General features: G+C 39.8%; 1 protein-coding gene across 1 annotated transcript; it reads left to right on the plus strand.

The window, feature by feature from the left end:
• Nucleotides 1-3,899: 3,899 nt before the first annotated feature.
• Nucleotides 3,900-31,291, plus strand: LOC124595146 (replication protein A 32 kDa subunit). The gene is made up of 8 exons (XM_047133750.1): nt 3,900-4,055; nt 5,758-5,834; nt 19,763-19,861; nt 22,504-22,614; nt 24,216-24,413; nt 25,639-25,758; nt 30,927-31,006; nt 31,119-31,291. The coding sequence occupies exons 1-8, from the start codon at nt 4,040-4,042 to the stop codon at nt 31,195-31,197; spliced, it is 780 nt and encodes a 259-aa protein (XP_046989706.1). The 5' UTR covers nt 3,900-4,039; the 3' UTR covers nt 31,198-31,291.
• The last annotated feature ends 21,187 nt before the right edge of the window (nt 31,292-52,478 follow it).

Genomic DNA, 52,478 nt, shown 5'->3' on the forward strand with positions numbered 1-52,478 from the left:
AGATAACACCAGTTCACTTATACATAAGTTCCTCAATAATACTGTAATCATTGGTGGAGACTGTAATCATCCAACATTTAATTGGGAAAAATTACAGTTTTTTTGGTGGTGGATGTGATAAGACATCCTCTAAAACAGTACTAAATGCCATCTCTGAAAACTATCTAGAACTGATAGTTAAGAATCCCACTCATGATGGAAATACATCTGATCTAATGACAACAAGCAGACCTGACTTCTTTGAGGCTGTCCGCATCAAAACTGGTTTTATTGACTCTGACATGGTTGTGGCAACAATGAGTAACAAAGGACAAAGGACAACTAAAACAAGCAGTAAGATACATACCTTCAGTAAATTAGATAAAAAAGTCAGTAGTGTCATCTCTCAATGAGGAATTTGAAACTTCCAGCACTGGGCAGTATCATGTAGAGAAATTCTGTCTCAAGTTTAAAAGAATAGTTGATCATGCACTGTATAAATACATACCCTGTAGAACAGTTCATAATGGAAGGGAACAGCCACTGTAAGGAAACTTCTGAAGAAAATGAGATTACTGCATAATAGTTGTAAAACGAAGCGTACGGCTATAGATAGAGAGATGCCGAATGAAAGGCGTTTGGCTGTCAAAAGAGCAATACGTGATGCCTTCAATGATTACCATAGGAGAATAGTGTCATGTGATCTTTCACAGAATACAAAGAAAATCTGGTCATATAAAAGGCTATTAGTGACACCAAAGTTAGTGTCCAGTCCCTAGCAAATGAGACACTAAATGAAATTGAGTGTAGCAAGGCAAAAGCTTTCAAATGTTCCATTGCAAAGGAAAACAGCCCCAATTTGATCTCTGTACCACTGAAAAGATGTATGAAATAAGTAATAGTGGCAGTGGTGCTGAGAAATAGTAAAAACTGAACAAAGCTCCAGAGCCTAATGGAATCCCTGTCAGAGTCAATACTGAATTTGTGGCTTGAGTTAGCCACTCTTCTAACTATAATCTATTGCAGATCCCTCCTGTGCCCAGTTTTTCGAAAAAGGTACAGGTCACATCTGTCTACAAGAAGAGTGGTAGAAGTGATTCACGAAACTACCGACCAATATCCTTGGCAACGATTTGTTATAACATATTCTGAGCCCAAACATAATGAGGTATCTTCAACAGAATGGCTTCCTCAGTGCAAACCAGCATCGATTTCGAAAACACCGATCCTGTGAAACTCAACTCCTACTTTTCTCACATTTCTTACTGAAAGCTTTGGATCAAGGCAATCAGGTAGATGCAGTATTTCTTGATTTTCGAAAAGCATGACATGGTGAATCAAGTGATGTATGTGACTGGAGTGAGAACTTTTTGGTAGGGAGAACGCAGCATGTTATCTTGGATCGAGAATCATCATCAGATGTAGAAGTGATTTCAGGTATACCCCAGGTAAGTGTCATGGGACCCGTGCTGTGATCCTGCAGACAATATTACTAGTAAAATCAAGCTTTTTGCAGGTGATGCAGTTATCTATAATGAAGAACTATCTGAAAGAAGCTGCAAAAATTTTCAGTCAGATCTTGATAAGATTTGAAAGTGGTGCTAAGATTGGCTACGATTATAATATCAAAAACTCACTACTGGAGTCGGCCAACTCATACAAATACTTCGGTGAAACACTTTGTAGAGATAGGAAATGGAATGATCACATAGATTCAGTTGTCGATAAAGCAGGGGCTAGACTTTGATTTATTGCTAGAATACTGGGGAAGTGCAATCAATCTACAAAGCAGATTGCTTACAAATCACTCTTGTGACTGGTTCGAGGATACTGCTCAAGTACATGGGACCCATACCAGATAGGACTAACATGGGATATTGAATACATACAGAAAATGGCAGCACAAATGGTCTCAGGTTGTTTAAGATGTGGGAGAGTGTCACAGAGATTCTGAAGGAACTGACTGACAGACTCTTGAAAATAGACTTAAAATACCTTGAGAAAGTCTATTAACAAAGTTTAAAGAACCAGCTTTAAATGATGCTGCTAGGAATATACTAGAATCCCCTACATATCGCTCACTTAGGGATTGTGAGAATAAAATTAGAATAGTTACTGCATGCACAGAGGCATTCAAACAATTATTCTTCCCACACTCCATACGCTAATGGGACAGGAAGAAAACCTAATAACTGCTACAGTGGGACATAACCTCTACCATGCACCTCATGGTGGTTTGCAGAGTACAGGTGTATATGTCCTCAGGTGTAACGGAGACATATGCTTGCAACGCTGGCATTCATTACAGTGATTTAGGCATTGGCGTTCTTTACAGTGACTTATGTAAAGTCTGACAGATCGGCAGAGAGCCGATCAGTGATACCTCAATGTGATTCTGTCAAGATTTTTCACAAATCCGAGATGACCTGATGTCAGTTCTTCATGAAAATACTTTACTATAGCTGGCTGTAAATAAGTTAGGAATACGACTAATCTTGTCTGTCCCACTGGATCATAATTGCTTTTACACAGTTATCCATCTATCAATCAGAGTTATGGTTTGACAGCTTCTTCCTTCTGTAAGGCACATATGATGTTCAGTAGTCCTTTATCTTCTATTTATTCATTTGCTGTTTCGTTAGTACAACGTTCACTGGGATATTACCAACGCTGTAATGTTCCTGCAGTTAATTCCGCGATCGGGTGGCATTTTTATGTTTGCCTTAATTTTCTCTATGACAATGATATCACATTTATGAAGATTAAGTGCTTCCTCATGGTAGTATTATAGGCCCCTTTGCTGTTCCTTATCTACATAAACGATTTGGGAGACAATCTAAGCAGCTGTCTTAGTTTTTTTGCAGATGACGCTGTCGTTTATCGACTAGTAAAGTCATCAGAAGATCAAAACAAATTGCAAAACGATTTAGAAAAGATATCTGCATGATGCGAAAATTGGCAATTGACCCCAGATAATGAAAAGCGTGAAGTCATCCACACGAATGCTAAAAGGAATCCGTTAAACTTTGGTTACACGATAAATCACTCAAATCTAAAGGCCATAAATTCAACTAAATACCTACCTAAATACTTAAATTGAAAGGAACACTTAGAAAATGTTGCGGGGAAGGCTATCCAAAGACTGCGTTTTATTGGCAGGACATTTATAAAATGTAACTGATCTACTAAGGAGACTGCCTACACTGCTCTTGCGCGTCCTCTTTTAGAGTACTGCTGCGCAATGTGGGTTTCTTACCATATAGGATTGACAGAGTACATAAAATAAGTTCAAAGAAGGGCAGGACGTTTCGTATTATCGCAAAATAGGGGAGAGAGTGTCACTGAAATGATACAGTATTTGGGATGGACATAATTAAAACAAAGGCGTTTTTCGTTGCGGAGGAATCTTCTCACGAAAAATTCCAGTCATCAACTTTCTCCTCCGAATGTGAAAATATTTTGTTGACGCCGACCTACATAGGGAAAAAAGATCACCATGGTAAAATAAGGGAAATCAGAGCTTATACGAGATTGGAAGAATAGAGAATTGCCAGGCACTTAAATGTGATTTGCAGAATATCCATATAGAAGTAGTTGTAGATTTTGATCGATTCTTCAATATTTTTCAGCTTGGATCAAGGGTAGTAGTTCTCACAACAGTGAATTGTGAGACAAAAAAATAGGGTCGGCTGTTACTGGTTGCTCAAATAATAGCGCAGCTTTCTTTTTTTTTCCTCAACCACACGCTGAGTAACATTCTCAGAGTTGGAGAGTAGTCTTTCCTGCACGAAAACAGAAGCATTGTCGTAGTCACTGGCATCAGTGAGAATCAGGACTGGGCGTGTAGAAATATTACTGGCTCCGGCGGTGGTGGCGTGGGATGCGGGTGCAAGTTTTCGTTGCCAATGGAAGCCTGGAGATAAACGGCGGGAAATTATAACATCTCTGTATTTATGCGGGAGCCATGTTAAAGCGCGAAGTTCTGTGTTGTTCATAGTGAAGTGACGTTGTTTGCTAAGGTTGCGTTGTTTATTTTGTGATTTGAGCATCAAAGGAGAAAATGTTTGACCCACACGGTTAGTGTGTTTGTTTTTGCTATTATTATTGTTGTGGACTTGTTGGTTCGCCCGTATTATAATTGAATACGTCGCTTTTGATGTATAAATTATCTGGAGTTATTGGTGCGTAAATGGAGGAACTTTGTGCTGTCCGGGGCAACCGAAGTTGGTGAAGTTACGGGGATACCGCCTTTATATTCGAGAGACTGGAATGTGGGTAGCACAGTTGTCAATACGTTGCTTGAGGGATTGAACTGGAAAAAACACACTGAGGATCTGCTGAAACATTTGAGTTCAGCTCAGTAAATTAGCTTACCACGACGCTTATTTTCATTCTCTGATTTCGTATGGTATCATATTCTGGGTTAACTCATCATTGAGTAAAAGAGTGTTCATTGCACAAAAGCATGTAATCATAATAATTGCAGGAGCTCATTCAAGATCATCCTGCAGACACTTTATTTAAGGAGCTAGAGATCTTCACTGTAGCTTAACAATATATATGTATATATTCACTTATGTAGTTTGTTATTAACAATCCGAACGAATTCAAAGTAATAGTAGTGTACACGGTTACAGCACTAGGAGAAAGGGTAATCTTCACTGCTCAAGGTTAAATCTAACTTTGGCTCAGAAGGGGGTAAATTATGCTGCCACAAAAGTCTTTGGTCTCTTACCTAATAGCATCAAAAGTCTGACAGATAGCCATATAGCATTTGAAAGGAAATTAAAAGAATTTCTTAATGGCAATCCCTATACTCATTAGATGAATTTTTGGATATAGTAAGTGGGTAATTTCCCCAACCCCCACACACACATTATATATATATTGAGTATCATGTAATATTTTGTGTAATGTAATATCTTGTATATGCACCTTTTATTAACCTGACACGTTCCACATCATTACGAAGTGTCGTACTCATGATCTGTGGAACAAGTACTAATCTAATCTAATCTGAGTACTGCAAACCTTTCTAATTCTTTTCGACTAGTTTCAAAATATTGACGTAGTACAAAGATGCTGTTTTTAAGTGTTATCTTAGTTTTGTTTTGGAAGCTGGTAGGGCTTTTATTCTTTTTTAACTGGAAATCTTTTGTATAATAAGCAACCTGCAGTAGGTTTTTGCCACCCAGTTGTAGTCGGGTACTGTTGATATAATAGTGATCTACTCTTGTGTTGCAATTGTGTAGTACACTCTTTAGCATTAGTTTAGTTTGAGATGCAAAATAGTTTCAAATAGCCTACATATGTAGAGGAAATGGGCATTATTTTATATTCTTTGAGTATGGTTTTACGGAACTCTCTTCCAATAAATCTGATTGCTCGTAAAAGCATACTTAAATATTCAGTGTGTGTGTGTGTGTGTGTGTGTGTGTGTTTTGAGCTGTTTATTGTAATTTATTATAGTGTGTCGATCCGTGGCCTAATTAATAAATAAATAGACATTGATGTTGAAACTTCAGCCAGATTATAAAAAGAGATTGAAAATAGTTTGTTTATGTACTCGAAGTTGGGGTGTTGTAGTTGAAACAACGGTGATAGTTCGTTCATTAGTTTTTGTAACTCTTTTTGAAACATCATAATGACACATACATGACTGGAATGTCATCGCTGTTATCCACACTTTAAAAAAATGTTTTCTCGAAATCAGTAGTTCAGTACAATAGAGAGATGAATAAAAATAAATAATAACAATTTTTTTCCAAACATTTTCAGATTCTATGCAAGGTGGTTATTACAACAACTCAACAAACTTTGATAGCCCATCAACCCAACAGCCATCTAAAGCTCCCGTAAGTATGACTTGCACTGACTGTCTTTGTGTGGAAATAAGTAATGACATAGGAGATTCTTATGTGCACTTAAGTACTATTATTCTGCCTTATCTGCTAGTTATGTGATAGCCTACTGCTGGTAAAGGAAATAGAGGAATTCATGCAGAAGACCCACAGAGGTACAATGGAAAGGGTGAAATAATGATTAGCCTACTGAAGTAGGACCTATTTAACATAAAGAAAACAACTGGAATTTGCTTTGGAATTGATAGATGGTCACCAATAGTTTTTATTAGTGCAACTAATACACCAGGCACTGTAGAACGTAGTTGTAACCAGAGGTCCTCAAATTCAATACCTATTGGACAATTCTGAAGTCATCGTGTGTGTGCAATTTTTTTTGAAGGTGGTGTTATAGTTCCACTGTCGTGTGTTAACCCATCAGTGATATCTACTACTTCAGTCTTAAAGTTATTTTGTACAGTCTTCTTATTACTCCTTTTATTTAAACTTAATGCATATAAACATGCATCCACCCACAGAAAGTTTTGAGAGTCGTTTGGCTTGCTTATCCTCAAGTTACTTTGTAAATCTTTCTCTCTTCTTGCACCACTCTCTCATTCACCTACACTGCTTCTTTTCCTTTGGAGTCATCAGTCCTCTGACTGGTTTGATGGGGCTCACTACAAATTCCTCTCCTGTGTCAACCATTTCATCTTAGAGTAGCAATTGCAACCTAGGGCCTCAATTACCATATTTAGGCCATTCCATGTCAAATCAACAAGTGCTACAACCTGACCCTCTCAGATTTTTTGAAATTAACTATCCATATATTACTCATAAATCATGACCCAAATTAATTTTTTCACATTTTTTCTGTTGAAAAGTTACCGAGTAATAGACCTTCGAAAATTGAAAAGATGACAAATTTTTGACTTGCAGAGCAAGGCCGTAGGAAAAATAAAAAGCTTTAGAAAACTTAAAACATGAGCAGAAGAATTATAGAAAGCATCATTTGAAATGAAAAAGGTCTAACTAAATTACTTGGAAAAGGTGGCAGAGAACATGAAGTAAGTATGCAAGTAAAAAATTGAAGTGCCAGAACAGTGTTAAGGAAAAATTATTATGAACCCTCTGAAAGATTCTGGTAACATATATGGTACAGAGCAGTCTGTTTGGTAGACAAAGTATTCTGTAAAATGTTATGAAAATAATATCCCAAGAGAGCACACCAGTCAATATATAATGAAAGAAAAATATGTGTGAAATATTAAAGCATTGTAGTAACAATCAAAGACAAATCAAAACGTTGGGTATAAATCCATGAATGAATGAAAGATGACTCTTTAAGAATCAGGTTTGTTGCAACCTCTTTTGTATACATACACTGACTGAATTATCAGAATTGGTCAACTGAAGTCCTACCAATAGGAGATGTTGGCTTTTTCCCATAGTATGATGATGGTGCACATGAAGAAACAGAAAGAGAACAGAACACTGACTATTTATTTTGTGTTTGCATTAATTATTGGAATGTGGGTTGTGATGGGCTAATCTGAATCTTAGTACAAGATCTAGGTTAGGTTGGAAGGTGACAGGTTGCGAGTTGGCGGAGGGGTTGAATGCTTCAGTTAACCCACCAAAAACTTGAAAATTTTTTTGCCATAGTAAATACTTGTGGGAAATGTAAGGTACTTGGACATACAGCTATTGGCTGGTGATCAAGTTGCAGTGTAAAGCAGCCAGAGACCATTAATAATAATATGCAATATTTCATATTGCACAATATTATTGACTGTAGAGAAGATTGAAGGTTGATATATTGTGCAATATATTGACAAATCTGCTGACATTAGACTTTTAATTGAGCAAAGTGCTTAGACTTTACAGTCTCAGACTAATATTGTATATCTTTTTCAGCTCAGTCTCATATGCTAAACTATTTTGTGGTTTTTGTTGTGTCGTTAAGTGCAAATGGCTTCAAAATCTATGGAATCCACATTCATTTGAGAACTGTTTAAAGTATATTGTCAGCCTCATGGCATGTTGAATTAAACGATTATAGTAATGATGAAAATCAAAAAGTTGTTGCCAAAATGTAGGAAAATATACCTGAAAGCAGGTAGGTAAAGAAATTAAATTCATTGTGGACAAATGATAGAAAAGAACAGAAAAGAATTAAGAGTGCATTGAAAAGGAGAGCTGGTGCTGACTAGCTACTAGAGCTACGCAGTTTTAAGAGAAGGTATTAAGTACTGTTTTGTAGGATGTCATGCCACACCAGCCACTTACACAATTGTAAATACACCAGTTGATTGGTGGATAAGTAGTCTTCTCAGAAATTTCAGTATGATTGGTGAACACAGGTACTTGCAAACTGAGGTGTCTTCTCAAAAGTTTTGTTTATATCTGGATTGTGAGTCCAGTGGTCAGTAGAATGATCCAATTAGAAGTCCACGCCAAAATCTGACACTCAGTCTTCCCCAAGCAATCTTGTGGTGCAGTCCCCCCCCCCCCCCCCCCCCTCTCTCTCTGTCTCTCTCTCTCTCTCTCTCTCTCTCTGGGGATTGAGGTTTTCGTCTCTTGTGACAAATAGAGGACCTTCTTTCTCATTATTTCTCATTTACCCTGATAATCTCACTGTTATCAGTTTCATGTTTTAACCGGCAAAACCTAGTATCTTATGAGCTTTGCTGGTTTCTAGGAGCACTTCAAATTCTGGCATTTTGTTGAGAAGGCTTTGTCAGTTTACTTGTAGATTTTTTAATATTCTCTTTGGAGTGTATTTCTTTTAATCTTGCACATAATACGATGGGGTTTCCTGCAGGTGTCACTGTCTGGACGGAATGGAGAATTGCCTAACTAATAAAGTCTTGTCTGCACCCCACGCACTCAGCTTCCTGGATAGCAGCCTCTGATGTGTAGTACACATGTGGCCCCTTTTGGGAGGACTTTACAGTTCTCAACCCGATAGCACAAGTCTAGGAAGCTCCAGCCTACCTTGTCACAGAACCTTCAAAGTCTTTGGTCCACTGGTGTCAGAAACAAGGGAGCCATGACTAAGTTCTGGGGGCAGTGCTGTAGATTGTGAACTGACCTTCTCAGCTAGTTGTCAGTCACTGGAAGGATCTAAATATGACCTAAGAACCCAGATGACAGGCATTATTTGCTCCAAAATGGGCCATAATTTGTATTCGGTTCCGTCCTGTTGCCTTTGTGCTTGTAGGAACAAATTCTTTGACATTTTGAATGAGGTAGCCTAACATACACGCTGAATGCACACAGTAATCCTTCTCATTCCTTGCTGTCATTTCCATAAGGGGAACAATTATTTACCATATGTTTGAACTGCTGATGATAAATAGACCCACACACTTTTCAGTTGGCCTCCAATGAAGCACCCTCCCACCACCACCTGTAACCGGTAAGCTGTACACGAGCAAAGGCAGAGCCACTTGTGAAAGCACCCACGTGATTTACCAACTGACATGCCTACACTGTGAAGCCTTCTATGTGGGAATGACCAGCAACAAACTGTCCATGCCCATGAACGGACACAGGCAGACAGTGTTTGTTGGTAATGAGGATCACCCTGTGCCTAAACATGCCTTGGTGCACGGCCAGCACATCTTGGCACAGTGTTACGCTGTCCGGGTTATCTGGATACTTCCCACTGACACCAATCTATCAGAACTCCGGAGATGGGAACTTGCCCTTCAATATATTCTCTCTTCCCGTTACCCACCAGGCCTCAACCTCCGCTAATTTCAAGTTGCTGCCCCTCGTACATCACTTGTCATCCAACATCTTTGCCCCTGTACTTCCGTCTCGACTGACATCTCTGCGTATGTCTGCTTGTGTCTGTATATGTGCGGATGGATATGTGTGTGTGTGCAAGTATATACCTGTCCTTTTTTCCCCCTAAGGTAAGTCTTTCCGCTCCCAGGATTGGAATGACTCCTTACCCTCTCCCTTAAAACGCACATCCTTTCGTCTTTCCCTCTCCTTCCCTCTTTCCTGATGAAGCAACCTTGGGTTGCGAAAGCTTGAAATTCATTTGTGTGTTTTTTATTGTGTCTATCTACCAGCGCTTTCTCGTTTGGTAAGTCACAGCATCTTTGTTTTTTATATATATTTTAATTGTAAGATTTATTTTTCTCTACTCCACTGTCTTCAGTAATTCGGGTTCTCATGTTTGTCAATCTATGGCCATTCTAAATAATCCAATACCCGTGTTTGCACTGCTCCAGACACCAGTTTTATCACCCTTATCTTTTTGTATCTTGAAGCTTGTATGTTTGAACCTAGTTGCCTTATGGTTACTGCACAAGGTGAAGATTGTAATGGGTTGTCCGTTTAATTGCTTCAGTCCCTCCTATTTTGAAAAAAAAAAAAAATGTTCAAATGGCTCTGAGCACTATGGGACTCAACTTCTGAGGTCATTAGTCCCCTAGAACTTAGAACTAGTTACACCTAACTAACCTAAGGACATCACACACATCCATGCCCGAGGCAGGATTCGAACCTGCGACCGTAGCGGTCTCGCGGTTCCAGACTGCAGCACCTAGAACAGCACGGCCACTTCAGCCGGCCCCCAATAGCGACACCAATGCATTTTGGTGTACCACTGCTCCAGTAGTCCTCATTCCCAGGAAAATTTAAGAGGTCAGGATTCATATGTGTTTTTAAGGTTGAAAGTACCAGGTGGACCAAGTCAGATGGATTTTGCGTTAGACAGTTCTTTCTGTAATTAACAACATAATACAGGGTTTCCGTAGTGTCAGAGATTTTTACTTGAGCGATAATGGTGTGATTGTCAGTATGTATGCTCTCTATTCTTTCAGGGAAAATTGGAACATTTGTCTAACTGCTCAACGTTGATTTGAGTTTACACACACACACACACATTGGTCAAGCCCGTTGCTGCCCACACCAAAACAGTGTTTATTGTGCAGTATTGTTCCCTGTGTCTAGTAAAGTCAACCAATGCCCTTGAACAGTGCAAGGAGATCCTTTACCAGTGCTTTGCTAGACACAATTTCTTCAGGTCTGGTTGATCAGAATATTCTTTGTCTTCTAATCTCAAATGCCTCACATTCGATTCAAAGATCAGAGGTGATGCTGTTCCCTCGCCCACACCGCACATCCTACATCTGGGTCTTCTTCTATTATCCCCATTGTATGTAGGTGTTTTTTGAAATTCCCATGGCCTGTCAATAGTCCAACCATGAGTTTCATTTCTCTTCTGTTCAAACTCAGGATTGAGAGACTTCTCTTAGAACATGACTTCGGCATCAATACCTTGCTATGTTTTTGCGTTTAGACCTTAGCCCAATATTCTACATGCTGTTTACTTGTCCATTCTCGTAATTTTATCTTGATTATCTCCTTGGTGATTGTCAGAACAGGTTCTGGTCTGATAAATGGTATCATTGCCCCTATCTTGGCCAACCTATCGGCTTGCTCATTACCACTACTCCCTGAGTGACAAGATACCCACAATAGGTTTACCCTATTGCTTTCCCCTATCTCCACAAGGACTTTGTGGCGATCTGCCATGATCTTTGATCTTGTTGCAGAGGCTGACAGTGCTTTCACGGCTGCTCGGCTGTCTGAATAAATGAAAATGCTACGACCTCTGTAGCACCTCTGCAATTTCTCCTCCACGCACACCCTGATAGCAGATATTTCTGCTTGAAACACAGTTGCCATCTTCTCTAGAGAGACTGCACTCTCCAGCCTTGGCTGCATTCCGTACACCCCGGCCCCAACACCTTGGTCTGTTTTCGAACCGTCAGTGAAGTGAAGCAGACTATGTCCCCAGTAAGGTGTCAAAATTTGTTCTCCCAGAGTTCTCTATTTCCAATTACTACATTGAAAGGCTTGTCGAAGCAGCTGGGACTTACTATATAGTCGGCCGGCATTTCCCCAACCATACTTATGTCTACCTCACTCACTATTTTAGTGTGAGGTTCTGGATAGCTCAGTAAGTTCCAGTTTTTGCCAGTCCTTAACATGTGTGCTCCAGCTGCTGCCTCCATCTTTACTCACAGGTGTAATGGGGGCATGTCCAGCATGGTTCCCATCCCAGCAGTGGGTGTGCTGCTAATTTTGCCTATAATGGCCAAGCAGGCCAATCTCTGCACCTTAGCAAGCTCCTTAGCAGCTACCTGCTGTTATACCTTTTTCCACCACACTGTAGCCACATAAGTGTCATAGGTCTTTCTACCGTGGTATATATCCAGTTCATACTCTTGGGGCTTAAGAGTCAGTTTTTACCACAAGCTCTCCTGGCACTCATTAGAGTACCTTTAGCATTGGAACAGGTGCTCTTACTTGAGGGGTCCATGATCCATGCTTACCCCGAGATATTTCACTAGCCCCTTCACTAGCAGAGTTTCATCGAGAAGCTTGAGATTCCAATATGTGTATTGGATCTGCTTCTTTGTAAATGGTACTACAACAGTCTTCTTAGGACTGACCCTTAGAGCCTGTTTCCTGCACCAATTCTGCACAGTGTTCAATGCTCCTAGTGCCTTAGCTCTGACTGTACTTGAAAATTTTCCAAGTATTACTATGACAAGATCGTCTTCATATCCCTGGCAAAAGTACTGTCTAGAGTTTAATTCTACAATGACTTCATTCACCACAAGTGAACTGTGGATTTATTTTCAAAGAATTTTCTTAAAAATTTATTTACTAGTGATTCATCAAGAACATTAACACATTTAATACACTATGTGAGTGCGGAAGTAGTTGCCAGGGAGTAACTGATGAAATCATAATGAAATTGCTTTTAACAAATGGGAATTTTATTCTTAAAAGCATTTTTTTAAAAAAAGAAACAGATTTAAAATTATAATCAGAAAGCACCCTCTGAATATCAAGTTACAGTTTATTCAGAGGCAGAAAGAAACAAATTTTTAACTGTGTGAGCTTTCGGGCTGAGAACCTTGCCTCTCCCTTTTGACACGGCCGTAGCCACGTCCGCTCACAACGACCTCTGAAAGACTACACAGGTTACACAGGTGCAAATCTGCAACACACCAGATTACTTTAAACTAAAAGTTTTAAGAATTCACACAAGCACATAAACTATGCACCCTGTAGGAGTGATGGAGATGTTACAAAACACTAAAATTAAAATATTAACTTGCCACCGAAGGTGCAACTCGAGCAGACCGGCGGCCTCAGGCGCAGACTCAGATGCAGGAACTGAGCCCCGACCGGGTGACCACTCGCTGAGTTCTCTTACTGGTGGAGTGGAAAGACTCTCATTTATCCGGCTTTATAGATTGATCCGAACAAAACACATACTAACACTCCGGATGACAGACAGACACTAACTGCCTCACAGATTCGGACGAGAGTCAGACTAGCAAGCTGGGGATGAGAGACTGACCCCAGACTGACCCAGACTGATTGCAACTGACTGCTGGCGAGCTCATAGCGCCCCTTAAATGCGCATGAACAGGCAACCTTTCCCCTTTCCCACCAGAGGGAGACACCAAAGCTGTGATTGCTACAGCGGCGCCACCCCCAGAAACGGAGGGCAACTACTTCACACTATGCACTGCGGCCCGCTCTTCAAAACAGCAATTTTTACCACAGCTCAACAAGGTTCCACAGTAGAGGGTACGGGACCCCTCCTTGTGGACAGCCTCTGGTGCTGTTTACCATTTTTTCTTGCATCATTGTGGTTTCTACCTTTCTATCACTGAGCATGGCTCTAATCCACCTGCAGATGGTGGTCTCTAAGCCATGCACTTCTACTGCATTAACCATGGATTTGAAGGTCATGTTGCTAAAAGCCCCTTCGATATCCAAGAAGATGCAGAGGGCTATTTCCTGAAAGTGTAGTGATTTCTCCACCTTCCCAAAAAACTGGTGGAGTGCAGTTTCACATGATTTTCTTGGTTGGTATGCATGCTGGTTTATGTGTAGAGGGACCCTAGTTAACCTCGTCTCCCTAACATGCACGTTGACCAATTTTTGTAATGTTTTAAGAGGAAAGGAGGACAGACTGATTGGTCTCATATCCTTGCCCTCGGTATGATCAGTTCTCCCTGGCTTTGGAATGAAGACAATCTTCACTGCCCCTCCAGATGTTAGGAATGATTCCTGCTGCTAGGCTAACCCCAAATAACCTGCATAGGAATCTTATTAAGTTCACCTTTATTTGTTGCAGGAGCATTGGAAAAATTCTATCTGGGCCAGGTGACTTGAATGGTTGGAATGTTCCCCCGCTTATTGGATTTTACTATGGACGACATATTCTCTGACTGATTCCCAGTTCTCTGTTCAAACACCTGAAAACCGATATCTTACAGGGATCTCGTTCTGGTCTATGTTGTCTGTCAGAGTGCATTGAAGAAAATGAGTCTTGAGAGTAGTTCCAGCATTTCATGTGCTGTCATTGTATACTCCCCATCCTCTTTCTTTTAAGTTCCTCCTGGATTATGCTGAAATTTTGGTTGGACATGCTGATCATATGTCTTTGGTATCTAATACATCAAATTTGAGATTCAACAAAGAAACTACTGTTTTGGAGCAGAAGTAGATAAGGTGGTAGTGTGTTGTTCTGCTGTAGTTATTTCCCAGGAAACAGCAGTAACACAACATCAGAAGCAGCTGAGAGATCCATAAATACAAGGTGAGGCACAGAAGACAGGCCATACCAAATACCTCCAGAATGAGTAACTACATTGACCTGTATGTTTACTCCTTTATGATAGACAGTGTGTAAAATTTTTTTTGATGTAGGCAATTATTTATAATGTTATAGCTGCCAAATCATGGTACTGACTCCTTTTGAAAGTGGTTGTGTATGGCTAACTGCAGCTTTGGAAATAGCATTTAAAGACGTCTTCAGTGACATAACATGTTTAGAACTTTATCAAATAGTAATAAGATAACAGCATTGTGCATTGCTGTCTTCTCATTAGAAGAAGATGTCCCACAGACATTTGCCTTACTGTACCAAATGTAAGCAGACATGGAACTTTGCTGGCTTATGCTGTTATAAGTCTTGTGATCTGCTATCTTTCAAAGCTGTCCACTACGTACTGCACTGAATTAAATACCCATAACATACAGCTTCTTGCTGTTTTGAGTCTGGCCTGACACTGAGGTGACAAAAGTCTACAGATGGCAGTAGTGTCATATGCACAAGATATAAAAGGGCACTGCATCAGTGGAGCTGTCGTTTGTAATTGGATGATCCATGTGAAAACGTGTGTGAGGTAATTATGGCTGCACGACTGGAATTAACAGTCTTTGAATGCACAGTGCTAATTGGAGCTAGATGCATGGGACATTCCATTTTGGAAATCGTTAAGGAGTTCAATATCCCAATATCCACAGTGTTAAGAGCGTGCCAAGAACACCAAATTTCTGGCATTTCCTCTCACCATGGACAACACAGTGGCCAACAGCCTCACTTAATGACTGAGAGCAATGGTGATTATATAGAGTTGTCAGTGCTAACAAACTAACAATGCTTCTTATAATAACCACAGAAATCAATTGGGATGTACAATGAACATATCCATCAAGGCAGTGTGGCGAAATTAGGCATTCATGGGCTATGGTAGCAGACGACTGATGCGAGTGCCTTTGCTAACAGCATGATGTTGCCTGCTGTGCCTTTTGTGGACTCGTGACCATTGGTTTGATGAGAGATGACTGGAAGACAGAGGGCTGGTCAGATGAACTTCAGCTGATGATAGGGTCTGAGTGTAGTGCAGACCACTTGAGGCCACGGACCTGAGTTGTCAACAAGGCACTATGCGATCTAGTGTTAACTCGATAATGGCCTGGCCTGTGTCTACGCTGAATGTAGCGGGTCCTCTGGTCCAACTGAACTGATCATTAATGAGAAATGTTCATGTTCAACTACTTGGAAACCATTTGCAGCCATTCATGAACTTCATGCCCCAAACAGTGATGGAATTTTTATGGATGACAGTGCTCCACACCATCGGGTCGCAGTTGTTCACAATTGGTTTGAAGAACATGTAACATTTAAGATCATTACAGTGATGTGCTTTCCTTTGTACTTTGAGTAACTGAAAGATATAACCCAGTCGTTCATGAGCTGTTTAACCAGTACCTATTTTCAAAGACTTGCATTCTAGACGTGCAGACTAGTTCCAGTTCACATGGGTCAAATATCTTTAGTCATTCTTGTCGTCTAATTATTGGTTAATTTCTTATCTGGTGCTGTAATTTAGGTTTCCCATCCCTGAGAGGTGATGTTCAGTTCAGTCTAACTTTATGTTGAAGCTTGTACTTACTTACAGGTTTCTCTGATGTAATAAAATACCAATAACTTCCCAGAATGGGAGTAATGTAGTGTTGTTCATATCTGTGATGCAAGAGAATTTACACCTGAAGCTGAACCTTCCTTTTTGTTGTCCAGTACACTCACATGTAAGGAACATTACTGTCTTGTACTGCTGTTGGTGAATATAGGCTTTTGACTGGATGTTAGTCGCCAATTACTATTACATTTTTGGTCCAACACAAGGTGGTCATAATTAAACCGATGGTGTTCTGAGTGCTGTAGTGTGGCCCAAATTCATCGCAGGACACTGAAGCGTCATTGGTGTGTTCATTAATCAGTGTGCTGAAAAAAATTATAGTTCCACTGCCTGCCACCAGGTGAAAGTATGGTGCTGTAAGCAGTCAGAATGTGAAATGTTTCCTGTTCTGCCGTCAGTATGCCATTTGTTGCTTGCTGGCATATGTTGATTTCTTTCGTGAAGTGACTGTTGGTGTAATGGATTAAGAAGGCTGAAGTTTTACGTATAAAACATAATGACTGTTGAAGAGAAAGATTGTGTGCAGCTGGTAAAGCTGTTTTATCAGAACAGCAGCAAGAGCAGAGCTGCAGTGCAGGAATATCACCAATGGTGACAGCTGTGAAGAGGCCTCATATCAATAAATGGGCTAATGAATATGAAGAAAGCAAACCAAAGACTGCGATTTATGGGCAAACCGATAGAAAATGTAACAGATGTACTGAATAGACTGCTTCCACTACGCTTGTCCACGCTCTTCTGGAATATTGCTGTGCAGTGTGGGGTTGCGTCAGGCAGGATTGATGGAGAGTACTGAAAAAATTTAAAGAACAGCTCATTTCGTATTATCGCAAAATATGGGAAAGAGTGCCACAGATATGATACATGAATTGGGGTGACAATCATTAAAAGAAAGACATTTTTGCTTTGACAGGATCTTCTCATGAAATTTCAATCACCAACTTTCTCCTCAGAGTGATTGTGCAACACACACCTCAAATCTCGCAGCTTGTGCTCAAGCTATGTCATGGGAATTCTCTCTCTCTGGTCAACAGTTCAAAGTTTTTGAGGTGCATTTTACTCTGGTATTGCTACAGGATTTGGAATTTGTACGTAATGAAGCTCCAAGATAGGCTACAACTCCGTACCATAGCCCTTCACTTCTTTGCGTGACATGTGGCTGGGAAATATTGTTTGGATGGATGAGGCACATTTTACTCTTCATGGTGCCGTGAATGCACAGAACTGTTGCATATCGGATTCTATTCTGCCAAATGTTGTGTGAGAATATCCACTGCACTTAGCTTATGTGACTCTGTGCTGTGGTTTGACAAGCTCCTTCTTTCTTGACCTGTTTTTCTTTGAGAATATGACACCTCATGGGCCTGTTAGTTGTACAATGACATATGCACATTATAAGGGCCTCCTTGTGTAATACGTGGTGCCAACTTTGCAAGAATACAACTGTGTCCATACTGCTATTTTCGTGCAAGATGGGGCGACACCACATGTTGCTTGCGAGGTGAAAGATCTGCTTCGAGAAACCTTCGGTAATGACCACATCATCTCTAGGCGATTTCAAGATGTGTGGCCTTCCACATCCCCCAGAAAGATCTATTCTATAAGGGGTGTATCCAGACTCTTCCTAATCTGAAGGATAGCGTACTACAACACATTGTTCTGATAACACTGGATAGCTGTAAGCAACTGTCGACAATGCCATATTAAGGATTCAGCATGTTGCTGAGTTGGGAGACCCTATTGAACATGTCATAACTTGTGACGATATCCTAATAAACTGCCAGAACCATTGTTATCATGTATTTGATCATTCCTCCCATTTTCCTGCACCTGCACCACATTCTGACTGCTTACAGTGTGCCATATTTGAACATAGTCAATTACTTTATAACCACCCAGTACAAAGAGGTTATAGTAGTATTACACTGAAGAGCCAAAGAAACTGGTACACCTACCTAATATTGTGTAGGCCCCCCGTAGTACACAGAAGTGCCACTACACAGCGCGACATGGACTCGATTAATGTCTGAAGTAGCGCTGGAGGGAATTGACACCATGAATCGCCCAGGGCTGTCCATAAATCCGTAAGAGTACGAGGAGGTGGAGGTCTCTTCTGAACAGTATGTTGCAGGGCATCCCAGACAGTCTCAATAATGTTCATGTCTGGGGAGTGGTCAGTGGAAGTATTTAAACTCAGAAGAGTGTTCCTGGAGCCACTTTGTAGCAATTCTGGGTATGTGGGGTGTTGCATTGCCCTGCTGGAATTACCCAAGTCCATCGGAATGCATAATGGGTGCGAATGGGTGCAGGTGATCATGTATGTTGCTTACGTATGTGTCACCTGTCAGAGTTGTGTCTAGATATATCCGGGGTCCCATATCACTCCGACTGCTCAAACACTATTACAGGGCCTCCACCAGGTTGAACAGTCCCTTGCTGACATCCAGGGTGCGTGGATTCATGAGGTTATTCCCATACCTGCATACGTCCATCTGCTCGATACAATTTTAAATTTTTTCAGTCACCAACAGTCCAATGTTGGTGTTGGCAGGCCAATGTGAGGCGTAAAGCTTTGTGTCATCCAATCGTCAAGGGTACACAGGTGGGCCTTCAGCTCCGTAAGCCCTTATGGATGATGTTTTGTTGAATGGTTTGCACGCTGACACTTGTTGATGGCCCAGCACTGAAATCTGCAGAAGGGTTGTACTTCTGTCACTTTGAACGATTCTCTTCAGTTGTCGTTGGTTCCGTTCTTGCAGGATCTTTTTCAGGCCGCAGTGATGTCGGAGATTTGATCTTGTACTAGGTTCCTGATATTCACGGCACACTTGATAAATGGTTGTATGGGAAAATCCCCACTTCATCACTACTTCGGAGATGCTGTGTCCCATCATTTGTGTGTTGACTATTATACCACTTGAATGTTAACCTGCCACTGTAGCAGCAGTAACTGATCTAACAACTGCGGCAGACAATTGTTGTCGTATATAGGCGTTGCCGACTGTAGTGACATATTCTGGCTGTTTACATATATCTGTATTTGATTACACATGCCTATACCAGTTTCTTTGGTGCTTCAGTGTATATAGAGCTTCTGAGATCTGACATGTAAGTTATTTCCTTCATTGTCATGAATTATGCTGACATGGAGACCAGGACTACTAAAACAGCCCACTGTGCTGTAAATTTAGTTCAGCTGCATTTAAAAGCATTCCTATAACTTCGGAGAAAAACTTTTATAGATCCCTATGTGTCTCTTGAACACATAGCTTGTCACATATCTTATTTTATCGTATTTCGTAAATCAGTTGTTCTTTGGCTGCTGACATGCCTTCCAAAATTTCTTGAAGTTGTTGTTAGGAATTTTACATGAATTCCATAAGAATAATATATGGAGATGGAATTAAGAATAATTCACATTTTATCAGCAATGATACTTATCTATTAAGAGGAGAAAAGTTGCAATCCTAATTGTCTATTTCTATTGATACTTGCTACTAGTACTACTACTACTACTACTACCACCACCACCACCACCACCACCACCATGGCTACGGATTAGTAGTAGTAGTAGTAATAATAATAATAATACTCTCAGTACAAGCCTTTTTGTTTTCTTTTCAGGCAAATAAACGAGACCAAAATGTTGTTCCTGTAACAATAAATCAGATATTGACAAGTGCAGATTCGGGGCTAAAGATTGGGACCCAGGATATCACACTGGTGAGAATTTGTGCTACTACTGTTATTGTATTACATATTCTTGAGGTACTGTCTTATTATATATACAGCAAAACCCCATTTGCATGTTCCCGTTTTTGGAATTTATTTTTGTCAGTACCAACATAGTTCCTGTTCCCTGTTTACAATGCTTTCCCGTCATTAACAATTCCTCATTACAACATTTCCTTTTGTTTAAAATTATCACGACCTTTAATATTGACTTTCATACAGATTCCTCTAAAAAGTGCCTCGTATTCCTGCACAAAGTCAGCCTTGAACAAAGTGAAAATTGCAGTGTATATGCAAAGTTAATGATCATGTAACGTAATGTTAGCATGCTAAGCATGATTTTCATTGTCGGCATGTTGCATCAGATCGCCTATATTATAGGTCCGCAGTGTTTGGAAGGATGGGGAAGTATGCTGAGCCATTGCCTTAATGACAATCAAAATCTGACGAGAGTGACTGTAGCAGCAAACTTCATTCTGCTTCTTGTGTTGTATTACAACAGCTTTAATTTAATTTCACAGTCATTTATACCAATAAACACCTTTTTCGAAGATGGCCATCTGTATAATGCACTTTCATGAAACATTGTTCCTCAAGATTCTCTGTAACATGCCAATTTCTCACCGAGGACATCCTTGAATCAAGTAACCTCCTGGTGAGCAACAAGCTGAAGATTTTGTGCCTGTTGTTCTTTGTTTGTATAGATTGCCAACTTTAGTGTTTTAACCAGTATTAAGTTACAAGTTTTATTTACCATAATTTTTCAGTAATTATCAATAAGGAGTCTCACATTAGAACACTAATATCTTTTTAATGTGGTTCCTTGAAAGACGTTTGCTTCTATGTTTTATTTACACCATTGGACATGATCTGCATGAGGAGGGAAACCTGTGTGCATGTTTGTGTGTGTCAGCACTTGGCCACTGCCTTTGTGGTGGATGCTTTGTATACTGTGGAATGACAAGTAGAGTTAATTGCTGTTAGAAAGAAACAAAAACAGTTATGTCGGATTTTTTTTTAATATGCAAATTTTAAGTTGTTTTAATTTCTTTTTTTTAATAATACAAAGAGAATTGCAGTAAGAGTAATTTATTCATTTTTGTTTGTTGTTTTCATTGCTTTTCTATATTTTGCATTTTCTGGCAGTTTACAGTTTCTTTGGATCAGTCCACTGAAAAGTGTAACAAGGTTTTTTTTACTGTAGCTGTTTGCGTGTTGTGGCGCAATAAGAGCACACACAGTACTGTGAAAAACTTCTCTTTGATAGCTTAATGTGTACTTGATTGTTTTTGAAATTGAGGATGTGAGTGAAATTTAGTGTTCTTTGATAAAAGGGCAAAAGGGTTGCTGTTGAGCTTGGTGCTTATATTACAGTGTGTGATTTGAAAAACGTGTATCATTACCAATTTACCAGTGCCAAAGAACTGGATAGTTATTCAATTAGTTACTTTCTCGTACATTTGAAATATGAGCTTCATAAAAGGTGAAATTTTCCTAGAGGTGTGATTGATCAAAATTATTTAGTCCTCAAAATAATGATATTCTTCCACTTCTATAAAATAAATGCCCTCAAAGTAACTTGGATGAATTTTGTTTAAAATTTTGCAAGTTTTGTGACGCAGGTTTTGTTAGCTTGTAATAAAATAGTTCTCTTAAAGACTGTAAGTAATATGCACCACCAACCTTCTCATCAAGATGAGAAGTACCACAGAAGTGCTGTTGGCATCTACCACAATGGGAACATAGAAAATATGGGTCAGATGGTGGAACTGAAATCTGTACCAACAAGTGATGGCAAAGCATTTTCACCATGAGCTGTTTTCACAGCAATGCTACCACCTCCTTTGGACCACATCTGGTGTTGCCAGTCAAATTACTATATATTTGGTGTTTGCTATGAATGTCATATGCTTCAGTGTATAATGTTTAATTGGTATTAATTTCCAATGTTTTGTATGGCAAGTCTTTTTATAGTAGGGTAATACGGTCCCCCCTATAACCCAACATGGGCATTAATGGGGCGAAAGTGTTGCCACAACGTGTGATGTGGCTGAACATGATGAAAATGCCCAAAGTGGGACTTAGTCATTTTTTTGTGTGAACAATTTTGTTTTGTTGTCTGTATATGTAATAACAGGTATCTCATATTTCAACAGATGTAACTTAAATGTATGAGAAGTGTAACGTTTTTAGTGCAAAAGTGTAAACGTGAACAGATGTGTGGACAGTTTGAAATGTGAGACAGCTTGCAGGGGTTGCTGTCATACATTTTACTGCTTTTTTGTATTATTCTTATACCTTCTTTTACTAACATAATATTAGTAATAATAATAATAATAACAGGTTTCTGTTTTGATTTCCATTCAATTTATGTAAAAGAATGCTTCTTTAATAAAGTTTTATTTGATTTTCTTCAAAATGTAATGTTTGCAACTTTTATTGCTCTCTCTGGTTCTTTTTTTTTTGTGTAATTATGGACTCATTTACTTTACATCCCAAGTGAAATAGCTTTATCTCAGTGAAAACAGTTCTATCAATAGATGGTCAGTGAGGTTTATGTTGTATAACAACTGTTCTTGATTATTGTGCCGTAAGTCTTACTGTGCTTCAGATATTTTTCCTGTTGTGTGCAGGTTACAATTTGTGGTATCATAACAAGAATGCAGGTGGCATCAATGAAAGTGACTTACGTGATATCTGATGACACAGGATCAATTGAAGCACACTTATGGGTTGAAGCTGATGTAAGTATATTTATATTTATGTTGTTGATTAACACCTTACATAATACTTATTTTCTGAATGAACCATGGACGGTGCCAGTGCCATATTTAAAGGGTCTGCTTGTGTCTGTATATGTGTGGATGGATATGTGTGTATGTGCAAGTGTATACCCGTCCTTTTTTCCCCCCTAAGGTAAGTCTTTCCGCTTCCAGGATTGGAATGACTCCTTACCCTCTCCCTTAAAACCCACTTCCTTTCGTCTTTCCCTCTCCTTCCCTCTTTCCTGACGAAGCAACCGTTTGTTGCGAAAGCTAGAATTTCGTGTGTATGTTTGCGTTTGTTTGTGTGTGTATCGACCTGTCAGCGCCTTCGTTCGGTAATTCACATCATCTTTGTGTGTGGGTGTGTGTGTGTGTGTGTGTATATATAAATATATATATATATATATATATATATATATATATATATATATATATATACGCTACAGATCAGTTTATTTATGAAAATACAAAGTACAATCACCAACAAACTTTACATATTCACATACTCCTTTACCTTTAATCCGAATAAATACAGACTCATTTACAGATATTTTTCTCTTATTACGAGTATACAAAGAAAATGGGGATGGGGACATATAAACAGATTTTCCAAAGTCTTTATTTGCCATTTCACCAATATGATAGGTACGGTAGGCTATAATGTCTCTGTCTACAAAACTTTCATATATATATATATATATATATATATATATATATATATATATATATATATATATATATATATCTAAAAACAAAGATGATGTGACTTACCAAATGAAAGTGCTGGCAGGTCGACAGACACACAAACAAACACAAACATACACACAAAATTCAAGCTTTCGCAACAAACTGTTGCCTCATCAGGAAAGAGGGAAGGAGAGGGAAAGACGAAAGGAAGTGGGTTTTAAGGGAGAGGGTAAGGAGTCATTCCAAACCTTACCCTCTCCCTTAAAACCCACTTCCTTTCGTCTTTCCCTCTCCTTCCCTCTTTCCTGATGAGGCAACAGTTTGTTGCGAAAGCTTGAATTTTGTGTGTATGTTTGTGTTTGTTTGTGTGTCTGTCGACCTGCCAGCACTTTCATTTGGTAAGTCACATCATCTTTGTTTTTAGATATATATTTCCTACGTGGAATGTTTCCCTCTATTATAACCATATATATATATACTGAGGGGGGTGCACGCAGGTGCTTATTTGGATGCGCACACTATTAAAGCAGTCACAGCTTCGAGCTGACTGCTGAATGCTCAGCATAAATATGAAAGCCTTCCTCCTTTCCTCTCTCTCTCTCTCTCTCTCTCTCTCTCTCTCTCTCTCTCTCTCTTTCTCACACACACACACACACACACACACACACACACACAGACACACACACCTGTGCGGCACACGTGTGCGTGCAGGTTGTATGTATATTTGCTGACAGTATGATGTGATCCAGTTTGAACTCATTTCTATAACAAATCAGAAGTCCACTGAATACAGAGACTCCTTCTATCATTTAAAACAGTCGTGCGCAATTTGCGGGATAATGCTATGATGTATAAATCAAAATAATTATAATTTTTTAAAAAAAATGTTTCAGGATGACCAGAATGCTGTGCCTGTCATAGTTGAGAATACGTACTGTCGAATATATGGATCTGTTCGAACTCAGCAAGGGAAGAAACACATAATGATTTTTAAGATCATGCCTCTTGAAAGTCTAAATGACCTCACAGTTCACATGCTGGAAATTGTTCACGCAAACACAATGGCAGCAGCTGTCAAGAAAGTGGATACGGTATATATTGTTTGATTGTCTTTGACATTCTGTGTATTTTGTGCAGTAAAATCGGTATATTTTCTCTCTCTCTAGCAGTTGGTGGCTAACTAATAATGTAGCAACATTTTTTATTGGAGTGTCAAGTGTGCCATAATTTTATTTGGGTTCTTATTTTGACTGACTTCAGATTGATGAATTTGTGTTGTCTGCCAAGAAGATGGGTGCATTATCCCTTCTTACTTAGACATACTAATTACCTTTATAAATGGTACAGATTATCAGGGTTGGGCAAATAAAAGTGGATTGGAGAACAGCGTTCCAGGGTGCAAAGAAACACAGGAGAGGAAAGGAAATACAGTACTAATCTGACTGTAGCAGATGTTGAACGTGACCACCATTCATCTCTTGGCACTTTTGGGCCGCGGTCAACAAATTGCAGAAGGCCGAGTCAAAGCTGGACTGCTCGAATTGCTGCAGTCTCATATGAAATGTTGTACTGCAGTTCTTGAAGACTATGAGGGTTGTAGTGATACACCTTAGACTCGAGCACTCCCCACACAAAGTAATTGCGCATGAAAGATCAGGTGACCTGGGTGGCCAGCTAGCAGTCTCCTGTGGGTTCATCTTCAGAGCCTACTTGCACATAGTTTCTTGAATTGTTCTGCAGTGTAATGTCACTATGGACACAGCAGTAAGTCACATATTAGATACAGCGAAAGCAGTTTGTTTATTACGCTCTGATTAAAAGTACATTGTGATTGTCATTTCAGTGAGTGAGTGGCAGGAGGCCAGTCGCCAACCAAGTAGTTGTTTCTCAGGTGCCACATGCTCTCTGTATTGCCTGTATGTTTGTGCAGTGCCTTATGAAGCATGACTAGCTCCGTGCCTGGTAGCATTCTCCCTTCCCAACTTCAATCTGTCAGTCACAAGAGAAGGTTAATCAAGTGTAACAACATAGCTTTTTACATTACCTACATTAAGTACACTTATTTGTAAAACCTCATCTTGTACTTTACCAGTTTGCATTTCAACAATACACAGAGTGGTTTTAATTCTGTAGTTACACGTATTAGTTGCAACTAAAAAGTTTAATTTAAGCTTTAAATATTCAGCAGTACTTTTGTACTACATAAGGATAATCTTCTTGTAGCTTCAGTTCTGACATTTGTTTGAAAATTGTGCTGTACAATATATGTAAATAGTTACAATGATTGTACTTTGTCAAACTTTTTATTTTCAACAGACCAATGGAATGAATACCGGAGACAGTCATCTTAGCAATTCCTTAATGTCTACGTCATACAGTGCCAGCATTTCCAGTGGTTTTAATCCTGCTCAGCAAATGGTTTTTGATGTTGTTAAGGTGAGATTAAAGCTATTGTGACAGTAGGAGACTTCTTGAGTTTACCTGAGGTTTTATGTTAATGGAACATATTAGTTATAGAACTACCAGCTACAAAGTTCATCAACACTTAAAACATTATATCATTTACTGGTGCAGCAATGAACATTAAAATATTTGTTGAGTGGTTGGTAACTATTTTCAAAATATCTTACCTAATATTGAATTTAGTGTCAATCATGTTTGCTATTATGTAATTGTCCTCGATGTTGTTCTTGAAAATAATTTTGTAAATATTGCAAGTTGACTTAGAAGTTGAATTAGTGACTGAAAAAAAAAAAAAAAAAAAATCCTTGCTGGAATTTTTCATAACACTTATGAAATAAATGGACTTGTTTAGGTTGTTTAGTTTTCAACTCGTAATGTGTGTTGAAGTGATACAAGGCTTGTGACTTGTCTCAAAGATATAGGCCCAAGAATATTGCAATGTCTGCAGAAACAACTGTAGTTATTTCTGCTCCTGTTTCTAAGGCATCACACTGGTGTGTTTGATACTATGCAGCTGTGTTGAATATTATTGAAGTATTTGCTTATAACAATGTTTTACTGTATTGTTAGGTTTCAAAGACGGTGCTATTCAGCCCACTCGTCTAATATAAGGTGCCTAGGAATCTGTTTTCTCTAATAGCTAGACAACAATTCAAGCAACTATTATGAATGGAGTTTACTACAGTAAGTTCAATAGTCAATAATTAACTTCATATATTTGCAAAAGTGGGCCACTACAAATGGCGACATGTAAATAATCAATGTCCTTCGATAATACAATTTCCATGCAAGCAAATAATACAGTTCACGTCACGGCTAAAGCATTTATATCACGGCTTGTCTTCTAGTGCGGCTGCGGCTAAGCGGAGCGGCACTTATATTCTCTTCGTATACGGGTCACTTCTGTCCTGGTGTCGTCCTAGTCAGCATACTACTTGCTGACATTGTCCCTCTGCTGTGACATTCCAGGCCGATGTGCTAGCATTTGATGTTACGCTAGAACAGCTTCGACGAGATTATGCATTATTTTCTCATTAGAGGCCACTCCTTTATTGTGAGTGAGTGTTACTTTGGTGCAATAAAGGGAAAAAAATTCAAGAAATGTGGCTGTTGTCATGTTCCAGAAGAGTATGAGGCTGTAATCAAATGATAATGTGATAAGTTTCATGAGGCAAAAGTCGGATGCCTACACATCTTGGATTAAGGTAATTGGTGGGAAGACTATCGCAGAAAATCCTGTAACTCTGAAATCATCAGGAAAGACTTGCCGCATAATAGAATAATAAACAAAAGAAATTTCAGGATGATTCACAGCCCAAGGGGCTTTTAACTGTCAGTAGTTCATTCATGGATTGTGTATCACACCAGTTTGCTTTTATCTGTAAAATGTGCAGAGAGACAAAAAGATAGAATTTAATGTCAATCTGAAAAGATATACAATTTTTCTCTCTCATGCAAAATTAAGTCAAACTGATCTGTATTGCTTCTGCAATCCTGAAGTTTATCAGCATTGTGATTATGATACTTTCTTATTAGTAAAAGATGTCATTACCACTTAACGACTTTCTGTATTTTATGACGTTGAAATTTTGGTGTTATGCCATTTTCAAGCAGCAAAAAACTTAGAAATTTGTCAGGAAGGTACAAGAATGTACAGACAACAACAGAAGTCTTAATTGTAAGCTCTCAAATGGGCTAAAATGCACTTGCTTACAATCACTTTGTGCCACTGCACAGTGTATATCAAATGATTAATGATAGACACTATAGTATATAATGTTCCAGTTTACCAAATTCCTTTGTCGACAGGATGTTAAACTCAATCTTCCTTCCTGTCTACCAAATTTCTTTAAACAAGTCACATAAATACCGTATTTACTCGAATCTAAGCCGCACCTGAAAAATGAGACTCGAAATCAAGGAAAAAAAAATTTCCCGAATCTAAGCCGCACCTGAAATTTGAGACTCGAAATTCAAGGGGGAGAGAAAAGTTTTAGGCCGCACCTCCAAATCGAAACCAAGTTGGTCTATTGTAATATGAGACACAATTTAGGGAGAATAAATGACGATACAGCTACAGTAGTTTGGTTCGAGTCGTAAGCTTAGCAGTTAAGCTTTACCTGGTAGCCATTGCTATGCGTCAGGCGTGCTTCGTCTGGTTTGAATGGGTTGCTTATTTTTCTTTGATCTGATAAGTGCAGTTCTCTTTGTTATAGGTGTTTACGTCACTCTAGGCTGAAAATGCATTATTGTACTGTGTCATGTATTGCTTGTCGCATTCTGATAGTAAATGTTTACGACCTGTCGCCGCTCGCGGCATGGCTTGCTTACGTGCGCGCTACCGCCGCTTACAATAAAAAAAAGAAAGGAATTGTCTCATTAGTGAAACAATGGCAAGAGACTGCTATTTGTTGTTAATTATACTGCTGCTTTCTTTGATAATGATCAACAAGAACCAAATAATAGACTGCATATGATAGATGTTCGGAACGGCAGTTTAGCTAAAATTTTTCTCCGTTTGAAAATCTTTGCAGACGCCTCTTTTGTACATTACATTCTGCACAGAAATGAGTCATCTTAGATTTAAAAATCTAGTCAATTGCCGTGCTTCATTTCTGATTGTATCACTATTAGGCATCAGAATAATACGAATATAAACATTACATGGTATGTATATTCTTCCGCACTTGCTGCTGTCTCACACTAGTTTCGTAGGTTATTAGGTAGACAGGATTTAAATGAGATAGCAGCAAACATGAAAGAATACATGGCAAAATGTTTATATTCGTATTATTCTTATGGTGAAGAGAATACTGCAGGTGATTCACAATTCATAAAAGTTCCTAGTAGCAACCATCTCTTGTCACAGGTAGGAAAAAATTCAGAACGTAGAGTTGGCCATATTAACAAACATCCCAAATAGTCTTTCCAGTCGGATTTTCGTAGTACATTGAAATGCTGCTACATTTGAAGATGAACAACACGGAATTTGTATTTACTTCGTTGGATAATGTATGAAAATGCAGTGGTCGAAACTCGGGGCGGAGAAAAAAGCTCGTCTTACACCTTTTTTTAAAAAAAAATTTATTTACTGACGCAGAAGTTTTGGCGCCAGTATTTATCTTTGTGCCTGCAAGGCATGCCTGTGTAGCGCTACGTATATTCGACGGCAGAAGTTAGTTCTGGCGGCACCTACCAACATTTTTCAGAACTTCCATTTACTTTGCACTCGATTCTAAGCCGCAGGCGGTTTTTTGGATTACAAAAACCGGAAAAAAAGTGCGGCTTAGATTCGAGTAAATACGGTATATAAAGCTATCAATTGAAACAGAATGTGAGCATGAAAATGGAATAAGGAATACCTAAAAAAAGGAACAAAGTATGTCTTGGTAGCAAAGATAACAAAATGGAGTACTGCTTCCTAAAGATCAGTCAACAGCATGGTATTAGTGCTGAAACTTGCAGCAGAGCAAGTAATTCATGACATAGTGTAATACCAAATTGGGAAAGTATGGTTGCTGAAAAGTTACTTGTTCTATTACTATTACATAACATGAGGTAAAAAACTTCATTCCTGTTAAACAACTAGTCAGGCCACCATTATAGGTATAAAATGTAATTTCTGAGAAAAAAAAAAAAAAACAACAACACAGTAAAAGAAGTGTAACAACCCAAAGTAATGGTGTCCAAAGGAAAGAGGACAACCACTATATTTATATCCCTTCACAGTACAAATGTAAGATAATACAAATTAATGCCAAACGTCAGAAAGACTGATGACATATGTACATTAACCAGAACATGTACAATAATCACACTCCAAGATTCAGGAGTTGATAAAAAATAAAACATGCGTTTAAGTAACAGCAATCAATAATTAATTTTTAACAAATTTTACAGCAAAACAACAAAATCCTCTTTTTTTTTTTCCTCCCGGAGGGGGAGAGTGGGCTGCTTGAGGACATACTGGCTATCTTTTTAAGCCATAGGATTTTTACATTTTATTCTTTATTTCAGTTTATCACATTTTTATTGCCAAGATGCAAATTTCATGTAGTGCAGATTTGAGAAATTTCTGTTTTATGTATATAAACATTTGTGAAATCCATGCCATATGAAATTTGCACCTTTTGCAACAACCCACAAAAAACTTCTTCCACATTAAATCCTTTCTAACTTAAACTTATGTAGTTGCATGTAAGTGAGGGATTAAATTTCAGTTCATTATATTTTGCCAGAGTAATACAACAAGCTTGACATTAAATTCATGCCAAGTAATTGATTGCATTTGTTGTGTGGGAAGTGAGATGATGAACTTACAACACTTGAAAAATAGTTGCAAGTTCCAGAAAACGAATAAGGGATATGCAGGGTATGTTGTGAGATTTTTACAAGATTTTAGAAGGTATTTTCAAAAGGAAAGAGATTGATTTAAAAGAGTTAGAAAAAAAAAAAAAATCCAGGTTCAAACATACTCTGCCAAATGGTGGTACAATAGATTTTATTTTCAAGGGTCTCGCAATTTGGAACCTGCAGAAGAAGTTGGTAGGCTGTGAAGAATTGGATAAAAGTTAACTAGCTTAAGGTTTCTTTGATTAATAAAGTATGAGACAAAATTGATATCCAATTCTTACCATCTGGGGAAGGTACTGGTAATACCACCAGTAGGTACTTACAAAAGTAGAAAGAGCTTTCGGAAGTAATAGTTCCTTGCTCAGGGAGAGGCAGGGGTAAGCTTGGGAAGGTTAAAAAGAAAGGGCAAGTCACTCCAATTTTACTATTCTCCAGCCTATCCCTTTGCTCTTTCCAAAGAAGAAACTATTACTTCTGAAAGCAAGGTAACATGTCACTTTTGCTTCGATGAACTATAATACTCATTTCAGCTCCTAAAAGTCAGCAACTTTTAATTTTCTCCATCAGATTTTCCTTTGATACCATTTTATTTTATTTTTCATTTTTTGCCAATAGAACGGGAGAAGTGCATGTTGGGAAGCTAGTTAGAGTTTGAGATGAAAATTTAATTTAAAGGCTTTATGCATGACATGATACTGCTTTCGTAACGCTTTGTGTAAAATAATTATTCTTCTGTTGGGTTACATATTTGTGAGATGTTGTTAACCTGTTACTTTGTTTCTTTGCAGAAGTCATCTGATCCAACAGGAATTCCAAGGACTGAAGTTATCAATGCTCTGAAAGGAAAACTATTGCCAAAGAATATTAAGTAAGTGAAACCAAGTGTGTTGGATTAATTTTTGAGTTGCAAAATTGTGAAGAGTCATAAGTGGTAATTTTTAACTGTTGTTAAAACCAATCTTTCTTTTTTTTTCTTGCAGTGACATTCTCGCTTTTATGTGTGGTGAAGGCCACATATATACAACTATTGATGAAGATCATTTCCAATGCACAGACTGAATTGCTTAAAATATATTTGCTGACCACTTGTAAATATTGTTTTTGGAGATATATGTGGTAATATATTTGGTAATAAAACATTGTATCAATAATACTTTGGAAATGTGTGTAATATTTTCTAAGTTTTTCAGATGAACTATTTTCCTGAATGCTTTTCTTAAACCACATCTATTCTCTCATGACTGGAGTAAGTTAAATTATTATCAGCACTTGTGCCTCCTTCCCGAACTCACAGTCAGATGGTGTTATCAGCCCTTGCCTCGTGCAGTTTTACTGTGTGTCAGTTTCTCTCAGCAAATAACTTGGAGAAAGGGCTACGGCATATTTTCATGCTTAAAACTTGTGGAACTGCCTTCCAGGACAGTACAAGTAAAGAAAGGAAGAGCATTAGTGTACAAAAGCAAGTAATAATGGAGTTGTACGAAGCAGATATTTGCACGTATTTCAGGTCTCCTTCAGACATCTTGGAATTCTTGCTCTAAATTTCCAGTACAATTATTCCTTAATAGTCGTAACTACAAATAAAATACTGTTTAAAAGGAACTATTAATTACACAACTACAATTAAAGACATCTAAATAATTCAGATGTAGACATAGCCCCTTTGCCTAGGGTTGAGATTGAGGTTCTGCATTATGGCACAAAGAGTTTTAACCCTTTGACTGCTACAAACATGCTCATTGCATTCTGTTATGAGCACAGCTTTGTTGTCAGCATAAACTGCTGCTGTGTTGTGGTTTCCATCTGTGTGCTAGTTTAGCCGCATAGTCCGGCACGCCTGTGCTGAATATTCCTGGAGTGCTGGATGTTGACTTCATCAGCTGCTCTGGGTTTCTTCCTCCCTCACCAGTAAGAGAGAGAGAGAGAGAGAGAGAGAGAGAGAGAGAGAGAGAGAGAGAGAGAGAGAGAGACGGACGAAGAAGAATCGTTATGCTGACAACTTAAGTTTTTCACTTGAAAGCTCTTATAGAAATGAGTTACTGCATAGACAAACACAAGTGTGTGAATATTATATCCCAACTAAGAACTGCATCTCTTCTAGCGTTTTTAGTAGGATATTAGAAACCTATTATGAAAGTGACGTGTCGCTTTATATTCATCGCAGTAACTTAATGTGCTTTCATAGTTACTCTTTTACAATGCTTGCTGTTCTCGATATATTTATAACTGTAATAACTCAAGGGAAAGATGAATCTCTCATGGTATTGCTGCGATACATTGGCATTCATTGGGAACGACCACAGTAATAACTTCGTTGCTTCATGTTTGTCGATTATGTTTCATGAGATGTCTTCAGTAATTTCACGTACACCAAGTTTTGTGGAAAATAACAAACGGAATGTTTTATCACAGGACAGAGTGATCCAATGAGAAGTGGTCCAATGCGAGTACCCTGTCCTATGTGCACAGAATGGCCACATTACACAACTGTTAGCGACGTGCTTGAGCAGATATGTGAGCAGTTATGAAATGCATTTCACTGATTTTAAGAAAACTGTTTAGTGGAAAAAAAATTGATTTTTTTACATTTTACACCCCGATGTCTTTGCTTGATAGGGGATTGAATTGCCGTTACTGTGGTGCACAAAATTAAGTGAAGCATTGCACGAAATTCTAAGAAGGTAAAAACACATTGTGTAGAGTATGTGTACGGTTCATTTTAGGTCATTCATAGTTATGTATGAGATGTAGCTTATTTGGAGCTGAGAACAGACTGATTTTATCACCGTTCTGAAGATTTTTGGCTTTGATATGTATGGGAGGCTTGCGTGCAGTGTTTCCAGGGTACTGTCCATGCGCAGTGTGAATCATGTAATTCTAACACCTGTCTATTTCATAAACTGTTCAAGATATCGAAAAGAGGTTCATTGATAGCACGCAATGATTGTAACTATAGGTTTTTTTTTCTGCTGAAATAATGTACTCCTTTAACAGCATTTAATATCTTATCAAAAAAGAATGCTGTGGCCTTGCACACTTTTATATTTATGATATTTGATGTAGGATACTCAGCTGTAATCAAAATCTGTTTCTTGTTATGTCTTAAGATGCAGTAGCTAAGTAACTACATTTTTTTAATTATTTCAATTTCCATTGAGACTTCTGTTTATTTACAAACTTCAGAATGATTTATAGCTACATGTAATGATATCAGCTTGTCAGCTAGTGTCTCCAGCTACAGTATTGAAATGGCATTTATATGGAGGTGTCTGGTACTGTAAAACGTTTATCCTCTGACACCAAGTACAGGGCATAACTGCCTGTCACCATCTTCACAATTTCTTGCTGTGTTTAAAACCACAATAGTGTGCCATTTCCACAGGCAAAAACGAAGATGAAAACAGCAGCACAAATAAGACCACATCAGCAAAGGCATATAGGCCGAATGTTGGAAAGTTGCTGAGCACTCAGGGTGGGAGAGCAGCCACTTGGCCACTCTTACCTGGCCACTAGGTGCCTTGTGCATTAACGCATAGGGAGCACACAAAAGACCAAGCGGTTGCCCATCTTAACACTTTGGGGGCGCACAGGAGGCAGCAAATGGCTGTGCACAAACATGCCTAGAGCACCTGACAGAAGTATCAGTGGTGTGTGTAAATGCATCCAGAGGACTCAGGAACAGTAGTGAGCGGTGCTTGTTAACATGTGAGCAGTCAAAGGGTTAGCAAGGTGCCTGCAAATGTAAGGTACTTCATAGTGCACAATCTGTTGAGCCTTACTGTGAATCATTATGCATCACTGAAATGATAGATAAAGTAATAAAATAATGTTTGTGACCTAAAATGTTAGTTTTTAGATTAGAATCTTCAGTGTAGAATTCAATATGGAAGATTCATCGATTTGATGTGGAGCAGTAGGAGGTGGTTTAGTATTAAATCAAGGCATTTTATATCTTCAAAGCCCTCTGTATACTTCATGCAGAGGCAGTGAGTATAAAATTGAAATAATAACTACATACATGGATGCAGCAAATCAGTCAGTTCGTTCCATGCGTCACCTCTGAATCGAAAGGGAAGAAACCAGTAGGATTCACACATTGTAGATGATATTACCTACAAACTTACTAAAAATTCACTGATGTGTTGGTAGGGTCCAGAACCTGAAAATATAGATAATGAAATTTGTTGTTAAAGATCACATTTGCTGTTATGGGGAAAGGGGGGGGGGGTAGACTTAATAACCATCTTAATTAGACTAAAAATTTTGGATTAAGTTTTAACTGAAAAAAATTTAAAATAATTGTAGAATCTGGTAGAGGTGCGCCCCCTGCCCCCATCCCCACTACTCCTGCGTTTTGACAGCCACCAAGTATGCTGACGCCAGAACGGAAGCCATGTGGACGTCCTGGTTCTTGACGTTGGTTGGAGATGGACTGGAACAGCTCCTGCGATCCACCTAAAGGATCTCATCTGCCACCAGCCCCGGATGATCCTTCATGGGGATGGGGTCACTATAGGGTATCAGTGTAGTGCAGGAGGCTGGACCAAAGAAAGAAGTGCTGCTACGATAGCGGTGGAGGGTATGGAAATCTAGTTTTGACAGATTGGTTGGCTTGGACAGTGCATACAGGGGTGGCAGAGGCCAGTCCCTCATTCAAGCGCGTAATTTGTTGTGATGGTGGGCGACCGGCCTGTTACGGTTCTGCAGTGTGAATCCCTCGCTGACTGGATGACCATGAGTATCCAATGTTCACTGTGCCAAAGGCACTTCAGTAGATGGAGCCTCTGGTGATTAGCCTGGCAGCTGAGGCGCTTGAGATGGGTGAGGGGTGGGCAGCAGGAGATGTACCACTGTGCGTGACTGGTACCTGTTCAGCAGCTATGTTGGGCCCCTCACACCAGTAGTAGTGGATTTGTAGGACCTTAGATAACTTGTAAGCACCTCCATGGCATCCTTGATGTTTCACTTCCTCTGCATCTTTAAAGTGCATACTAGACATTGTGCTTCCCTGTTAAGACTGTGGATGAAATGGACACCCGCTGATGTGATGGATGTGATGCTGCAAACAAAAGTCGTGATGAAAGATCTGAGAGGTGAACTCCAGTCAATTACCTGTCAGCAGTGTGCGGGAAAGGACTTCAGTGTAGAAACTCTGCTGTTATAGAGTGGTAGTTGATAATGTATGCAAAATGGGTTAGAGCCACTGGATGTTTTGCCACACCTAGCAGAGAACCAGATGTATAATGATAGCATGAGTGATGTGGGGCTCATGATAGGAAAACATTCCACTGCTTTCTGAGCTACTTCTTTGAGATAAAAGTGAAGGGTTTCCACCTGGTTTAATAATAATAATAATAATAATAATAATTATTTCATGTGGCTCCATGGCCTGGTGCAAGTCTTCCAATTGGAAGCTACTTTGGTGACTGGTGTGTCCCTAACTTACCCATGTTATCCAACCAGGGGAAATAGGACCTTCAGTTTAATGTGGATTCCAAACTCCTGTCATTTCTGATGACTCCTCACATTGTTGAGAGGTGGGGGCTGGGTTAAAACAAAGACTGAAAAATCCAAGGTCCAACTGGAATTCGATCCTGTGATCTCTATTTTTCCAATCAAGCATTTTACGTTACACCATCAGATCTGACTGCTTGATCGAAATCAGGGTCAGGACCTATAGGGTTACATGAAAGAACATCTGTATTGGGAGTGCTGAGTCATCGGTCAGCACAGAATCTCATAATGGCAATGGCTGAGGAACAGGGCCCACTGTTGCAGTTTATGGGCCATCTTATCTCACAGGTGCATGGCAGGGCTGAAGAGGTAGGCTAAAGGCTTGTGATGTGTTACACAATGAAACTTTACCCCATATAAAACAATTAAACTTTTGATTGCGTAAATAATAGTGAGGGCATATTCGATTTGAGAATAAATTCTGTTGCACTGTCTTGAACATCTTTGAGGTTAACTCTATTGGCTGCTCCAACACTCAGGGTTTTGATGGGTCAGGACAGCCCTTAGCTCAAAATAAGATGTGTCAGTAGCCAAGACAAACTGCTTACCCAATTGTAACATAGTGTTGCAAGGGGCTGAACGAAGACTGCCCTTCATAGCTGTAATCCTTGGTTACGTGCAATCGTCCAAACAGTGCAATCTTTTATTAGTAACTGGTTAAGAGGATGTGCTGTGGTAGCTGTTTGTCGCATAAATTTATGATAATTGGCAACTTTTTTGAGAAATCGCTGGAACTCCTTCAGGCTACTGGCCCTAGAAAGAGCATCAGTGGGAGAGATGTGACTATTCGTCATCTGGATCTTCTGCTGAGAAATGACATGTCCATGGTATTCAATAGAGGGTTGGAGAAAGATTTATCCAGATTGTACTTGAGACCTGCTTTCCACAGCGTTTGAAATAAGCCCAAGGTTTCGCAGATTCTCCTTAATGAAGGGATGTGTGACCACAATATCTTCCAGAGAACTGAACCACAATATCATCCAGATAACTGATACAAAAGTGAACACATTGTATGAGTTGTTCCAAGATACACCGTGAAAGAGTTGGAGTACTTGCTACACCAAAAATCAAGCATTAATAATTGTAGAGACTATAGGGAGTATTGATGACATTTAAATGCTCCGATTCCTCTTGGGCAGAAGCTGTAAATGTGCCTCCAATAAATCCACCTGGGAAAAGTATTATCCTCCCACTGGTTTCATCACCAGTTCCTCCGGACATGGAATGGGATACACGTTGATCTCAGCCTGAGCATTAATTATCACCTTTAAATTTCTGCTAAGGAGGAGCTTGGCGGACGGTTTCTTGATAATTACATGTGGTGTAGCCCAGTGGCTACAAGAAATAGATTCAGTTGTATCCAAAGCTGTCAGCCTGTCAAGTTTCTCCGTAATTTGATTGTGAAGCGACAATGACACCGGCCTGGCTTGGGCAAGGGACCGAGGATATCTCTTTGGTTTAAGGGTAATGTGGGTGAAAAAATGTCCAAAAAACTCTTGCAAAGTTCATCAAGTTCCTGGCACAGCACTTGGTTGGGAACCAAGGCAACTCAATCAGCCACTATGAACACAAATGCTGTGGAAACATTAAAGACAAACAAATTTTCCGTGAAAGCACTGTCTGCCACAAGGAAAATTAACAGGCAGACAATGGCTTGTACACCATATCCACTATAAATTGTCTGAGAATGGAGACGTGATGTCTTTTGTAATTTACAAGATGACATGTAGCTGGAGACAGCAGCAAGGTGTTGAAGAATAGATAGATATGATACGCTGCAGCTGCTGTATTGATATGCACAATGCACTTTGATTAACAACTTTATGTGAACCATTGTAAGATTTCAACATTCAGGGATGATAACATTGGTGACCACTGGTCAAGGGGCAGAGGTTGCTACACGAGCAGACATACTATTGCAGTGTATCTTTTGTTCTGACAGTGATAACAGGAAGACCGATGCTTTGGGGCAATGTGGACAGCCATTGAACAAAGCCAGTGGGGCACGAAGGAAGGGGTTTGTGGGGAAACGGCCCAGTGTGGAAATGTTTGTATGGCATGTGGTTTACTGGTGTGTTACATGGCCATGATTTCTGCCACCGAGGATGTGCCTGGACCCGAGTGCCTACCATCTTCCAAGTCAATAGCGGCTGCATCTGTCCAAGAATCTGACACGAGAAACTTCCAAATAATTAACCAATAGAAAAGACCTCTTCCAAGGAGAGAACTTCAAACTGTAACGCCCGATGGTGGGGTTTTTAGTTTGCAGTTGACCTAATGACAAAATCTCTTACCATAGTATCAGCATAAGGCTTCTGATGTTGAGAGGTAAAAAAGTAGCACTTCCAACTGCAACCTAGCGATTATGCACCCAAGCACAATATAGTTGATTAGGTTGTTTCCTGCAGTTATAAAACTTCACCCTTGAGGAAATAACATGAGCATACCAGGAATAATAAGATGACAGCAAGCGACACATTTCACCAAACGAGAAAGGTGAAGGTTACTAAAGCAAGGCCAAGTTTCCTAACAGGTGACACATGGAGCTTGAAGTCCATGAGAGAAAAAGAGTCTTCATGCTATTGCTATCCATTACCTTGAAGGTGGCAAAATTGTGGCGTAAGCACCTCTTTTGTGTTTCCCAGTCCTCATCACATATGGGGAATGGAGTTGGATGGGCCAGCAGTTGCTGTGGCTCTGCCAGTAGTTCAGTCAGCAGTCTGTCCAAATGGCCACGTGTTCCTGCTGTTACAATTCCAAACACCCTGGGCTTTTCATCTGCTGCTACAGCAAACTTTGAAGCATCACCTCCAAGGTCATGCTGGTTACCGTCATCAGATCAGCTCAAAATACATGTGGAAGGTCCATTTGGCCTCCTTACCTCTCGTGTTGTAAGTAGTTGTCAGTGTTTTAAAGTGAACACAATTCTAATATCCCATGTAAGTCCAGAGTACAAAGCAAGGGCAAGCCCATGGTACAAAACACAATATGACCTGAGAGTGGAATCAAGTTACAAAGAAAACACAGTAGCAAAGCCAGAAAGACACTGCTCTGCTCCGGTGTTACATGAAGTTAGTTTGTTTATTGGTGTGTCGAGGTGCTGGCCGTAAGCAGTGCACGCAGGCCCTGAGGCGGTGGTGTCTTCTGATATTTGATCATGCTGCAATCTGGTGGCTGCTCCTATGCTGCTTAATGATGGTGTGAAGGTAATCAAAAATAGTGATGGGTCACTTTGGTCATCTCGCAAATGTAGCCATGGTCCATCACTGGTGCAAAGCGAGTTGTACTTGACTGATTACCACCATAGGGGTTTTTCAAGCAATCAGCCTCTGATAGTTCTTGAATTTGCAAACTAATTCTGTTTGCTTGTGGCCTGAAATGGCTGCTGCTTTTTGTGCTGCTTAAACACTGTGTTTCTGCTTTATGTTTCCATCACATGCTGCTTGAAGTTCTGCAGAGTGCCTGAACACTCTTCATTTGTTCTTCGTATGAAGCAGTAACCACACATTAATGGATGGACAGATACGGAAAATATCAATTATGTACCTATATTTGAGAGTTTCATTAGGAGAAAATAAAAGATTAAATTGCTAGTTTATTACACCTTTAATTAGTGCATGTTAAAACAAATTGACATCAGTCACAAATGGTTTTATTGAGAAATTAGGACACATTTTGAGGATCTAACCTTCGTTACGAGGTGTTACCTGCTCATACCTGATCTATAGCAGTTGTAATTATGGAATACTTTATTTAACAAGGTTTACACTTACATTAGTATGATGAAAGGAAAAAAACAAAGAACTATAGTTCCTGATTTTTTGTTTTTGAAGCTTCCGTGAATCATTACTGTGGAACAATATAGCGGAGATGCTGAGTCGAGATAGGCACAACAAAAAGATTTTCACACTTAAAGCTTTTGGCCAATGGCCTTTGTCAACAATAGATACACACACACACACACACACACACACACACACACACAAATGCAACTCACACACATGACTGCAGTCTCAGGCAACTGAAACCACACCTTCCATCCTGGATTTACCATTGTTTCATTCCTATAGAACATAGATGATGATTTGAAACATTATGCTTATAACGAGTGTAAGATTTCCGTCACTAACACAGAGCCTACAGGCGTTAGGTAAATCCATTGCAATATTTTTTTTCTTGTTTTGCAGCCAAAGGGAAAAAATAAAATCAGGCTACTGTTACTTTATTGTGGATGGTCCCGGAATCCAGATCAAACTGTGTTTTAAAATTTATAGCTGTTGTAGTAACTACACACAAAAAACAAATAAGGACACACCTAGACTGTAAATTATTGTAATGAGAAAACAGTTCAGAAGTTCCATAAACAACCCAAGTACAATGCCAGGCCGAGACCAATACAGTGCAGTGTGTCCTAAGAGCTGAGTCAAGTTAACACAAGAACACACAATAACAGAATGAGACCGACATCCACTCCAGGATTATATCAGGCAGATGGCTTGTCAGTCTCTCAAGGTGATGCTGCCTGTTAGCTGCGAGAACTGACTCAAATGCAGTGCTGCCTCTAATGTTTGATCATGCTGCTGCTGAGGTGATTTGTGACAGTGGTGGCCGCTAAGGTGCTGGTACCAGACGAGTGGTAATATAGGGTTACCACAGTCTCTCCCGCCCCCCCCCCCCCTTTTCCCTCTTGGAGGAGCAACTGAGATGGTGCAGCCTTGGCGTTCCTCTTCTGCAGCATGGAATGATGTGTGGTACACGAGATATCGACGTCCATGCCCTACTGAGCATAGTTGAAAGGAGTCCTTGGCAAGGACAGAAGCTCACTGTTGGCTGCAATCGAAGAGTAGGGCCAGAAGTGGTCCTGGCAGTGATGACCTCATCCTGGGCAAGTGCCCAATGGTGCAACACCAGCTGCTGGTTGTGCCAACAGTGGAATGCAATCTGTGGGAACATCCCGCTTTTTGGGGTGGGAGCAGGAACTGGCTGGGACGACAACTGTGAACCATCCAGCACTCGTGCCTGCCATAAAAACTTGTGCTGAGGACTGTACAAAACATTGGATGGGAGTGTGGTAGGTAAGGCTAAGATCTGAGCAGGAGGTGGTGCTAAAAGCAGAGAAACTGCTCCCAGGGACAAAGAAAAAGACAAAAATCTGGAGTTGGGGAGGAGGAAGGCTCGGGAGGTGAGTACAGGGCGGCGGATGCCTGTCCTCCATCAGGAGCATGCACTCTCACCAACCGCGCTGGCCATGGGTGTCCTTGGGAATCCAATGCCCATGCCGACCATAGGAGCGAGCCCAAACTTTTGAATGTCAGTCGATTCTTGGCCAATAAGTGTGGTGGTGATGAGCCAACATTTTGTTCCCCCACCACCACCCAATGACAAGGTGCAAGAGTCTTAAGGATGCCCTTTTGGAGGAACACCGGAATTACCACCTGGAGAACTTTGTGTTCTGTAGTCAACAATATTACACCATCAACGAGAATCAGTCTGTGGTACACCACACAATAATTATGGATGTGATCTGACACTTGGGTTTGAAGCCTATCTGGCCAACCCCTTTAGATATACTGACGCACCTGACAGAGAACCACAACTGAGCTGACCAAATTACTGATGTAGTAGCTCGTAATAGGAAACCTGTCCATGGTCTCCTGAGTCAATTTGTTCAGGTAAAAACGGAGCATTTCTTCCCAGTTGAAGATGAGGTTGAGACCCATAGGAAGACGTGAGAGTGCATTTGTAATTTTAGTACTGAGTCGTCAGGCAGAAGTGAATGTCGTAGTGATAACAACTGAGGAACAGGACACGTCATTGAGGCTAAAGAGGGAGAGAACGGTCTTGTGATATATGACCAGGTGAAATGTGACACCACATGGAAATACATGAAACTTGTTGACTGCAGACATTATAGCAAGCGCCTCCTCCTTAGTCCAAGAATATTTCTCTTGCACCATGTTGATCGTCTCAGAGGCAATGCTATCGACTATTGTGAAATGTTGACCCGCCTGCACACCATACTGAGGTGCATCGGTAGCCACAACAAGCTGTCAGCCTGGCTGAAATTTTGTCAGGCATGGGATCGAACGAAGAATATCCTTCAAACTCTTGAATGCTTGTTCACATACTGACATCCAAACAAACAACACACCTTTTTGAGTAACTGATTTAGGTCATGTACCATGGTCGCCGCTCATGAAATGAATTTGTGATAATAAGGAAACTTGTCTAAAAATGTCCAGGAACTCCTTGACGTTAGCGGGTCAGGAGAGAACCTCATTAGCCGCAACATGTCTTTGTTGGTTGAATCTCTCAAATGGGAAATGACATGTCCCAGGTGTTAAGTAGAGGGTTGTAAGAAATGTGATTTATCCAGATTGCACTTGAGACCCCTGTCATGCAGGGTCGGAAACAGAAGTCTTGAGGTTCCTCGAATGAGGGACCCATAACTAGGTGGTTTATACAACAACAAACATGTGTGAGTTACTTAAAAAGCTATGAAAAGCGACCAGAGTGCTTGCGACCCCAAAAACTGATCAGTTGTACCTGTGGAGACAGAGGGCGTTTTGACCAAAAGCAACTGCTGCAATTCCTCAAGTGATAGTTGTAAATATGTTTCCAATAGATCTGATTTGAAAAAATACTGCACCCCCCCCCCCCCCCCCCATCCTCTCTCCCAGTTGTGCCACTAGTTCTTCCTGACGCAGGATGGGGTATGTGTCACCCACAGGCTGTGCGTCAAGTGTCTCCTAGAAATCATCGCAAAGATGAAGCTTGTTGGTTGGTTTCTTAACAACTGCCAATGGTGTTACCTATTGGTCAGATGATACGAGGATATAGGTTCAGTTACATCCAGATTAGTCAACCTGTTGAATTCTTCTTGCACATGTTGACAAAGTCCAACTGGCTCAGAAGAAACAAGATTGTGCTTCTGCTTTAAGAGTAATGTGTGCTATAAAATTTTTAGACTTGCCTGACCCAGTCACAAAATTTTCAAGAATTCCATAAAAAGTTCATCCAGTATCTGATATGGCACAAGGTTGGAAACTAGGTTACCTGAATCTGCGACCCTAAACCCAAATGCTGTAAAATCATCCAGGTCAGACAGAGGTTCTGTTAAAGGAGTGTCCACTACAAAGAAAGTCAGTGGGTGGATAACTGCCTTGTGTGCCCTGTCTACTGTAAACTGTCCAAGAATAGGGATTTACTGTCTATTATAAATAACAGTTGTGATGTGAGCTGGGAGGCAATGGCAGGGACGTAAGGTGCAGATACAGGCTAGAATTAATGAGCAATATCATGGTGCCTGTGTGTGTAACTGCATGGGTGTCCCATTATACACACATTTATGAAGAATTCATCAGAAACAGTTGGAAGATAGTTACAAGCAGGGCAGATGATGATAATGTCCACAGATTGAGAGGTTCAAGCTGTAACGTGGACTGACCAGGCATTTCATGATACCATAATGTGTCCTTTCTTCCTACAGTACTGGCAAGACCAATACTTAGGGGAGGCCGGCCAGTCATTTTGAACAAACCAAGTGGGGCAGAAAGGCAAGGACTTTTGGGAACTCGTCAGCTGCAGATGTGTTTTTGCGGAGTGTGGTGGCTGGGTGTGCTCCACTGCTCCAATGTCTGCTTACAAAGCTGAGCTGGAACATGAGTGCCTACCACTGTTTAAGTTGGTAGTGGCCATGTGTGCCCAGAAATTCAACTGATTACCTGCTGCACAAAAAACTTTAAATGATTGTACAGTTGAGAGGACTTCTTCCAAGGAGAGGTGTTCAGATTGCAGTGCCCCTTGACAGACCTCTTTATCAGGAACTGATCTAATGGTAGCATCCCTAATCATTGTATCAGCCTAAGACTCCTTAGAAATAATAAAACAGGACTTTTGACCAAGACCTTGCAACTTCTCAACTCAAGCCAATACTACTGATGAGGCTGCTTCCTGCACTGATAAAACTCCACTGTCATGGAAACTGTATGAGTATGTAGACGATAATACAATGCCAACAAGTGGCGCATTTCATCAAATGAAAGGGCGCAGGATCCAGGAAAAGAGACCATCTATCCTAGCAAGTGGTACATCTGAAGTGAGATCCATGACAGAAATCGGTCTTTAATGGAACTGGCATCCGATGCCTTGACGGCAGTGATATGTCTTAGACATTTCTCATACACATCCCAGCCTTTGTCAGTCTTATTGTAGGTGGAGAAAGGAGGCAGGCGAGATGGTAATTGCTGTGGACTTGGTAACAGGCCAGTCAACTACCTGCCCAACATGGCTGTAAGCTCCTGCTATTGCAATTCTGGAAATCTCTGTTTTTCCGGCTAGTGCTGCAGTAAGGTTTGAAGTACTACCTCTAAGGACGCACCTGTCAACATTGTCAATTCGGTGAAAAATAGATGTGAATGTTGATCTTCACTCCTTGCCAGTTGTGGAGTAACTACACAGATAAATAACTACCTGCTTAGGGTGTACAGCAGTCTAATGAGAAAACAGTTCAGAAGTTCTGTACAAAATCCAGGTATAATGCCAGGCCAAATCCAGTACAATAGTGTCCTGAGAGCTCAGTCAGGCTAACAAAATGGTTCAAATGGCTCTGAGCACTATGGGACTTAACATCTGTGGTCATCAGTCCCCTAGAACTTAGAACTACTTAAACCTAACCAACCTAAGGACATCACACACATCCATGCCCAAGGCAGGATTCGAACCTGCAACCGTAGCGGTCATGCGGTTCCAGACGGAAGCGCCTAGAACCGCACGGCCACACCGGCCGGCTCAGACTAACAAAAAACGCACACAAACATGCATTCTGTTATGGGATTAGACGAGGTAGACAGCTTTTCAGTGTCTCAAGACGGTACTGTCCTCAGCTGCAAGCACCGATCTTGATGCAGTGCTTCCTTCAATGTTTGATTGTGCTGCCGCCTGGCAGTCGGACCTTCACCACAATGTGCTGTTGCTGGTGATTTGCATTGTGATGGTAGCGGCTGTCGACGGTATGACAAGAGTGGTAACATAGGGTTATGTCAGTTGTCACTGTGCTTCGTGTCGTCTGATGTGAACTATGAGTATATCCAAGACAATAGGATGGGGTATGCTTTACATTGTTACCTAGTTCTTGGAATCTGTGCTGTCCGAAGTTTCTCATGGTCCTTTTGATGGCTACTTGTGTGTTTGATAGCCCTGTTACATGCACTGCAGCAGCTTCGAGATGACAAAATTCAACGGTAGTCATGTTTTCAATACCTTGGAAGAGAGACTTGATTATGGTTCAAAAGGAAAAACTGATGATGCTGTTGCTGATCAAGATGTCTATTTCTGAATGCTCAGGCAAGTGATGAAAGGAATAGCGCACTGTAGCATTTGCAGTAATGTATCTTCTGAAAGAGAATTTGTAAAAAAGTTTCTGAAATATGTGCTGTCTGTTAAGAAGCATCTGGACACACCTATGTAATGTAGAAATGATTGTTAGATGTCACAAGAGGTGGACCCAACAGTTTAAAAGGAGGCAGGCATTATGTCAGCAGGCAAGCAGTAATAGCAGAATAGGTCGGTCAGCACAGCTCAGGGACTTTGAATCCGGACTAGTCATTGGATATCATATGAGTTTCAAATCCATCAGGGACATTTCGATCCTTCTAAACCTGCCCAAGTTGACTGTTGGTGATGTGATTGTGAAGAGTAAACGTGAAAAAACAACCATAGCTAAACCAAGACCACACAGACCTCATGTACTGATGGACAGAGATTGTTAAGTGTTGCGAAGAGTGGTTGTGAGAAGACCTCTTGTCAAATCAACGGAAGGAATGACTTGCGCATTCCACAGTGCTATTGGCAGTCCGGCTAACACAATGACTGCATGTAGGGAGGTAAAAAAAGTGGGGTATATTGACTGAGCAGCTCCTTGTAAGCCACAATTTCCTAATAATCAGTGTTGAGTGATGCTCAAGGTTAGAATTGCAGTCGCGATCAGCACACTTAACTTTGTGACAGAGTGTCATCTTGTGCATGTGTGGATTTAAATAATTCACTTCATGCTGCTGCAGGATTACTATCTACTTTAAGAAAAAAGAAAAAAAATCAGGCTGGGCACAAGTTTTTAGAATTTTGAAAGTAGTTATATTTTCCAAGGCAATTTACACAGCCCACTGAAAACTGAACCGAGACTGCCACTGACGTAGCCTCAACCACACCTCTTAAACAATATTAAAATAATATACTAAACTTGTTTAAATGGTTAATTTTGTACTGTTCGTAAAAATACTAATACATTTTAGTTAATTAATGAATTTTGAGATGAAAATGTCATTGACAATTTTCAAAGCTCTTTATGTGTTACTGATTTCACAAATCCTTTGATGTTATGATGCTTATATGAAGTTAATTACATTAATAATGACAGGTAAAAAGATGCAAATTACTATGATTTTGATGTAACTAAAACGTTACTAAAATGTTCTCCATTATTTTACATTAAGTACGTTTTATTGAACTAATTGTTTTTACCTAGAAAGTTTGTAAAATCAATATTCTACTTTTTGTTTATGTTCTGACAGTGATGAAACATTTTGTAATTTGATACTTTCGTGAATATTTTATCACTTTCGTTACTAAATAGTGTGATTGCAAGTACTTATGAGTACAGGTGTTCTACTGTTAAATATATAGCATACATGAAACTAAAAGTTGTCTCCCATAAGTAATTACAATACCCAATATGAGTATCATTATCTCTGATTGGAGGGGGTATAATATATTCGTTTTGCCCAAAACTATTCTGCTACATTTCAAGGCAATGGGCAGTGGATGACAGGAAAAAATTGTAGTAAAGTATCACACTAGAAACTATGGCAGTCTGATGGAAGTGCTTGGGTTTGGTGAGTGCTTGGAGAGTGTTGCTTACCTTGATGTTAGAAAATATAAGTAATTGGATAGGTAAAAGATCTACTCACCAAGCAGTGATAGGAGAACACAGACACAAGAGATGTTACCATTTGGTAGCTTTTGGAACCAGTGGCTCCTTCTTCTGGCTGTAGGATGGATAAGGAAGAGGGGTGAAGGAAAAGGACTGGTGAGGTTTAGGAAAAGGGGTAGAGCTCAGAAAAGTCACCCAGAATTCTGGGTCAGTGGAGTCTTACTGGAAAGGATGAGAAAAAAAAGACAGTCGTGTAATACAGAGGATGTGGTGATACGGTATGGAGATGCTTCTCGTGGATGGTGTGTGGTCCGCTTATTGTGCTTAAACAAACACTAAATATAGAAGGATATGATAATGTTTTTCAGAATTGTGTTCTGCGTACACTAGAGAGACAGTTTGGAGAAGTTTTTTCAGAGTCACAATCCACCATGACGTGAAACAGCATCTGCCAGGCTGTGGTTTATGGATAATGACATTCTTAAAATGGACTGGCCTTCCCACAGTCCCTACTTGAACCCAATGGAACACCTTGAGGATGAGTTGGAATGTTGACTTCACTCCAGACCTGAGTGTTCTTCACTACTTTCTCTGGTTTTGGCTCTTGAGGAAGAGTGGGCTGCCATTCCTTAACTGATACTGACACTGACATATAATTGAAAGTGACTCCAGTACAGTTCAGTCCGTCATGAAGGTAAAGGGTGGACATACTCCATATTATTGAGCATGAATGTGTCCGGGATACTTTCACTCAAGCGGTGTGTGGCTAAGAGACCCAAAGACAGCAGATGAGAGACTGGCAGTAACAAGCTCTTGACTCTCCTTCTCCTGTTCCATCATTTACAGAAAACTGCCATTGAGGAGGCATCACTTTACACCTTTGCCATACCAATAGATTGTTTCTGACATTTTTGTTGTTTGACATTGGAAATAATAATAACCGAGGTTAATTGTTATGTAGGTCTTCAACTCCCTAGCAAAGGAGGAAAAACAAGTTGTAAGCAAAAAGAGTTTAGGCCAAAATGACTATAGCAAATGGTGAATGACTGATGACCTCAGCAGTTTGGTCCCATAAGACATTACCAAATGGTGAAGATATTTATTTGTTCTTTGTGGTAATAATTCATAGATGACTTGTGAAGAAGACAAATATTAGTGATTAATGTGCAGTATTTCACAATCATTTTCCTTCAACTGTTATGAGCCATGATTAAGTCAGAATAATTTTATCAAATTTGTGCTTCAATAACAAGGATGAATGCATTCCTTGTAATCAGCCTAACCTTAACCCACCTTTCAAAAGCATGTTTCTTGGTTCAATTCTGTCTCTTCTTTGTTTAAACTGTTGGTATTTGACAGGTAATGCAGGTATTTATGATTTTTGAGGACAAATTCATTTTCTTGTTTACTTGAAAAGTTAGAGTGATAAGTATTCCATTGGGTATGTGTTTAGGATGGAAGCATTTTCAAAGAAAGGGGCACAGGTGCCAAGTGCTTCTTTTTTTTTTTTATCCATTAGGAGTTCTGCAAGTAGTGTAAGGTAGATGGTAACTGGAGCTGATTTCTTCCCTTGGAGTGACACCCTCTTGCTTAGGGGCAATTTCTTGCCACAGGAAAACGTGTCTTAACATCTTGCTTGACATCTGTTGGGAACACTCAATACAAATACTTTTCCTGCGTCCAAGGGAAATGGAGTGCTACTTCAGTCAAAAAATTATTATTATATTTTTATTTTTGTTTCTGAATATCTAGAATTTTATGTTTGAAATGGTGTTCAAATCGTGTCTATAGTGCCACTTCAGGTATATTATTTTATCTTTCAAACAATTGCTTGTACAAGAATTTGTCTGCTAGATGTCAATATGACTGCAGCCTTAGCTGTCAAAATGAAAAATTTTCTGCTTGCAAGTTCTTTCACATTTGGCGCTATTCATACAAAATATGAAATTGAAGGAAGATTTTTTGTGTTGGTTAACATGATATTGCTTGGTTTCATGGGATTCTACATTCTCTTGTTTCTTGCATCCTGTATACTTATGTTTATATATGTGATTCGTGGTGATAATGTGTTATTGTTACTGTGAGAAAGTTATTAGTTTTGCTAACAGTAGTATAATTACAATTGCAAATTGTCTAGGGAAAATAATGGAGTATTCAAGCACTGCATTAGTTGAAGAAAAAGTGTAAAAACAGCGAAGAAGTAAATTTGTCATCTGTTGTTTCATCTGTGTCTTCTAACCTCAAAAGGCCTATGGCTACACCCCAAAGAAATTATAAATGAACAAAATCATAGGAAAACCTGCAGAGCTACAGTTAATTTGTAAATGTAGTATCACTTTTTTTCTTTGTGTCATATTGCAAGTGGCAGTAGCAGCAGTTTGTAGAATTCCAATATTAGATTGGTGTATCATCTGTGCACTACTGTACCAGGGATATGCTATGTGGGGTAATTATATATTTGGATCTGCAGCTGAAGATGTTGCCGATGAATGTATGAAAGTTGCAGTAGAAAGAGTGTTAGAAAATATAGATTGTAACAATGAAAGGATTATAAATTAAGCATTTGAATTTGCTATTATTTCCTAATTTTGTAGGTGTCCAGAGAGACTAAAGCAACTTCATTTAGATAACTGTACAGGAAAGTTCAGTGGGACAAGTGGAGCTATGGAAGTGGCAGGAATGAAGAAAGTTTTTCAGCATACTCAGCTATCTTATGATGCAAGGTACATAAATTACCTTAGCGACAGAGACTGTAAGGCGTATAATGAAGTTGTGGCATCCAAATCGTATGGGGATGGGTTAGAAATAAAGCAACTTGAGGGTGTGGGTCATGTGCAGAAGTGATGGGAAACCAGTTGGTGGTGGCAATAGACAACAGTGTCATTGGTAAAGAGACTCCAATATTATTATGGTTTAACCATTAAGCAAAATATTCATAGTGTATAAATAGTGAAGAAAGCTGTATGGGCAGTGTGATTTCACACACTGTCCATCAATGATGAACTTCAAAATGGGCTGTGCCCAGCAGGTGTGGAAAGCTGGTACAAATACTCTAAGGGTTTAGTGACTAGTGAAAAATATAATCATCGAAATAATCTGCCTATTGCAATTATGGAGGCAGTAAAGCCAGTATTCAAACACGTGGCAAACAATGATCTACTTCGAAAGTGTTTGCATGGCAGGACACTGAATACAAACGAGTCTCTGAACAGTGTCATTTGGACTCACTCACCCGAAACTATGTTTGTGGGCATATGCACTTTATACTGCAGGATGCATGGTGCCTCCGCTACATTCAAATAAGGCAACATCAATAAATGTAAAGTGCTGCAATCTCTAGGATAAGTGTAGTCTGTCCCACTGTTGAGGCAATGAGAAATTAGTATAGCGAGAGACTAAGAAATGCAGAAAACAGGCTAAAGAATTACAGTAGGGATGCAAGGCAAATTAAAAAAGGTGCTAAGATGAAATTGCAATTGACAGATGGCAAGGACCCTGATGATCCAAGCCATGCAGCAGGCATGTTTTGACATCTCAACTTTGGACTCACTGTTCTGTAAGTTTATTTTTTCAATAAGAAAGGGTGCATTTCCTCAGTTTCTGCTCTGTATAGAAAGCTGAAATTTTCTGGATGTACTCAAACACATATTTTGCATCTCATGAAATTTTTTTATTATGAACTGAGATGGTTTTAACGTTTCATCACAGAAATGGGACTGTCATTTAAAGGAAAGAATCAAGGTGACCAAAAAAGTGTATAACTTAAGCAGTTACACAAGGATTATATCATGGTCCTAAAAATTTCAAATCTGTTGCTTGCAGAGTTTGTGAGATAATGCACCTTATACATTATACAGACATACAATTCTGTTTCCCCATAACAGTGCTTCACTGCTGATGTATTATTGTATGTCAAGTGTTCTGGGTATTCAGTCTCCTTTTCTGTTCTAGTTCTCCCACCACTCTGCAGCTTATGGTGTGGGTTGCAGTGCTGGCCAAGGCATAAATCTTTGCTACTAGGGGCTGATCCGCAGCACCTCATAGCCAAATGGACTGACTCATTTAACACCACTCTCCCATGCCTGGTGTGGATCAATGCTATCCAAACTGGCGCTCCATACTCTCCCACAGAAAATCAAGAGTCCCAATGGAGTTGACTGGAGAACCTGGTAATTTTCTCCTCACATTAAACTTGTCAGATTTCCCAAGATGATGTTTCTGCTCCAGATTTTTCCCTTCAAACCCATACAATGCTTACTAAAACATGGGAGGTGATCCAGAATAGTTACTAAGTATTTTGAAGTGTCACAGTACTTAAACTTCCTCAAGGTCCTTCCTAGGGCCTGATCGTTGGTGTAGATTTTGTGTAGAGAATTGACTGCCTTGACATAACGCATTTTTCTGGTTTCTCCAACAGCTCTTATTATCATGCAATGTTAAATAGAATCTTCTGATTTGAAACATATGTCTGATTACATTCGTCATCCTGAAATATCTTTTTATCTCATATAACTTTTCATAAGCCTTTTGTGATTCAGCAGCACTTGATACTATAAAAGCTGCACCCATGATTAGTGTTTTCTCATACCTTTCTTCGATATGTTAGGCAAGATTAAGGAATTGGCTAGTGCATGACTCCCCTAGTCTAAAACCAGCTTACTCTGAAATGATGTTTACGTCCACAGACAATAAAATACTAGTCAGTATCACTTTCGCTAAGAGAGTAATATCAGATGAAAATTCTTTGGGTCTTCAAGTTCTTTCCCCAGCTTGAGAATAGCTACATCGTTTCCAGAATGAGATTTTCACTCTGCAGCGGAGTGTGCACTGATTGATCTGCCAGGAAGTTTATATCAGTGCACACTCCGCTGCAGAGTGAAAATCTCATTCTGGAAACATCCCCCAGGCTGTGGCTAAGGCATGTCTCCGCAATATCCTTTCCACCAGGGTTCGCAGAAGAGCTTCTGTGAAGTTTGGAGACGAGATACTGGCAGAACTGAAGCTGTGAGGGCGGGTCGTGAGTCGTGCTTGAGTAGCTCAGATGGTAGAGCACTTGCCCGCGAAAGGTAAAAGTCACAGTTTTAATCTGCCAGGAAGTTTCAGCTACATCGTTTGCTTTTCTTCTCTGCTTATTCTTAGGTTAAGGGCAGATTCAACACATTCGTTCATGGGTTTAACCATCCACTTTATAGCCTCTGGTCCGAAATTCTTTAGCTGCTCTCTTCTTATAATCATTTGGGCCTGCACCTGTGTTATTTTTCATTTGGTTTATGACACCAACTCTTCCGTGAAAGGCATGTTTAATAAGTTATTCCGCAGTGTATCTCAATTATTTCTGATGCCAGGATCAGAATAACAAAGTGTCTGGCGTCTAACTGTTTAAAGGGCTATTATCATAGCAACAGCCGCGTGTCTAACTGTTTAAAGGGCTATTATCATAGCAACAGCCAATCAGAGAAAGCGCGTGGCCGCGCCACCTGTTCCATTCACCTCTATCAAACCTCTGCGCTACTGCAGGTAGCGCCCACTGTAGCCAGTTGCAGACGTCGCTCGTGGCCGATAACGTACACGGTTGTGGTCCGTTTCGTTGTGTGCTTTGTTTATCTGTGCAGCGAGTTTATTTTGCGCTACAGAGTGTGTGCAGTTTTTATAAACCGTTCAACACAAGAGTAAACCTGATGTAAACATTGCACTACGTATTCTTCCGCGTTTGCGGGAACCTCATTGGATTTCCGTTTCACGTGGAACTGCAGCCAAGCTGTGTTGAGTACTGTCAATTACGACAATAGGGGTACTTTTTGTGCTGTGCGTTTCGCGCACATCGACTTATCGATAATACGGGACAACAACTTTACCGGCGCATTTAACTAGGAAGCACTGGGCGGTCAGATGGCAC

The sequence above is a fragment of the Schistocerca americana genome, chromosome 2, assembly GCF_021461395.2.
Source record: "Schistocerca americana isolate TAMUIC-IGC-003095 chromosome 2, iqSchAmer2.1, whole genome shotgun sequence".
In the NCBI taxonomy this organism is placed as follows: Eukaryota; Metazoa; Arthropoda; class Insecta; order Orthoptera; family Acrididae; genus Schistocerca; species Schistocerca americana.

Bases quoted from the DNA above. Each gene is read 5' to 3' on its own strand.
- LOC124595146 (XM_047133750.1), top strand. The intron at 19,862-22,503 runs GTGAGAATTTGT...TGTTGTGTGCAG, and splicing joins GGACCCAGGATATCACACTG to GTTACAATTTGTGGTATCAT. The intron at 31,007-31,118 runs GTAAGTGAAACC...TTTTTCTTGCAG, and splicing joins CTATTGCCAAAGAATATTAA to TGACATTCTCGCTTTTATGT.